The following is a 72,089-nucleotide window of genomic DNA, read 5'->3' as shown; positions in this document are numbered from 1 at the left end:
GTGACTTTTGCTCTGGTGCAGGCAAGTAAGTTAACACATACTGTTTCCTACATACATATTCAAAACACATATGTATTATGTGCATAACTCTAAGAGTGAATGTGCACACTGAGAGGAAGAGAGAGAGACGTCTTTAAGCAACATGGTGTCTTATTTTAAATTCATATGCAGAGTCTTTAGGTTAAGGCTGTAATAAATGTTGATAGTAAATTCTGCACTTGAAATTCCTTCGACGCTTCTCACAGAACTATTTCCATAGCCCTGCTTGGATAAGCAAGGTGACTTTGAGCCAAACATTGTGTGGTGTTTAGATTGGTAAAAGGTCCAGAATAACAGGAGATGAAACAGAGCCTTCACGTCAACCTTCAGCCTCTGAGGGACAACAGCAGAGGCACAACACACTAAATATTAACCAGCGAGAGAAAGAGTTGTTACATAAGAGTATGAATGTCACTGAGCTCGTCAGAGGTTAATGTATTACCTATATCGCTTCACATCGAGCATCCAGACTGTCCATCTGGTTTCTGTCAGGGTGGGAGAGCGAGGCGATTCGCCATCTCATTCCACATGAATTTTCCCGAGAGTTAGTGTGACAAAGTCAGATTTAACAGCTAATATATTTTTGGAATGTTAAATAACTTCCAGGTGGATTTTAGTGTAAGTGTGCAGTCTACAATATAATTCTGCTGACGGTGTGTGTCACCGTGAGTGTGTTCCAGCATCCTTCCTGCTTTATGGAGGACATCTGCACAGGGGACAATTTGGCTGACTGGCCCGGCTGGTGCACCTGGGACCACATGGACTCAAGAATAGCAGTGCAAAAAGCACTTTTGAACTCGAAATGTAAAAAAAAAAAAAAACCTTTGTTGAAGTTTGAGGTTCAACACAAGCGCTTCAGCTAATAAAAATATGTTTTAAGAATGGTTTGCCAATGTTCCCTTTAAGTTATGAAAGTTTTAAGTTCCCTTTATTATTTCTGAACGTTCAAAACACCCAGTTTTTTTTTGGTTTACACAAAAATATTAAGCAGCACAGCTGTTTTCAACTGATAATAACAAGAATTTTTTGAGAACCAAATCGGCATATTAGAATGATTTTCTGAAAGATCACGTGACACTGAAGGCTGGAGCAATGATGCTGAAAATCAGGGTTCCAACTACAAAGAAAAAAGTGCAAAGTTTGGGTTTTATGTGGGCATCTTTTGGCATCTTGCCACAGGAGGGCGATGTTACTTTATCAGAGACCCATAGAGAAATCGGGACGTTGCCTTCTTGAAGCCCTGATGAACATTTCCTAGTCTTTGTGCCAGAGCGTTGGCATGAGATCAACTGAGTACAACCGCATGAGTCAGCTTAACAGATTTTTACAGAACAGGATAAGCCACAGTCACTTCCACTGTTCAACTGCATCTGGCCATGTCTTATCAGCACGGTTGAACTGTCCGTTAGCATTAAACTCTAAATGCCAACTTGAGTTGCAGTGATATCTAGCAGGATTTCCACCCAGTGGTGTGTTATCACATTACTGTATTGATTTTAAGATAGTAACACACGTTTCCTAGAAACTTCAGGGGCACTTCTGTCCATCGTCCTTGCTATGTTTAGGCTACCGTAGGTCATCAACCAGGGGAGGGTTTGTTAAAATGGGACATTAGTAGGCTATTCGTGACTTACCAAGCATCCCAACCAATCGGGAGTTGAATGCCACGCTGTCCTATCATTGCCAGTGCATCTGCGGCATAACATTTAGAAGTGTTTGCGAAGGCAAACGTCATTATTACTATATTGCTCAAACTCCCACACGTTTAGTTTTGGACATAATTGATGCCTCAAATCTTGTGGCTCATTGAGGACAGCCATGATACATTTAAAAAAATGGATTTAGAAATGAAAAAAATTCCCTCAGATTTTGCTAGTTAATTTCACAAATAATTACAAAGTAACGCTACATTAAACATGAAAAAAAAAAACTTTTAGGTTTTAGGTCACTTTTAGGTTATGCAATGTTTTCTCAATTCGGCAATAATGACTATTTAAACTCAGCTTGGTTCCATTATCAAATATCACTGCACAAACAAATGGGAAACACGCTCATGTAAGTATATGTACACAATTACATAGGTTTCGATAGGACTTTAAGATTTCGCAGGCCAGCGTTTGGCCTTAGCAGAGCATTTCATTTGGAGTAATTACAGGCCCGCGTGACATGCTGCTCTCAAGTAATTGTTACATGTGGAAAATCTGAGTGCCATAAAACCAATCTCATGACCCCTACCTTCATCCATGGCCAAATATTTGCTGTGCCAGGCCCTCTGGCCTTAATGGCTCAGTGTTTTTCTAACAGACGTGGGCAATGCAGCATGTTTGAAATACATTACTGCCATTATACTGAACACACAACCCCGGCGTGCACGAGTCTAATGAGATCACTACTGATCGGACTCCATCTCTCTCACCTATTCTCAGGTATTAACGTGTCTGACACCTGTTGGTATTGTTCAATTGAAGCATATAGAGATTGCTGGGATGGATGAGGCAGACATATTTTGTAATGTAATTTGTGCCAAGTTTCACTCTAAATAATAGGGCAAGTTTTGTTGACAGTTATGCCAGTATAGCATCTCCATCATGTGGAGACCTTGCGGTGACCAGGGACATCCTGACACATGTGCAGTTTCCCCTCCCAAAGTGTCATTGTGTTGCAACTGAAAGGCGGGAAATGGTCTAAAATAGTCCAGATTTTGTGCTAGCTTTCTTGGCTTCAGCAAACAGTCATCACTGATTCTGTTTAATTAATGTTTGGCCCACAAAAACAACTCATTATTCTTCTAGACGTTTGACCAAAGGCTTTCTGGAAGTGATGTTTCTAAGGGAGGCGTAATCGCTTACCTCACACGATTCTCTGCCATGGACTTGATTTGGAGACCAAGAAAAACAAAATTGATCATTCCAAAGACCTTTAAATATCCAAAAACTTACAAGATTAAGATCTAAGTTGGCTTCTCTTTCAAGCTAGTTGGTGTCAATCCTTGCATCTGCTCTCATCCATCAAAACTACCAAAAATTGGGTAATTTGGGCCATTTGTGCAATTAGTTAATGGTTAGTACAGTAATAAACGTAAGTGTTCATCTAAATCACATGACATCTCAAAGAAATTAAATGTCTATATCGGGATGACCACACCAAAGATTTATGGAGGGTCATTGAGTTATTTGGGATTTTTAATGCACCTCATCCAGCAAAAACATTTTATAAACCTCTACAATGTAAAATCCAAAGCATTATAGTATTACTCTATCTATCCTGCGGGAAAACATTCTTAAAATCATGTATGCGAGAAGAAGACAGACTCTTGCTCAAAAGATGACAGATTCTCTGGATCTCTTTGAAACGGTGGGAAATATTTCATCTCTGTGACAGCTACAATTACATATATTTCTATTTAGGGACAAGCAAAGGACATTTGTATGCATAGGCTTTTCCACAGGAAGACTAAGACATACTTCTTTAAACCAACAAGGGGAACCGCACTGACTCAGTGTCTTTCTAAGAACTCTTCTTTTCATTTGCCATTTTTTGTTTTATCCTCTGTCAGTGGGCAAAGTGATGTCCACACACACATACACACACACACACACACACACACACGCACACGCATGCACGCACACACTTTATTACATCATGGAGGCAAATGCCAAAGCAACCAAAGATGGTGTAATACCACAGAGAAACATTTTTGAAAGGAAAGTTCACAGTTTGAATTCTTTTGCAACTCATTAACTGAAAAAATAAATTGCTTAAATCTGGATGGGCTGCATGATGCAACTCTCCACCATGATGCAGGGTTTTCTGAATGGTTAGAATTAGTAAGTTCTATTCGGTTGTTAGGGTGCTGCTACGTGGTTGCGACTAAGTATCTTTTATATTCTAGTCTGTAGATCCGGCTTGGATCGCCTTCAATTCATATCCATAGCATAAAATTTAATATGAAGAAAAGTTTCATACTTATAGTTAGGGTTTTGATTAAATCACTAGCTCTATATATGAGCAAAGGTAATACAAATAGTCACAGCACTGTAAAAAATGGTGTAAATAAAAGAAAGATTATCAAAGTGGGTTTTACAAGAAAATACTACTTCAGTCTTTCTTCAAGTTCATAAGTTACTTGTTGTTTCATTGTAATTATTTGTGAAATTCACTAGCAATTTCTAAGTAAAAAGTTTGTTAAGGTAATCCTGCAGCACCTTTTTTCAGAATATTAAAGTAGAATAAAATAAATAGCCTAGAAAATCAGGATTTTAGAAATACTGAATATGAGAGAGAGGAGTGGTTGTGTGTGTTTAAAATGCTGTAAGTGAATGTTGGCCTGCGTTTGGGAAAAATATCAGAGCCATATTTGCCCGAGTGGAACGCTCACACTGTTCCGGCACTACGTGGAGATGCCGCAGATATAAATAGAAAATCAGATTTGTGAGGGAGAGAAACCATAAGGCAATCCTTCCACAGCAGCAGCACATCGCCCAGATGAAGTCTGCAGACTGTTCAAGGGTGAAAAAACTGAATGAATTTAAATGTGGTAAAAATGCATATGCATAATGAAATTAAGCACAAAATTGCATAGTTGATGTACACATAAAGGGAGGACAGATGTTGCAGCTCTATCTGTGTGCCTGCATAAAAGTTACACAGTAATGCTTTATAATATAACAGACCGGGCCTGCGTTTCCCAAAACGGAAACACAGCCTTGGATAAGAGACATAAAGTGTATACAAGTGCACTTTTGTTTTCTTTAAATAGCCAATTAGAGTGTTATTAGCAGAGTGTTTAGTTCCTTCAATGAACAATGAATGGGTGCTAAAATAATCCAGAATGCTTGTGCAATTCATTCTTAGTGAGTTGTGTCATTCATACTACAACTTGCAGAATCAGGAGTGACAGAAACAAAGTGACAGATAATTATAGTAAATATCAAGACTTTGTCTTTTATTTTATTTTTCATTTTTCTTCAAAACTAGTTCAGGCTGCTTTCATCTTCTCAGACATTTTCTGCCAATTTCCTGAACCTAAAAGAGGTTGACAGCAAAGGATACACTGCAGAAAAACAAAGACAAAGTATTTTGTCTTGTTTTTCAGCAAAATCAAAAGACATTTACTTTGAAAAGCAATGACATACAATCACCCTGTATACAGGTGGAGCTGGGGGAGGTGGAGGCTTTCTGAAAGCGTGCTGCAACTGCTACAGAGAATTCTGAACGGTATTTGAAGGTTGAGCAGCGAGCTCATTGGCTACTGACAGAGCAGGAACCAATCAGCTGTGCCCTATAGAGAATGATGTGGTTGCAAGCAGACTGAGTTAAGGACCGATCAGCCTGCACCATCTAGAGTTTCATGACAGAACTTTGTAGATCTGCCAATGGGGTAAGAAAAATAAACTTAATTCAAAGTGAAAACAAGTTTTATCTTTATTACCCCATTGGCAGATATACAAATTTCTGTTATGAAACTCTAGATATCATATATTTTTGGCACATTGACAGTATAACTCAATTTTAATCATAAACATTAACAAGACATTAGAAGACAAGACTTAATATGTTAAGTAATTTTGCTTCCTAAATAAATATATCTCAATTTAAGAATGGTTAAATGTCTACTGTAAAAAAAAAGGGTCAAAGATACAGAGTAAGAACCCTTTTGCAGTGTACATTATGATGAGTGCGCCTTGAGCTACAGTTGCCGCAACAGATGGCAATAGTTATTGACTGCAGTTCTGTTCATACAGCTAATACCGACTCTTAAAACTGTGTTGTGACTCCTGTAAGTTCATTTATAGTTTGTGTTTTAATTGTCTTCTGCTGCTGTGTAAGGGTAACCTCAGTGACATCTATACACATTCCCTCTCTCTCCTTCGCCCTATTTCTGTCCCTCTCTGTTACTCTTTCACCCTCTTCTCTCTCTGAGCCTTTCGTATGACATATGAGATCAGGCCACTTTTACCCAACATACACTTACACTCACACTCTCACACACACACAAGTCACTGTGATGGTCTGCCAGAGGTTATAACTCACCTCAATGTTGTTTGGTCACCCCACGTCTTCCCGGCCAAACCCCCATTGGTGGTGGTCGGGCCATCCAGACCCTGGAGGAGGGGGTTGAGGCCCATGCAAAGGCCTCTCATAGCAGGCATGACTGAAGCATCTGCAGGGTCACATTATAGCCAGAAACTCTCGGCCCCCTGCATAGCTCTGTCATTTTTCCATCTCTGAGGCCCACGGTGATGACATCGTCCCTAAGCACAGCGCACAAAAGGGTCACGGGTCCGTAAGGTGAGAGGAAAGGATGCTAATAAATGGATATGACAATGAAAGGGAAAGTTTTTCACAGATGTGTCAGAGCGACAGCAGGTGCGAGAAAACACACACTCATGCCCATTGCAAACAATGCCGTGTTGTGTTGCTGCAATGGTGTACATACCTACAAAACATTTTCACAATGTTACATTTTGATTGCAGTTAGGTTATGTTTTATAAGTAGACACTGAAGCAAAAGACAATGAACAGTTTAAATATTTGAATTACCAACGAAAAAAGTCAGACCAAACTGACAAAAAGTTAAATATAACAAAAAGTTATATTTTAAGTGCAAATAAATCTTAAAAACCAAAATAAAAAAATTAAATGTGAAAATACTCACTTAAATCATCATTTCAACACATTTTTACTACAAAATCAGAGCAAATTGCAACTAAATGTTTTATTTATTATCTTGTCAGCATCCTTAAGTAGGGCCTACATTTTGCATTGGATGCAAAAATTGCAAATGCAAAATTCATTCTTCTTGTGTTTCATGAATGAGATCCAGTGTCTTCTAAAAGGTAATGAGAAAAATGCATGAGGGATGCAATAATAACGGTACAAATTACCTACACCAAATTCAAATTTAAATTTTAAGAATTACAAATAAAACTCTGCTAATTATGATTCATGTTTTGAATTCAGAATAATCCAAACTTATACTTGTGTATTTCAGATGTTATTGGTAAACACATTACTTGGAAAACAATGCTAAATTCTACATTGCAACATAACCATACAATGATGCGTAATTGTGATAGCAAAATTAACAGGCTTATTGGCTTTTAAAACAGAGGAGAAAATGCTTGCCATTTCTTTTGTTATTGATGTCAAAGGTTGTGCATCTAATCAAACTCATTTTTGGACACACATACAGTACAACTGGTAGAAGCTAGTCAAATTAGCCAGATGCCAACATGGACAGGTTGCGTGACATGCCATCATCCTTGAAAACCATTAACAAAACTACACAGGGTTAAAGAAAATAAGACCCAAATTATATTAAATATGGGTTAAGGATAAACAAATTTATCAAAACAATCCCCGTTCGCACAGATCCGCGGAAACGACTTAAAATGCTATATGCATCCCAGGCCAGTAGTTGGCGATGTCACTTTGCAAAGAAACATGTGCACCTATAGACTGAACACGTAATATGCATGCACAAATTCATGATTTTGTAGTTTACATGGAGATGCTAACGGTATCGTTTTCAAAAACTTGCACTTTGAAACCTGCATGCAAAAGTTTGCCGCTTTCAGGCCCCCAAAACACAGTTGTGTAAATGAACGGCCAAAATGCTTAATAAAAGTTTCCGTTTTTATTTTAAAATGGTGTCGTGTAAATACCCCCTAAATCATCCATCGTTTGAAGGAGGTAAATGTGTTGCATCATTTTCACAACATACTGTGAAAAACATAATTGTGCTTTGCTCAATTTTGATAAAGACAATTTTTAGTTTTTTGTTACGTTAAGTCACAGAAAATGAAAGCAATGAAGAGATTTTTTTTTTTTGGATTACCAAAAAGTTTTAATTTTATACATACAAAATAAAACATTGTAAAAATTGCTTAATTTTACGGTAAAAATGATGCACTTTCACAACATTAAAAGCATAATTGTGCTTGCTGGGAAGTGTGTGATAAGGAGAGAGACAGGAACAGCCAGTAAAAAAGTGCCGGCGAAGTGTTGAGGTCAGGTCAATATATGGGTCACATACTTTGAGCTGATTTATTACACTGTTGCAGTTCCGCTTTGATTCTGTTCATGCAAAAGTGAAGCAAACATCTGTATAGCGGCCGGCTACATACTCTTTCTAGTGTGCGTGTTTTACACACATAGTTTAAGGACAAACTGTCCCGTGAAGTTACACTTTTCAAAGTGCATCCATCTCTTTTGATCTATTTTTAATGTGCTACATGATTACAGCAACAAAGCAAAGGCTAATGAGATGGAGAAGTGTGAGCTTAGCCTTTCTGTGTGTTTCCATTTGGAAGAAATCAGATACTCTGAACTCTCGGTGCAGCTGACCGCATACCACCCCGTTTCAAAGCGTCCAGATTCAACCTGTACCCTGGCCGCCCACCAAAAACACTTTATAACCTTTATAAACACACACAGATGCAGATTAAGGCCTGTCAGTCAGACCTCGAGTCACAGGGACACAAATGTTTGTAGTTGCGGTATGACTCCAGAGACATGCACACAATGCGTCTGACTGACCGATCTTTCTCGCAGTCTCTATCCCACAGTTCACTTGAGCCATTTGATATTTCAAGTTATGCTTTCTATGGTTTAACTGGCATAACTGACCTAATCTAAAAATTAAAACTTTGTCATCATGTTCTCATACACCTGTGTGTTGTTGTAGTAACAAAATCCAAACTTTCCAAGATGTAGTAAAAAACCATGTAAGACAAAAAAAAAGCATCATAAAAGTGGTCCATACAAGTGAAGTCACGTTTTCTGAAATCAAACAATAGATTTATGACAGGAACAGGCCAGTCGCAAACATGATTCACTAAACATCTCACCTTCCGCCCAGCTTTAAAATCAACATGTTCAAACCTGATGCGATTCAAGCAACATTTGGGTGAGTACATGATGACAAAAAGTTCATTTTGGGATAAACTATCCCTTCAAGATATTCCTGCACTTCTTACTCCCTTGTCGATAATCAATAAACTCATTTATTCATGAAAAAAATTAAGCAAATAGTGTAAAGTACATTAGGAGTGTAGTAAAGTACATTATGCTTTAGTATACACACACACAGTTCCTTTATGTGAAGCAGCACACTGTATATGTCAAGCTGTAAACATTCATACAGCCCTGTCTTTGAGTGTTGTGTATGTCTGATTCCACTGAGTATACATTAACATGATTCGACACACTTTATTTCAGCTGGCCGTTCACTAAACACATTTCCCCTCTGCATGTGGCTGAACAATATATAAATAACAAAAAAATCCATTGCAGATGGTCTCTAAAAAATTATTTACTGCATCTCATCGACCACCCAAGCCCAGATTCCTTGCTGCATAAGATAATGTGTTTTCCTCTGCAACTGAAGGTTATACTAAAAGTGTTGAACGGGAAGCCACTGTCACCTCAGATAAGCTCTGATTGGCTGCATCACTGAATGTGGATTTCATGGAAAACACAATAAAAATCAGAATTACGCCACTTCAGAGCTTGTGTAATTAATATGTAATTAATGTGTAATTCTATGCTATTAATAAAATATAGGCAATGCACAAATAACTAAAGGATTCATGAGGAAAACAAAGCTCTGATCTGGGTGCATAAACTGTTCTTTTGAAACATGTCAAATATAGACCTATTTTTAGGAGCATTATGATTTTTTTAAAGCATTTTTTTCATTACAGTTAAATATACCCATAATTCTCATTACTGTAATGCAAAACAATGACATATTCATTTAAATGTACATTATTACCACAAAAAAGGGTCGTACTTTAATTTGTTTTAATGCATGCTGATTTTAATTAATTAATCACTCTGTCTAGAAAGGATGATGTTATTATATATTTGTTAGAATAATTCACAAAAATAATTCATCTGGATGCATTACAGTAATGTGAATGATAAAGAGTTAAAATGGTCACTTTTAATTATATTTCTTTCAATCTGGACATGTGAAATTCTCCCAGATGTAAAAATAAAAATGTATTTGGTTACACTTTATTTTAATGGTCCACTTTTGACATTCTACTAATTATAAGTAACTTTGCAACTACATCTAACTAACTCATGTTAGAGTATAAGAAGACTGTTAGGGTTAGTAAATTGACATGTTGACGTTGCAACGTTACTTATAATCAGAGGAATATTTGGCGAGCATCAGAATAAAGTGTTAACAGATATTAAGCGAACAGTCTACTAATACTCTAATGACTGCTAGATGACATGTTAAAGTTAGTGAAATGTCTGGACCATAATGGAAAGTGGACAATCTACCCTTACTTCTAATGGATTGGATATGAATTTTATAACAACCAAAAAACTAGATACTTCTGCTAACATATACAAATAAACAAAAGCATGCACATAAAAACAATCACAACATACAAAAAACCCAGCACCCTTTTTCTTAATATTAAAACGCTTTCAATCATCTTTCATGTGGGAACACCCAAACACAGAAACACTGATCAGCTCAGCCCTCAGAAGAGACACTAATCACATGCCAATGATTTTAACAGCCTGGAATGAAGGAATAATTGGAAAATGTGTGGAATGCTTTAAACTGGTCTCTTAGCAACACTGCAGACTAATCACTCACTAACACTCCATCACACACTCGAGAAGAAATAGAGACAATATGACAGACAATAGCATGTGCTAAAGACTCCAGTCAGAACACACACACACACACACAATATTACCAACTGTCAATCAAATACAAAAAAACTAATTCCTAAAACAGATCCAAAAACATATGAAGCCAAAAAGGCTTATGAGACTTTGAGAAGAGAGTGAGGTTTTTAATAAAATAGGGACGTGACCTGCACGCTCATTTCATTCACTCTTCCTACACATATTTATAATTTTCTCAAGTAATATTGCAGCCAAATAGTTCAAACAAACTCACAATGAGTTAAACAGGCTTCTCGCACTGCACTTAATATCTTTTAACCCAGATAACCATTTTTGCAGAGGTGCAGCACTAATAATTATGGCAGTCTTTTTTTAGCAACAGACAATTACTAGTAATCTGTCTCAGTGATTATGTCATTAAATATTAATTCACACTTGCAGAGACTTTCACGCACTGCGTTTAGCTTCAGTTAAGAGAAAAGAGAAAACAGTGACTGGAGTGATTGAAAATGCTTTTTTTGTATTTGAGAAGATTGAGAGCCAACCACAGCGGGTGTGTATGGACCACTTCTTCAATAAAGTTAGATTAACCTGCATTAACAAATAATGCAAATGAGATACACATGTCCAGTGTGAAATCTGGAAACCTGAATGATCAGGATGAACTAACCCAAAGGAAAAGTATCAAAGTGTGGAATATGAGAGTGTGTTCACACTTATAGTTTGGTTCACTTGGTCCAGACCAAAGCGTTCACATTGGCATTTTAACACCGCACCAAAAGATACCGAACCTAAAGACATAAGGATATGTTCACAAACTGATTGGTCTGCTTTTATTACGTATATTTCGAGACAGAAATTACATCCAAAACAAGGCTATGTGGTGGGATAAATGCGCTCGTTGTATGTGCGTAGCCGACATATGATGGTATTTTGACCAGCTGAGAACTCGTAAAGAGTGTAAAGGAGTCAAAACAGCGGCAGGAATCCCTCCGTCACACACAAACGAAGATCTGCTGCGAAGAGACATGGTTCTGATGGCTGTACCTAACTGTGATGGGCAACATCACAACTATGGCGAGAAAAAACAAGTATGCTTGCTTGAGCATCCTGTCCTTTTTAAGGTTGCATGTTGTGACATTGTCCCATTTTTGGTTCGTCTTTGCGTTATTTCAGTCGAACTGCACCAAAGTTTGTTTGGAAGCGGAGCGAGACCCATCTTTTCAGCGGTCTCGGTCTGCTTGTTTGGCAGCGTTCACACTTATTCAAATGAACCGAACTAACAGAGTATTCGCACCAGGGTTCATTCTAATCTAACCAAACATGCCAAGTGTGAACACACTCTAAAATAACCCAGGGCTTTATGACACTGAGTTTACAATTCCAAGTAAAAAGCCAAGAGGATTCCCAGCAAAGACTCACATTTGCATTGTATAAAGTCAAAAATCACAGAGATCCAAAAAGTATATATATAGAGGGATGCAAGAGAATTCCAGAGTGTTTATTTCAATGCAAATGAGAGAATTTGTCTTTGTGTGTTTGTGTGTGCGGATGACTGTGTGTTTAGTCTTGCAGATTTTGATTGAGCGTGCAATGGTTGTTTATACTTTTCCAAAATTGTGTGATCTAAGAAAAACTGCATGTTTATCTTTGGTGTAAGAAAGACGGGGAAGGAGGGAGGTTCAGAGGACAGATCCAGGGAAAAGAAGCATGACTAGTCCAACATACTTAACGCTAAAACTGACACATAGAGATGATCAGTCCTAGTCTTCTCTCCACACTGGAGTAATTTCACAGATATGTTCTACATCACATTTGACCAAAACTCCCTCTCTGACATCAGCTTAATGCATAATAGTTATCTTCTTAAACAAAATTGGGAGGTCGGAGGAGAAAACCAACCCACTTTCAAAATTACCCATGGATTAACCTGGTTTTGAAATCCAGGTTTGAAAGACATTAAACCCCAGTGTAAAGCACAGTGAAAACATTGAAACATTAAAACCCAGTGTAAAGCCTTAGTGTGTGACTCATTCTTTGACTCATTGTATGATTCAATGATTGAAGTATTGATGATCATCCCCCAGACAAAAGAGCTTTTTAATGTGGCATAAGCATATTTACACAGGAATCGGAAATGTGGGAACCAGTGTATCACACATCGGAATGTTACTTTTGTATTGTTATATTTTTATTTCCATGCACATCCAACAGAAAACGAGACTCGCATTGATTGTCATGACCACAGCGAGGTTTATTCGGGAAAAATCCCATAGACTTATTAAAGGGTTAGTTCACCCAAAAATGAAAATTCTGTCAGTAATTACTCACCCTCATGTTGTTCCAACCGCGTAAGTCCTTTGTTCAATACTTTTTGTGCGCAAAAACAAACAAAAATAACGACTTTATTCCACTATTCATTTCCTTCTCTCTGGGCCTCTAGTTGGTTCACGTAGTGTTTTTGCGCTGCGCGTCTGTGTTGCACGTCAACACGCATCACACACATGACCAGCGTCGGCCAATAGTGAGCCTACGTGGTGACGTGTAACACAGACGCGCAGCGCAAAAACACTACGTGAACCAACTAGAGGCCCAGAGAGAAGGAAATGAATAGTGGAATAAAGTCGTTATTTTTGTTAGTTTGTGCGCACAAAAAGTATTCTCGTCGCTTGATATACTTAAGATTGATCCACTGTAGTCACTTGGACTGTATTAACGATCTCTTTAATAACTTTTCTGGGCCAGCAAGTTTCGGTCACCTAGCAGCCTATGGAGAAGTGATCCAGCACTCAGATTTCATCAAAAATATCTTAATTTATGTTCCGAAGATGAACGAAGGTCTTACGCGGTTGGAACAACATGAGGGTGAGTAATTACTGACAGAATTTTCATTTTTGGGTGAACTAACCCTTTAACATTGGACAGAACTTTGTGACATAACTCCGCATCACAATGTTGTATGTAGAGACTTGGGGGTGGGCTCATTTAAATCAGCCTAGCAAAGTAGCCAGTAAATGGTGACATTTCATATTAGCCACGCCCTAGCAACCACATACAGCTCTCTATAGATACCACTCCATAGACTTTCACTGAAAAAGAATGAGATGGATATCTCTGGATTGTAGAGACATGGGGGTGGGCCCTTTGGGCTCAGACTGCCAAGAACTTTTTAAATATCACCCTGGCAATAATATAGCCACATCCTAGCAACCATTTAGACTACCCTAAAATAATATAATATAATAAATTGAACCGGCCATATCTCTGAACCAGGATAGAATTGAGACATGTGGGTGAGCTCTTTTGACTCAGACTGTCGAATAATCCATTCCTTGCTTCTATGACAGTGAATACAAACTCATAATTACACAGAATTAGATTCTAGAATGTTAGTTAACAGATAATGCTATCATCACATTTGAAATATCTGAGTTTTTCCCCCCACCCCCAAGCCCTGGTTAATTTCTGACTTGTCTTTACAGGACAGAAAAGTATAGAACTCTTGCATATGTATTAAATAACAAAACACACACATATACTGTGATCCCTGACGTCTACTGCTCAAAGGTGACTCCACTTCAGGAAATGCATCGAGTTTCCTCGTTATAAAACCACTTTGATTCCTGTTTGAGTTTGCAAAACTCTTCAAAAAGTGTTTTGTTAGTCACAAGGATCAAAGCTAATTTCTCAACAAAGGGACTGTCTAATTCAAAATGTCATCACGTCTCTTTACAAACCTTATATAATCTGTAAGCAAACTTAAGTGAATTACATGCAGTCTGTCAGAGAACAATACGTAACACGTGCATTTGACTCTAAAGTATGAAAGCATAGACACTTTTATACATTTAAACCACAAAGCTTTTCATCATAAAGACTAGCAAGGAGATTTCAAATGGGTAGTTTATTCATTCCCACTCATGTTCTTTTTCTTCAAAGACATTTTCATACCCTAAGTGATGCCAACAAAATGTTAAATATAGCCGTGTTTTATAAGATTGATGACTAAATGGTGGTTGCACATGCAAATGCAGTATGTGTAGGTGAGCACGCACCTAATCTGATGCTCTCACACACAGGTGTGAGACGTGGACAGATGAGTAATGATGCCATTGGACAATTGTATGTTCCTGACAGAGTGCACGTCTCTACAGCAGGGTGTGGACTGCCTCTGATTTTTAAAGACGCAGACCTTGGTCACGCCACACTGTTGGAAATGAGGGTAAATTCCAGTTTATTTTCAGCAACATGACAATTACACATGGCACCAATTTATGGCCGCTTGATAAACAATAAAATCAATGTCAAGAACTCAAGACTCAGCACTGTGCCTCTCTGATTTAAATGTCCCAATGGATCTGATTCCACATCTATGCTCATTCTCAGGAAACAGAGCCTAATAGATGCATTTCTGCATTGTGCAGATTTGTATATGCAAAAGAGGTGGTTACAACCTTGCAAAGTTACTTCCAAAATGATTTCAACCCTGTCACAGTAAGTTTAGAGATCATATAATTTGAACTGATAGTGGATTAGTAATGGAAGCACTGCATATGAAAGAGCACAAGTTACACCACACCACAGAACATACGTTTATTATACTGAAAGGGATTTTCCAAACCTGTATGAATTTCTTCTGCTGAACACAAAGAAAATATTTAGAAGAATATTGGGGGGGGGGGGGGGGGTTACTAACATTCTTCAAAATATCTTCTTTTGTGTTCAGCAGAAGAAATTCATACAGGTTTGGAACAACTTGGGTGAGTAAATGATAACAGAATTTTTTTTTTTTTGGTGAACCTTTAAATACTGACACACTGTGTGAAAAATGAAAAGGGGGGAAATTTCACTGCATAACAAGGCTGAATGGAAATTGAGGGGAAATACAAATGCTGCACATTACCAGAAAGTACATAGACAATACATGATTTTAATTTCAATTAAGGTGGAATCTGTTTCTAAATAAACCTTCAAAAATAACAGTCAGTGATGAACAAGGACATGCAAATTGGCTAAATTTAAAAAAAAGTATAGATATAAATATAGATATTAATATAAAAGTATATTAAAAGTTTTAATATTAAATTAATTTAGTGTTAAGTTAAATATTTTAAACAGTGGTACTAAGTGGAGTATCCAGTCAATTATATCAGTTACAAGTCAAGGAAACATGGCCATTTCCTGGCAGAAATTCATGAAATATCTGGGATTTAAACCTAGTCTTCCCGGTTCATGCTATTTAACTCTAAGTTAAACTGATGGGGTAAAGTTCACTGGCAGATCCAACACCATGATGATTTGCACCGGAGACGAGAACCTGCCACCCCAAAATTCCTCCTCTAATCAAAGATTAAGTCACTTACAACATTCCTGGGGTATTTAAGCAGCTGAGGGGCCTGTGCAGGTGGGGGGAGAGTGGCATGAGGATTATCTTATACTTCATAGGTAGTGTTAAGCTGCTGCTCTTAAGTGCTTCACGTGGTCATATTATGTCAAACATATTGGCTAATCTAGTGTTAGTGGAGCGCCGCTCAGGCTAAAATCAGCTGTTTCAAAACAAACACGCAAAGTTCCACAAACTACTCTTAAACCTAAGCCTCATTAACACTGATCTACTGATGGCTGCCTTCCTGATGATCACATGGACCAGTGGGCTCAGGTTTAGCAAGACATATGGGAAGTGTCTGGAATGGTAATGGCTAGTTTAACATTTGTATGTTTTATAGTTTAACAAACCAAAACATTCCTACGTAATGTGCTCCGAGGATGAACTACCACGTGGAGGACACATTCTGGACAAAAAATATCGCTTTAAAGTGGAATCTGTAAGTGATGCAACTCTAGGCAACATCTAAAACAACTAATACAAAAATCAAGCATTGTTTTAAGGCCTAACACTGATATGCATTTCAAATAACACTTTTTTAAAGTGCATAAAGTTAAATGTTAAAGCATGTTTCATGAAATTTAGGAATTATTCCAGGAATGCAGGCAATACTGTTCGTGCAGAGATGGAGTGAACTATACTAGTAAAAGATAAATGTAAAAGTGTACATGAATATAATTTTAGCATGAAGCTTCACCTGCAGCTCGGTATGAAGGTCGTTTCAGTGATTTAGAACAGCGTCATTGAAAAGTTTCCTGACGTTAATCCCAACAACAGGAAGCCGAAAATGCTGAGAAATGGGATGTGGCCAATGCAATACGGTACAGTATGTATGGATACAATCGAGACATGCAGGAGCATCATACACCTGTTTTCTTTGGGATCAATTCTTTGATGTTTTCAGATTAAACCAAATTATTTGCAGAAGGCGATTAGTCCACAAAAAGTAAAAGTCAAAAGTTTACAAGAATTAATATCATACATGCTCCTGAATGGCAATGATGCTTCTGGAATCATAAATGAATCAAGATTATGATCTTGAGGTGTTTTCACGTTATCGTACAGTACAGACGCATCAAAACTGTGAACGTTTTCAAACAAAATTTTATAGAAAAAGGGCAATATAATTTGAAAATAAATATGCTGTACTACATTACACAGACACAAAAAGATGTTAATATCCAAATATTTACATAGAGTAAATAAATAATGTTTAAACTGTAAAACTCCAATCAAACCAGACCACATTTGAGCATACTGTTTCAGCTTGTTAGATCTTATTATAGTAGAAGTAAATGGTGACATGAGTTTGGCCTATATTTACATTTGGCTGCTATATTGTTATTCAATACGCATGTCACACTGACATCAAGACGGTTTCGTCAGGACGGTTTCGCCAAACGTACTCACACATACACGCACACAAACACTAGCCTCGTATACACACGAAATCACATTTACACAGTTGTTAGAGATCACACGGCACACACACACATCTGCAGTAAGGCGGCAAAGTCAAGGCAGTTGGCAACATAACTCACTGATCAGTTATAGGAATGTTTCTCTGTTCATCTACGGAAAATAAAACAGGATGAAAAGCTTTTTTTTTCTCCAGAGAGCCATGGAGCTTTGCAGACGAAAAAAGGACAAGAAGATCCATCTTAACATAACACTGCACATAAATAGGTCAAATTAAATACAAAGAGATAGAATACTGAAAATATTCAAAAAAATAATAATAATAATCATAAATTACTGAATTGTTTGGGGGAATAGATTTGGACTAAAATTCCAAGACTGAATGACAACAAAAAACCTAGAACAGAATTGTCATCTTAAAGGGATAGTTCACCCAAAAATTTACATTTTGTCATCATTTACTCGCCCTCACGTCGTTCCAAACCTTTAAGACTTTCGTTCATCTTCGGAACACAAATGAAGATCTTTTTGATGAAATCTGAGAGCTTTCTGTCTAAACCACTCTATTCATATGGATTCGTTTAAGGGTCAGTTGCGTAGCTGTCAATGGAGGGACAGAAAGCTCAAAAAGATCTTAATTTGTGTTCCGAAGTTGAACGATAGTCTTACTGGTTTGGAACGACATTAGGGTGAGTAAATAATGACAGAATTTTCATTTTTGGGTGAACTATCCCTTTAAATCCCCAGTAGTGTGAAAGCATGGAATCTAATCACACAATCTATTCAAAGTGGTTTCCAAACATGTCAAAGAATGAATATCCCTTTAAGGAGTGAATATGACCAAAATCCTCGAGTTTGCCTCGTCAAGGTCAGAGCTCTGGTGCAAACATTTACCACAGCGGCCAGCAGGTTTCCATGGCATCACTGTGTGACATTCCAACAGCAGAATCAGTTCGGTCTACCATCAAAACTCCAGTCATTTGTCCATCTCTAAAAACACACGCATTGTGCTCAGTGTTCACGTACTTGGAGGAATGATTCCACAGCGTGTAGTGGACGCTGACGCAGTTTTGCAGTCCTCCAAATGTTTTGTTTGCGCTCGTTTACATTTAGATTCACATGAAAAACTGCACAGCAGACCCAAATCCAGTGATGTGTTTCGCTGAGTACGACTTTGAGTACGACTTTACGCACGCCAGCCAAGATCAGAAACGTTTACGTAGGTCTTTTGCGAAGACCCTTTAGCAGCAAATCAAATCCTGTGATTTCAGTCTCTCGGTTCGCTTAATACACACATGAAAATCATGAAAATATACAGACAGAGCATTTCATTGACTATTAACCCCCCACCTCTCCCAACCCCTTCACTTCATTCTCTCAATATCTCCGTGATGGAAAAATGAGACCAAAGTTCAAAGCTGAAAGTTCAAAGTGCTGTGAATTATTGGAGAAATATTCCTTCATGTCAGAGTCCATTCTGAAATCTGTTCGGTTCACCTCCTTGGTTTGTCACATCTGGGAAAGTAAGTAGAAAAATCACAAATGAAATTTCTATAACATTGTTTTCTCCTAGACAGGAAGAAGATTAAACCTTTGCTCAAGGTTCTTGCCAAACAAAGGCTCCTTCTGACAAATAGAGTATCCTACATATGTCTCCTACATTTTCAGAAGAGATGCATCAATGTCTCAAACTGTACTCTGAATTACCAAGATGCAACGATTACCAGAACCAGATCATTTTTACATTCTTTCAATATATCAACATATCTTTCAGTTGATTAGGAGAAAGATCTGAGACAAAGCTTATATTTAAAGAAGCAGCAACCAACACTTTCAAGGGAAAAGGGCAGGTTGTCATAAAAATGTCATAGGGTTTGATACAATGTGACGATGAGTAAATGATGACAGAATTCACTTGATCTCTGACTGAACTATTGCTTTAAACACATCTTTTGTCAAGGGATGTTTATGACAATACAAAAACAGGACTAGTCTTGCACTAACATGTGTAGATACACACAAAAAAAGTGTAGATTTACAAACACACCTGCAGGTCCTTTCGTTGAGTTCTAGTTGTCTAGACCTGCAGTCGGCTTCAGAGTGTTTACAGGAGCACTGACACGTCTCGGGGTCTTGAACAAACAACCTTCTTCTCCTTTCAGAGCATGTAGAACAGCAAGGCTCACACTGACTACTGAAGGGCGAGAGAATGAGAGAAAAGGAGAAGGATTGGGGGAGATTACTGCTGACACATAGTAATGGCCATTATTAAACACTTTCACTCAAACATACACACACAGGCACTCAGTGAGTCAAGCAGTACACTTTTTGAGCCACCCTGGTCTGGTACCACGGCTTCGCCCCTTCTGAGGGTCCGAGGGGGTTTTGTAGAGTGTAAATAGCTGAAGCTATAGGCAGGATGTGTGGCCATGCACCTGCAAGCTCAGTTGATGCAAGAAAACAATCAAAACTTTTCACTCTTTCCATTTTAGAAAAGCATACTGTAATAAAAGGCAGAGAGAGAACAGTGCATAAGAATCCAGTGTTTCAGTTTATTGCTTCTTGTAGTGTTGGATCAGGGTCATCAGGACACATGTACAGTACGAAATGATGGACTCCATGAGGATGATTCACACGCATTTGTGCCAACTGACCTTGTTTGAAGCCAATATTGCTCTGAGGACAGGCTTATCAAAACCACATTCTAAATTCTACATTTAACCCTGACCTGACTTTAAATCACAACAGTGTAAAGGCCTATTTACACAAAGAACGATTGGCATGAAAAACATGCACAAGACTTATAGTTTACCCATTTATGTGCTTTCGCCACTTTCTTGACAGGAAAAAAGGACAGGAATATTGTGAGGAAAAAGGACTGTGTTAGGGAAATGTCAGATTTATACCTACATGAGCACCACATCTCAATGATGTTCTTAGTATTAAGTCACAATAAGATTTTACATCCAAACTTGAAATCCAAATCTTCTCAGAGAATGTCATAAATTCAATGTGAATAGTTGTGGTGCAAACAAAAACACTTTCATGGTCTTTGTCTCGACAGGCCTTAAATCTAATTTATTTATTTATTTATTTTTATATGAAAACCCAAACCCCAGCCCTCAGAAAAATACTGACCTCAAAAGCATCAGTCTCACAGGAGCAGACTGTCCTCATGTACGCATTTCTTTGAAATACATTTCACTTTCCAATTACTGGGAGAAACACCAAAGTAAACAGGCTTTTTGACTTTCGTAATGCTGTGCGGCAGAGCTCACTCAGCATGACAAAACAAAACTCAAAAAAAAAAAAAATATCTCACACAATCCCTCTCATAAGTCAGAGAGGACAGAACAATGTGAGGATGATGGTCATAATACAATGAAAAATTGTGAGAACAATAATTCACATTCCAAAAACAGGAAGCGGCACAAACAAGGTTATGATTCCAACAGAATTATTGTGACAAATTAGTACCATCAACAGAAAGCCATGCGGAGTGGGTCAGGTGAGTTTTTATGTCGGCTACCTCCCCACTGCTCACCTCCTCCAATCATAGAGCTTGATTTATTTATTAGGTGGCACAAACTATAGAGCGCAATTGTACGGCTCCAGAAATAGAAATCCCATTCATTTCCCCCATTGAAAAACAGATAGACCTACCATGAGCTCAGAGGAAGTTAAGCGATTTTCATTTCTGAATTACCATGAAGCGCTGCACTACTCACAATCATTAAGCAAGATCCTCCAATAAGAGAACGTGAGAACCAACCTTGGAAATGAGAACAAATCTCGTTTTGCTAGGTTGCTTCTGAGGCCACTGACTGTCCATTCCCATAATGCACTGCTAATGACGAAATCCAAGGAGTTTTCATTCCCACAACCAATATATGTCATTACTTTGCATATTGTATCGTCTGTATACATTTTTCTTTATGCCTACAATTAATGACTTGTCAGACTTGTTAGTGTATTGTGGCTCTTGTTTGGATTACATCATTCACAATGCTGCATGGAATGAATAGTAGATTCTCTCATAAGAGATTACTTTTTCCAAATACTTGCTTTGTTCAAATCAAAGGTTGTATTCCTATGATTCATCTTGGAGTTGAATGGTTTGGTTAAAGGCTTAGAGCGCTTTACCGAAGATGCCTAAGGAGACTGAATGGGAAAACTTTTGACTATAAAAGTGGACAGTCACTGTTGCACTCTACTGGTTTGTACCTTTTGCAAAAACAATTCATAAACAATTTGGCCAAACGTTGTTTATGTCAATAGTTTTAGCATGTGCTTCTGCATTAGTAAGGCAAGCTCTGTGAGAGCAGAAATCGAGCATGTGGTTTTGTGGCATGGTCAGTTTTAATTAAGTGGCAGAGGAGTTGATGGATTAATGGCAATTAACACCGTCCGACAGAAATACACTGATTAAAGGAGGCATAAAATCTCCTCCCAAATTAATTTGACGACCAAGAGTGCCACACTCAGGTGCAGGTGAGAGGAGGCGAACGCAGAGGTGACGTACAAATCCCGCTTTTTTTCACGGTTTTTCTTTCTCTTTCGCTTTTGGCCTTTGCCCTTCCGGGGTTTTCTGGAAAAGGGAACATGACAAACAAAGAAGAACATCGAAAAACAAAAACTGAATCGGAGTTGTTGCAAAAGATCATCCACACAGTCAGATTGCAGTGAACGTAGTGCTAAAAATGATCCAGATGGAAACATCAGTAAACAAGTCCCACTAAAACACATATTTCTCTTCTTATTCTTGTATTAGTGCCTGACACGACAGCGAGCTCCAGGGGCGTGAGACATGATTTCTAAATAAAAAGCCAGCCAGGCTCTGGGAAAATTCGCCAATACTTCAGAATCTCTCTCACGAAGAAGTTTCAATAAATAAACAAGGCATTAAATCTTCAAAAGCAACACTAATGTTAGCAGGATTCCTGGCTGGTGCAAAACACAGACAAACTGATTCAAACTGAGCCAAAGCTGAAAGCTCAAAGTCTACTGGCGAGATTTCACTCTTTTATGTTAGTGAAGTCTAACGGAAACCGTCAACAGTTCTCTTTCATTATAATGACAATACTGATCAATCAGCAAATCAATACTCAGTATTAGCGACACACACGTACATTTATCTTTCAGATAGCTGAGAATCCTGGCATATCACGTCAGACACGTCAGGCAGCAAGAATGTGAACTTTCCCCTATCTCGCAATCAGAGTACAAACTGATGTACTGCGATCTCTTTAAGGTTATTTGCATTAGTGGTTGACCAACATGGGTTTTTCAATGCTCTATGAAAATAAGCAGAGAGCAGGGTGACCAACATATGCTATATTCACAAAAAATATTTGAAAACATTTAATTAAAAAAAATCATTCCATAGGCGTCTCTTATAAACGATAGGAAGTTGAAGCTCTTTAAAACGAACGTCAGGACTATAAAGATGAATTTACTGCTATACGCAGCTGACAAATCAGGCTGGTTATTCTCTATACGATTACATTCATTCTTTTCATAGATCAGATTCAATCATTGTCATCGGTGTCTGTGGACACGGTGCTCTGTCGTAGAACAGCCTCTGGGCCACTTGTTTACCAGAACCAGAAAGCACTTAAACTTTTTAAACCCCTAGAGATAACCTCTGACCCATAACACATCAGCCACAAGATCAACACCCTCAACTTCAGTAAACTTTCAAACACTTCGGCCCACATTCTCTGGTGAGAGGGAGGCATCGGAGAGGGGGTTGACTGACCGCTGCAGTATCTCTGAGGAGTGGAAACGGGCTCATAAACAAATGCTGAAAACATTATCTTATCGCCGGACGTAAAAACACTTCAGAGATGACAAATCTCTGTTACCTCAATGAACCTCAAATCATAAAGCAGAGCTTAGCCGACGGTAGGATGAATGTAGGGTGAGGGCACTGAACTAGAGGGCGAAACTCGCACACCTGTTCACGCAGCTCTTCACACACCTGAGGGACTGAATTTACACTTGAGAGAGCAATGTGCAACGACATGAAGACATCAAAAAGGAAGTGAGATCAGATAATGGTGTAAGGGTCAGAGAGTATCTCAGTTCAACTGAAGAAGGCTGGATTAACAAAATCAGTAGTTCTGGTCTTGTGCTAGGGCAGGGCAATATATCTTAAAAAGGCTTTTTTTTAAAGTGTTTTTTATTTCACTAAATGAAAAACATTTAGAAAGCATGTATATGTATAATAAGACATATTCATTTGTATACTTTTGAGTGATAAACAAATTGTTGAATCAGAAGTGATCACAACATTCACTGATTGTCGTGAGATATTTACAATGTCGTTTGAATTTATATTGCCAGCAAAGATATCATGCATACATTACATCGCCCAGTCCTAGTTTTAGCTTAGCTTTAGTTTGACAATGGTGCAACTAACGATGTTCAAGATCTAAATCACCTGTTACCTCATACCATGTATTTAAAAACAACAGTGAGGAGTTCCACTGTTCTCTCACAATCAGATTTTATGGCTTTATGTAACATGAAAAGCAACGAGTTTAGATGAAAGGATCAGGGAGAAAAGGAAAACAAGAAGGAATACACCTAGCTGGAGATAAGAGTGACTGAGATAAAGGCAGAGAGATTAGGAAACAAGAATGAATGCAAGAATGATGGAGGGGAAAATGACAAAATAATGCGAGAGCAAAAGCACACACACACACTCATACACACAAACACAAGAACAATGTCACTCACTTTTCTCTTTTCTCTGGAAGATTTTTTTTCTGCCTGAAAGAGCAACAAAAAGAGCGAGACATTACCTAAGTGAACGTGTTTGTTGTGAGCACAAAACAGAACAGACAAACATCCATTAACACCCCTCAGTTATATTAATACAGCTAGAAATACAATTATAGAGCAGACAATAGATGGCATAAAGAAGTGTCCTCAAAAGTTAGCTGAATCTGACAGCCTTCCTCTAGGGACAGGCGTCCTTATAGTAAAGTCTTCAAAAGTAAAAAATACAATAAAAACTTTTTTTTTTCTTTTAAATGGAAAAGGTTTTCTTTCATGGGTAAGAAATTATTTGACCACATTTAGGTAGCTATATGTATGTATGAGTGAGTGTAGAAATGAGGATTCTTACCGACACTGGCATTCACTGTGCTCTGCAAAACTCATGAAAAAGTCACCTTGATGACGGAGTGGTTTCAATCTTTTAATCTACAGGAAAAAAGCAATAACAAACATTAAAACACCACATCATAGACATATAAGGCAGTGTTATTGTTAAAGGGACAGTTCGCTAAAAAATGAAACTTTTGTTATCACAAAAGAAGATATTTTAAAGAATGTTGGTAATCAGACAGTTGACGGTAGCCATAGTAGGAAAAAAACACTATGGAAGTCAATGACTACCGTCAACTGTCTCCTTACCAACATTCTTTAAAATATCTTCTTTTGTGTTTAACAGAAGAAAAGAAACTCATAAATGGTGAGTAAAATGATGACAATTTTCATTTTTGGGTGAACTATCCCTTTAAGTAAGAGCTACATTCAACACTACCTAAAAATTGGCTACTCTCATTCAGAAGAAACCCTGCTAGCTTGGCCAAAAAGAGAGAGATAAAGGGTTTGAGTGTGGGAGACAGTAGAGGAGTGTAGGGTTTCCAGAAAGTAGACTTAACAAGATTCAGACAGATAGTGGGAGAAAAGGGAGAGAAAAAGAGAGCAACAGTCTGGAAGTTAGGGGTCTCTGACCTCCAAGGTAATGTTGTATGTGACGGTGGGGGTGCATTCCATCATCTCATCATTGCAGCACCCAGCACAGCGGGTGAGAACCACACAGGACGGTATGAAGATATGCTCTATGTCATCAGGATATTCCTGTTGAATTTCCACCAGCACCTCCCGAGGACGACAAAGTGACTTGTTATACACCTCCATGAATGGCACCACTGCAAGTAAGAGAAAAAAGAGGAAAATCAGTTACTTGGTCGTTTGTTTGCCAAAAACGTAGGACCTTTTTGGCCAAGAGTTGGACATTTTTTTCATGGCAAACACTGTTTGAAAATCAGGGAGCCCTTCTAGGAATTTGTGACTGACAGGGGTGTCCATTTTCCTTGTGTTGCACTCGACCTACTTAAAAAAAAAAAGACCCCAAAGTAGCCTGTGTGTTTATTCTGCACAGCTGTTTAAGTCTCTATTTTTACATGAAGAAGAAAAGCACAAATGTATTGTAATTTAATAATGTGTAGTCTGGTTCTCTAGGTTAAACAGAGATTGAGCAATGGGCGGTATTGAGCAATGAGCGGTTTGGCAATGCGTGATCTAAATTATCCCTTGGAGATTTAGAGATTGGAGATGTAATACAAACCATACTGGATCGTGAGCTTCTAATAAATACAACAATTTATCCTAAGCGATACAGTATCAGTTTGATTAAAGGCACAGCATTGCCCTCCTTAACCCATCCACCAGAGGGCGCTGTATGTGTCCAGTCTCTGGATGACACCACTGAGTTCAAGCAGAAACTCACCATCATATGTGCTTTTGCCTCCCTCCCTGGGTATGTAGGCACTCTGTGGTAAAAAAAAAAAAAAAAAAACGAAATTTTTGACAGAAATTAATATTTAAAGACTTTGTTCAGTTATACATATTTGTTCACAATAAATAATCAAGAGTCCTAACAGGTTTGACTAGTTATTCACCACGGCATCATTACTCAAGTTTTAGGATGATGCAACAAATTACCTAATTTCATTTTAAAGTCAAAGTTCTTAAAAAAAAACATAATAAGGTTAGCTCTCACAAAGAATGATTATTAGTGTGTGTGTGTATATTTAAACGGTTTTTTTTTTTTATATATAATTTTACTCAAGTGCACATATCAACAATTATGGCATTAACCTGTAGTATACAGAAAACTATATTAAAAAGGGACTTAAGTCTTGGCCTTGAAAGATCTGAGACTTGACTTAGACTTGGCCTTGATAGTCTTTTGTCACGAGTCTAGTCTCAAATCAAAACTGGCCTTGAACTCTGCATTAGAGACTTGTGAACATGTCAGATCACACACTTCAGATTTTGCAGAAGCTCCATGGAGACACGTGCACTTCTCGATGAATTTCATCGAGAATAAGAGTATTTGGTGAAGAATTTCTGAAGATAGGCTGAAATCACAACCTAATGATTTATATCTCTATATTGTGGTCTCCTGAGGCCGGATATGTTAGTGCCCGGTCCGTCTGAACTGTATACTGTAGCTGCGCCTTTAAAGCGTAATAATATCACTAAGGTGGCTGATAGGGCCTTCACCAAAATCGACAACAAACTTCCAAACAGTTGAATGAACTTGGGTTGCGTATATCGCTGGATTCCCCCGGTTGTAACCTGTCTATAGTGTTAAATGGCTCAATGTGTGATGATCAGATTGGCTTGTTCACGTAATTTTGAAGAGCTTGGCAAAACATGGTCAATGACCTCGCAAGGGGAAACACAAGGACGTCCAATATAGTGGCGCAGACATTACATTCGAAATAACACTATTTCATATTCAACCAATACGTCTGCGTCTTACTCTATATGCATGCATAGGGATATACAACTTACCTTGACAGCTGAAAAATACAGAAGCGTCACAATAAATAACTGGAGCACGCGAACGGCAAAGTTCATGATTGAATATATAAGGCGAATAACTCTTTTTAAAACCCTATCCGATGATAGGCGGACTTTAGCAAACGCATTGGTAAAGGTCTCAGAAAGCAAGTTAGACATGAGTAAAGGCTTCTTCACACGGGGTCCGAACTATAGGGGCAACAACAATCCCATGTTGGTCTCACAACACGCATGCAGACACCTGAGAGAGCGTGAGACCCACGGAAAATATGTTATAACGTCTCTCAGCTGTTGCCGATTATTTTCAGAATATCCAGAAATATGAGAATCCAGGACGCAGGTCCTCTCACATTGTTGAGAAGTAGATCAATTTTTTCTTCCAAAGCTATTACAATCCACATCACAAAAGTAATCCCATGCTTAGTCTGCCACTCGTCTCCAAGTGCGTTGGGTTCATTGGGAAAGGGACGCAGAATGGATAAGAAACTCACTCGCTGATAAAACTTTCAGTATTGCCCATTCAGTGATACCAGTGAGAACACAAAGACGCCGAAGAGAGAATGCTATATCCAAGCGCACTTCTAGTCCCTACGAATGCACACTGCTTTATTCCGCTTCCTGTTTGATTTGTCGGCTTGATTCTCAAGTTCTCTCCCTTGCCGTTATGAATGATCACGGACGCCACCGTTCCCCAGTTTTAACGAACAGCTTCAGCAGTCGGTCAGTTTTGGCAACGCAGTGAGATTGAAACTCATGCCATTGGACGGAGTCACTGCGATGGGCGTGACTATAGTGGTGTGCCGTCCAGTGTCTCATTTAAGTTCAATGCGCAGATGTCGACTTATTGATAACTGTAAGAGCTTCTGTAAAACGAGAGATCTCACTCTCTGATTGCAGAGTGCTGGTATCAATTATGTTTAGATATTTTGTATAAAAGCGGTACGGCTACTGTTTAATCGCATGAGCAAACAGTCATCCCTCTTATTGCAAGTACATTACATGGCTCTCTGAAATAATTGATTTTAATTGGTCAATTGCGTCATTCATCGGCCAAATATTTCTGAATAATGACCGCTGTCCATAGAGACGCAGTATAACTGGCCACTCGTATAGTTCAGCGTATGTTCTAATAAAATACTTTAAATTGATTAAATTATCCTTATATATTCTTCAAACATTTTATTTATTTTGTATAAAAAGAGGGACAATGTAGGCCTATAGTGAGCCCACATTATAGCAAAATAAACCCATTTATGATCACCCTGAAGAGCTTACTTTTATAAAGGCTGACTGTACATATTCCTTATTTGCTATTTGTATGCGTAACAGTTTGATCCAAAAGTCAGAGACCACAATGAAAAAATAAAATAAAATAAATAATAATAATAATAATAATAATAATATATATATATATATATATGTGTGTGTGTGTGTGTGTGTGTGTGTGTGTGTGTTGCCTTTTTAATACATTTTCATTATACACATTATACTATAGTTATAACAATCATATAACTGAGTGGAAAAAACCCCGAATTTCAGTAGCCTATTGATGTTCCCCCATTTACTTTAATAACAGCATGGAATATGGCAAATTATGCTTAATATATTCCTTTATTACATTTCAACATTAATATATTATACATATCAATAATTAATCATATATAATAAGTAATATCCGCTGCGTAATGATAGGTCGTACGTGCAGAGGCATAGCGGTCTACAGTATGTGCGTAATCCCAGTTTGAATATCATCGGCATCACATGACGGGAGCGCTGACGCCTTTTTGGGGCTTCTCGGTCATATGCAAGGTTGCTTGGAAAACGGAAAGAGTGCAAGGTAATGAGGGCGTGATCACATGTGTAAGTGTGTGAGTGTGTGTCCATCACCACGTACTGGTGTGTGTGCACGCGCCCGCGCGTAGGAACGACGGACTCGCTTCTAGCGCACGCTGGACATGTGAGCCGCGGTCAGTCCGGCCAGCGCGCGAGACTTCACAACAGACCCGTTCGAATTTACAAGACATTCCTTCTTCGGCTTCCATTAACAATTTCACACAGAAATATTAAATCAATCAAAATGATGAGTTAAAAATGGAATATTCGTCGTTTTATTTCCGTATTTCAAATGAAGAGATTTATTTTCCCTATAGGCTATAGGCTACATATACATGCCACTTAGTAGAAACAAGTTTTTCCTCTTGTGGCAATTTCACACGTAGGCAGTTCATTTGAAATTTCATTTGCATTTTCTTTCAAATAGTATCCCTTCTCTCATCCCAATACATAAAATCCTCTTAGACTTGACAGTCGGTTCATGTATAATAATAAATAAATAATAATAATATAATAATAAATAAAACTTATATTTAGCGCCCATTTTTTTAAAGCTCCTGACTAATTTGGTTTACTGTAAGTTGCATTGGCGCCATCTGCCTGTCACTACACGTATAACAGATGTAAGGGGCTTCCCCGTGTTGCCATGTCCACTTAACCCCATGTCCACTTAAAAGTAATTTTGGGCTTATTAATATGGGCATGCGTGCGTTTCCGTGTTTGAGCTTACTTCCAGCATACTGTGGCATATTTTTGATTGTTTGTAAATTCATACTACAATAAATCAGATCAACGAAATCAAGCAATTCCCATTGATCCATATAGCATACACATCCATATGCACTAACAGCTGGTGTCCCATATGTAGGCTTACTTTTGTGAGCCAATTTTAAGGAATTTATTGTCAGACTTAGCTCCCATGTTACTGACCATACAGTGAAAGTCACTTGGAGTAAGATTACTAAGAGAATGTATGATGTTAAAACGTGTCTTAATACTGTACATTAGATAAAGACAGCCTGATGGCATATCTTGGTCATAGTGACAGAAATCCTTCACGAAATAGCATGTCTCAGCAACTTCAGAAAGGCACCAGCGCTCTCTCTCTCTCTCTCTCTCTCTCTCTCACACACACACACACTCAGGACGGACACACACCTCAGTAAGGGCTGTTTAGTCTGAGTGGAAACCTTGAGTGCAAGTTGAAAGAGTGGGAGGAAGTCTCAGGGAAAGAAATAAGTGGATATACTCAAATAAGACCAAAAGACAGAAGAGAGCAGGACAGAACGAGTTAAAAAGAGGGAAGCTGATGTAGGAGGTAATGAGAAGAGACATTTGTTTTTTGTTAGTGTGGTTTGCACGTCAGATTTTAATTGAAAAAAAACAGACAGATATGAGCTCCACTGCCACCTGTTAGAAACACTGCAAACTCAGCAGAAACAAAGAAAGGACAAAACTAATGAAGTTTACACTCCTACTACTCATCCAGAAAGATTCAGTGCACAAACACAGACCCACAGAGGGGAAGTCACCAAAAACGACTGTACTTTCATTATCATTCTATAGAATGCAACAGTGACCACCAACATTTTCAGCGGCATTGGGTTTTAAATCATTTCCCCATTCATTCCATACAGGGGCATTCAAAAAAAAGAAAAGAAAATTAAAGTTATTTAGGAAAAGGTGTATTGTTTGATTTTCATGTAGTCTGCATTTGTTTAAAATCAATTTCTCTCTTGAGTGGCATTTTACACTCGATTTCATGGTCATTGCATTCATAGGTTCATTCATAGTTCTGTCTAGTGTTCAGTGCTCTAGCAGCTCTTGATCTGTGCTTCACAAAGAGAATCTATTACACTTCACTATCACTCACTCAGGTATGGGGCGAGTCCTGTATGCATACACCACACCCTTCCACACACACTCACACAGGTCAGTGTCAGAGGGGAATGAAATGGCCCGTAGCCAAGCCCAGATTAGAGACTACCCTAAATGCAAGAACTGGCGTTCCAGTAAAAGCACAGCTCAAATATCCAGAGAGAATTGGGGGAAATTTCTGCCATATCTGTCAGAAAATATTCCACAGCCATCAGGGAATTCAGAGGAGAAAATCAGACTCAAATATGTAGGTTTCTGGCAGATCCTGAGAAAATGCAATCCTTCAATTGGGTTTACTCTGAGACTAATCAAATTATTAAAATGTTTCCCAAAATTTCCCAGGCTGAATACAAGCTCTATTGAGAGCATCAGATGTATGCTTGCACGATAGACAGTCCTTGTAAATACATAACTGTCAAAGCACCAAGGGACTAGTTGAAATGATTTTCTGTGGTATATGGCATCATGGCACAGATGCGGTTGACAAAGCTTAACTTTTACTTAACCCAGAATATTCCTTAATAAAAGCAGAAGAGTTCATCATGAAACCTGATTATGTGGTTGCATCATCCCTAAAGGTGGCATATTAACCTCATTTTTAAGAAGTCTTTACCCAGTGTGATTAGTCACTCACCTTGCAAGTGGCAACTCTAAGTCATATTTGGATTATTTGTACATATTCAACAACAAAAAAAAAAAAAAAGGTGCACTATGTAACTTTTTATGTTCAAAATTAACAAAATTTAAAGTCAATAGTATACACCATCAATCCTTCTTCCAAAATGTATTTTTGTCTTACCCTGATTCACTATGGTGAGCCCGTTAGAAGTGTTTATATTTTAGACCGAGCGGGATGCTTTTCGTGGGGAATTGCATACTTGTGTCACTGGCTTGTGTGTGTCTCGTCATTTTCATAAATAGAGAAAAGTTGTTACTTTGATGGATATGGGTGTGGCTTTGATTAGTGGTCACAACGAGTTCAATTTTATTGAACAGATACATTGCCATATGTAGCTCCCTAAAAGAGTTCATTGTAAAGCATTATCTGTTGTGAAGGGTCATTTACATATACATGTTCACAATTGTCACGTTTGTTCTAAACTACAAGCAGTTTTTCTGTGAAAAAATATTAGGGGAAAAAAAATGTAACACTGACTGCAGACAAGTCTACACAATGTACCACAGTTAAAGAGCTTAAACTTAAAACACCTACCATGTATTTTCATGTCTGTGATGCTTCTCGAGATTACATCCTTCTCGGGGTTTCCTTGTGGAAAGGTTTGTCATACAATATCCAATTTTTCTCAAGCATAATGTTATTTTCTAAGCATTCAGATTGATATAAGCCCTACAGGAAATTAAACAAGTGGAAAAATTCCATTCATCTCCATTAAGACTCTTTTGACAAGAGCAAACCAACCAGCAACACTCTAGCATCATGGTGGTGACTTTTGCATGGGCACGCATGCACCAATAATGTGTCCTCCAGATAATGAAGAAAAAAACCCCCTAGGTGTTAGTATTAAACTTGGAACATGGATATGCATAGATATGTTTGTTCATAATAACCCTTTGTATTTGATAATTATTGTCTCAAATGCTGATCTTGCATCAAGTGGCTTAAAGTTAGAGCAGTTGTTTTTCAGTGAAGAGTCCCATGGTTCTGTTGTAGGAGTATTCCAGACCGACAGTGAGAAACCTCGTCTGAGCTAACCAGAATATCCGAGGAACTCTGACAGATTCTTGGACAGGACACAAAGCAGATGAATTCAGTCATTAAACTTAAATGGCCAATAAATCACTGCCATTTTGATGGCAGAGCGAGTGACCCCTGACCCCTCCAGCTGTGGCAAGTGTGCAGCAGTGTTGTAGCGCACGTCTACACGACCTGAAGCAACCTTAAGAGTAGAGCCCTACACTGAATGTACATCAAGGCTTTCCCAGAAACATGGCAAATACTCACACTCCCCTCATATTTAAGACATATCAATAGAAGAGGAACGAGCATTCGCCTGTGATTCACCTGCTAACCGTAAAAAAATAAATAAAGATAAAAATAAAAAACCCAGATGTAGTCCAAAAGTGACAAATTGGCCCCATGAGTATTTTTGTTCCTGCAGGGTAACAGATCGGAAATACAGGAGGTTGGCATCGGGGAGACAACACGCTAGAACCGCATTTCTGAAACTGTATGTAATACCAATCATTTGTAAACACACAACATATATCTTAGCTCTCTGTACAGCCTAGCATGTCAAAACCAAACCATATGGCACATGAAAGGATCTTTATGGATATAGCTGTTTGGAAAAAACTGGCAGGGGGCGGCAGTCAGGCCTTGATGTAAACCCTTCAAACAAGGAAGTTTTCAATCTGTAACTTTAACCAATCTGTTGGATACCTTCAAAGGAGATGAGTACCAATCACTCAAACCTCCCTGCTCTATCACTCCATGAGGTGACATTCAGCAGATGTTTCATTCTGGCTAATGAAAAAAGCTCCCTGTGTGTCTTAAAGTGTTCATGTGTCTCTTTACTGTGTGTGGGACAGGGCTAGGGCTACGAGTAAACTGGCAGGTCTTCATAAACACTGATGTATTTTATTAGAACACTTCCGAGAAATTATGCAAGTTTCTCAGCTCAAGATTTCCACAGAACTACTCTGGAAGACGCTACACTTTTAGCAGTTCTCCACAAAGTTGGTTTGGGTGGTTTGGTGTATGACTGAGTAATTGGGTATAGATTACAAGCTCTTACTGTATTTTATAACACCTGCACATTAAACAGAAATGGAAATTTCCTAGGGAGGCAGAAGGAGAGGGTAAAATGTAGCCCACTGTGTAAAGATGCAGTCATTCTTTGTCCATGCACAAGCAACTTCACTGGCCCAAAAAAGGGGACACAATTACAACAAACAAATCGAGCCTGAACTCAAAACTCATGACACATTTGAATGATTCACTCCTTTAAAAGTGGATGCCTCCAATTACTGCAGTAGTGCTGTATGGGCTGAAATGCACTTATCCCCAGTTCACACAAAAAATAAGAAAAAAAGAAAAAGAGATTTAAATCTCTTTAAATTTAAATTTAAAGCATTCAAAATTCCTCACCTGCTCCTGGTTACATATTGCAAGACTTGGATTCAGATTTGGATTGAGAGAGATTATTATTATTTTTTAAGTGTAGAAGATAAGGTTCCTAGTTTTTTGGTGGCAGAATTATACTGACCAGAATACATTCCAAAGTGCCTTTTGGTGCAGATCAAGGTAGTAAGGGTGGAACGTGGATAAAACTCAATGATCACATTCAGGCAAAGATTTCTGGGTATTATTAGTTATGTCCAAAACAAGCACCCTGTGGTCCAGTTACGGTCCTGTTGTCTTCCGGAAGGTAAAGCTAGTAACCCCTCACTGGTTTGGGTCATAGCTGCCTGACAGTGTTAGGCCTCATCATTGCTCTCCTGAAAAAGGGTCTGTTCCAGGGACAGGATTCAAGGCTGGGCTAAAATGTCAAATGCCTGACTGATCAGCTAAACATGATGCTTCCTAAAATCCTTATTCCGTTTTGCTTGACTGAATGAGGGTGTTACGCCTATGACCTTTGACTTCTGATGTGGTGGTGAAGGTACCTTGGAGCAATAGTAAGAGATAAATACTAATGCAGACATGAGGAAGGAGAACAGGAGTCTTGTTTGTGAATGGATAGGCAGATATTAAATAAGTTAAAAGCTCCAAAAAACTTTAGTAGTATTACTCACAAGATTTAAAACAAAAAAAATGTCTCACCCTGACCACAATGACAATATATCCTGTGGAAAACAACTGCATGTCTTGTTACTCCATGTGTCGTGGTCAAACTAATATTCCAGCATTTTTCCAGTTATTGTCATTTTATATGCAGAAATTCCCCCAAAAATGCAATTTCTTTCATCATTCACCCATCCTCATGCCTTTCACAATGCATGGTACACAGAAGAAAATGTTTTAGAAACAGTTGAGTGTTCTTCTCCACACAATGAAAATATATAATTGAACATATTCGAGATCACTCACAAGCCTTTCAGTGGTTAGATGACACGTCTTCACATTCACACTTATGGGCTTAGAAGACTTGGAAGATATGGCACACTAACTGTAGTCCTACTTTTATGGTTTTGGCAGTTTTTAGTTAATATATGCTTTCATTTTATGGTGAAGAGCAGAGTGAACACATTTCAAAACTTCTTTTGCTTTTCACATTAAGAAGGTCATACAGGTTAGAAAGATATAAGGGTTAGTAAAATATAGATTTTTGGGTGAACAATTCCATTAAAATATGTGAGCAGACCAGGTCAGGCTCTAAAGCAAACAAACATGAACACTTTTTTATTTTCCTTTTCATTCTGGCACTACAGCAGAGGCATTCTTCAACATACTTAGACTTGGCGAGGATAAGATCATTGTGAAACTTATAGAACTTATAGTACTTAAACTATAGAAAACATCTATGATTGCCAAAGCTTTTTAAAAGACTTATAAGTATTTATAAGGCTTTAGTATTTTTTGAAAGTGGTGCGTGTATGTGTGAGACTACTTGGTTAAGAGTAATGTGCGGATGTTTTTTTTAAGAATCTGTGTGAGGCGAGGGTTGATCATTTGAGTGGTTTTGTGGAATTTCTTAGCCTAAAGCCTTAAAGATCAACAAGACATGGATGGTTGGATGGGTGAAGGTGGGACTTTGAAGTGTTTCATGTATGAAGGTTTTTGATTTTATGCATATATTTGTGTTTCATTGTGGGGGTGTGTGAAAGAGAAAGATCATGGCCCTACCTCACAGTGTGTATCACATTTCAGGGGCCAATTTCCCCTGTGTGTGTGTGTGTGTGTGTGTGTGTGTACAGTGCGGCGCTTCTGTCTTTGCAGCACCAGAGCGGCAGTGAAAACGAAGACCCCCCTGGGGCAAATCTTCCGCTATAATGACAGATCTTTTTATGAGGTAAAAATTCGTCCTTGGTGGCCCATCATCACGATGATGGGTTTCTCGTAATACTCATTTGAGAGCTCACTGCCAGAGCTCACAAGTCTTGAACTGACTCAAACCAGCCAAATTCACTTTTACTCAAGAGTAGAGGAAAGGGAATCAGTCTTCAATGGGGGACAGCACAAGCCCTATTCGGATAGGATTAACTTTACAAGGGTAGATGGAGTAATGTAATTTTACCACAGGATGACAGTAATATTAATGGCCAATTCGCATGGGATAAGATATCTCAGTAAAACTAGCAGAAGTGGGAGGAGTAACTCGATTTGCGCATCGCCGTCACCCTCCTGTCGTCATGTGCGTATTACGTTGATTCCTGATATCACGTGCGCAAACAACCTATATTCATATAAAACAGTTATGTCCGGTTGAACGATGTATTAATTAACTTCAGATTGGATTGTGTTGGTAATAGGCACTTAACGCTAAAAGATGTTTCGTGCCTCTAACAAGTGCTTTCGATCTTCTTTCTGATCTGAATGGTATGTGTTGAGTTTTGCCACAGACTTGTCCCAGCGTCTAGAACGCAACTGAATGCTTTTTCAAGCATCTCCATACTTGAAAAACAACGGAAAACTACGTTTAAACAGGAAATGACGAAATATTTACGTACATATTTACAGCGGGTCTATTAGCACGGGATTAGTATTACCCGATGTAATTTTTCCAGACCTTTTTACTGAAGGTAAAAGTCGCTGTAATCTTTACTGACATTGTCCGTAATGATTACTGAGATGGCACATTCGGACGGGACTAAAATCACAGAGAAGCTCTGGTAATTATTACTTTACCCGACCACTCCATGTTAAACTAGTCCCGTCCGAATAGGGCTATAGATGTTTAATGATTCAAGACTTGAGGAAACACATCAAATCTGTGAAGTATGACTTCTCAGACAAACACTTTAAAACAAACAGTTTCATAGAACCAGATCACAGACAAAGACTAGCATAGGATGAAGAGACTATTAAACATGGATGTTCTGTGATGGTCTGGCCTTTCTCTAGAAAAATATTTTTGAAGCAGAATCGCCATGAATGCAGAAATCAGGCAGAGGATCAGGGTTAAACCAGCTCTGTGTGTATTAGCGTATGCTGGGACAGAAGCCAAAAAAAGCATGGTTACTTTCTCAGTTGCCATCTTAACAATTATAGGAATAAGATAAGCAACATGGCTGTTATGATATCCAGAAACGCCTTGGCTTCAATTTTGAATGAAAGGCTATGATGAGTTGGGTTAATGATGGAGGAGGTGGATGTATGAAAGTGAGCAGAAAGTAAAATTCCCAGCCACCCCCTGCAGGCTATGTATTAGTTTAGCTCCATTCCCTTTGGGATCTGTAGTTTTAGATCTGTCTTAACTCAGAGTCTCTGCTTAGTTTGTATTTCACTCCTCAAATTGCCTCTTCTTTCCGTCTTTCAAGCTAAGTTGTTCTCTACCTTATCCATTTCTCTTTGTCTGTCTATTTGTTCATCAGGCTCAACCCACTGTATGACATATTAGTGTGTTCTAGTGACCCTGATCTGTACCCATCCCCTCTGATACCCTTGAAGGGACGTCAGCAAACATCCCACTTACCTCATTATCTGCTACCAAAATAAAAGACTGGGTAGTAGTACATATTGCACTTTTTAAAGGCCATATAGGTATGAAATGAGTTTTGGAGAATTTTGAACTGAACTATTCCTTTAAGAAAAGAGATGGAGAGACTGTACAGAGATTTCGATCATAGGCACCTCTTTGCCATATTGATTCATTTTTGTAGAATGTTGCAGAAGCATATTATGACAGTTGACCATTCAGGAAACCACATTACAGTGCTGGAGACATTCAGGATGTGGAGTGGTGTGGGATAAGTTTATGTGGTCAGTACAGGGATTGCTCAACTTTACTACTAAAGGCCTTGAATAATCTACTACAATACAAACTGCTTGCAAAACTAAAGTTCAGCATTCTACAACAGGTTATCTGAGTTGCTATTCTCGCTGTATTCTGAGTGAAGGTGAAATCAAGACCCTAATTCATTATGAATCTGTAATCTGTTGTAAATAGATTGTCAGTTGATTTTCTCTGTGATAGTTACTGACCAACAGAAGGAACCAAAAAGAGATTCTTCAGTGGGAAACCACCTGGGTTGGCAGGAACAGCAGAGAGCTCTTCCTGCTTTTGACACTGAAATCAGAGAATCCTCTGGAGCCACTGATCAAGAATCAGATTTCTCTCACCCACATCTGATCCACAATCTAAAAGCTCAAATTTATTACAATAATGAATTCTGAACTGATGGGAAAAATAACTACAAAGGTAATGTCCACAAAAAGACAATCAACAATTGCAAACACACACATGCAGTGTGTGATAGATGCATCTCTTAACCCACTTTTAATGTTTGTCCTGTGGGGCGTTCTGGTGTGTGTGTGTGTGTGGGAGGACAAATGAGAATGAGGTGAAAGCTGTCATTGAGAAGTTGCAATTAAAGAGAGAGTGCTGGAGAGAGTCCAGGATTGGGAGTCAGATATGCCACAGTTCTGCCTGAATGCCACATCAATGCTCTCATTTAAATCACTATTTTACTCTCTTCTCCTCTTTCTGATCTAATGCCTTCAGCCTTGTCTCATCATTTCTCTGTTCCCAGTTTGTCAGTCTTGTTCTTTTCATCTCTTTCTATTAGACAAATAAAAGAATGTGTTCTTAAAATAACTAAAGAAATGTATAAAAGAAACGAAAGAAAGACAAATGTTGATATACAGTATATAAAAACAGTATGTACAGAAGGTATTTGATAAATGTATAAACATACTGTAAGACAGATCATTTATTAAATACCTTCTGTACGTACAGAAGGTATTTAATAAATGTATAAACATACTGTAAGACAGATCATTTGCTTTCTGAAGAATTTGACTGAAAATGTTCATTTAAATCGCTGATTTTGATCACAGACTTTGGAGTCTTGGCGAATATAATAAAGTTTTCTTTGGAAATTGCTAGAGGAGTCCTCAGGAGAATAAATTAGAATCAGGAGATTTAAGAATTTAATTTTGCATTGCTGCATATATCGAGATATCAGGAATTTTCTGTGACAGACAGTTTGGAATTTTCTATATTTCTATATTCAGGACAATAGAGAGATCACTGTTAGGCGGTTAGCCAGTGAGGTGAGCCGCAAACCACAAACACGCGTCCACACGCACTTAAACACACAAAAACAGACCTCCATCAACAACCTTCTATGCATGTTTGAAATAACAGAGCAAAGTGGGAAAAACCTCACGCTTCCTTTTTAGGCTGATCCTTCATTCATGTCAGGAGCATAACCATGAAATTGGTATAGAAAAAAAAGTGCAAATCTGCTCGATTCTAATTGTCAAATAAAACTATGGCAATTGGTTTTACAAGAAATACATAAAACAGTACTAATCTCCAGAGTATTGGAAACAAATTCTGAATGTGATCATTGTGACTAAAGCCCTGTTTACACCTGGTATTAAAATGCGTTTTGCATTTAAACAGTGTACAAACTTGTGCAAGAGGGTATTAGAGCGCTAAAGAAGATATTTAACCAATGGACACACATAAGTGTATGCACATATTTTCTTTGAGAGTGTCTACACTTGGTTTACAAGACGACGACATCCTCCCACAACGACAACTGGAAGTGGTTCTGACCACACAGACACCTTACTCACGCCATGTCAGTCCTGCTTACACAACACAGAGAAGTACTGACAAAAATGCACAAAACCTCTGTGTTTTAAATAGCAGTCAGTCTATGCAAGTGAAAGACATAACTCAACAATCAATGCTGAAACTACCTCAACCATGTTGATGTTTCAGAGCAAAAACGTGTTGTATTCCATGCCTAGACAAAATTGATGGAAAAAAGGTTATATTAAATATCATCTTTGATGATAATACAAATGTTATTATTATTAAATATCATTTTAAATCAATTAGGGGAAGGTGGAAGTCTGCTTTATAGATTCTCTGATACTATCTGAAAAACCTAGAAATTTGCCATCTGATATTTCAAGATATTACTACAATCATTAAGATCATTAGATAAAAAGATAAACAATATAACCTATGTAAATAAAATCACATTTAACAAGTATGCTAATTATTAAATAATCAGTTATTAAGCAAGTATGTAATCATCAAACTTTACATGTGAATGCTCATGTGCATAAGTTACAGGAATTTCAGACACAGGAAAACCCTTGGCTAAAATAGGTGGAACTCAGTGACCCTGATGCAGTTGGATACAGCAGTCCTACTAAAGTAAGAAATCCTAATAAAAAAACAACAGTACGGTGACTTGACCTCCATCAATTGAATCACTGTCAGTGTGAACGTTCTTTTATGGGATGTGTGCGCTGTGCATGCTTATGAGTGTGTGGTAATGTCTTAACAGGTGTCATAGCTTCACTACCTCTTTGCATGTTGTTTTTCTCCTAGAAACAACTTCACAACTCGTATATTAATGTACTGAATAGGAACGTGGTTTCTTTACACATTAAAGTAATTCTGACTTCAAATCATCTCTGCTGATGACTCAGGAGTCAGAGAGTTCACAGTACTGAATCTGGGGGTTGTAGAGTGCGGAAAGGCGTTTATGATGTGAGCTGAAAGTGAAACTAATCCTGCGGTTCAGACACAATGGATCTTTCTTGCACACTGGACACAGTTTCAGTCAAAATCCACAATATGGTATCGTGATGCATTGTGATTTAGACAGATCTATCCCAAAGTGGATGGTATTCTGAAGCTGTGGGCAATCAAGCACTATCAAAACACTCACACACATTCCAGTGTACCTCTGCACCACTGTAGGTGACTGTCTTTAAGATCTGTGGTATCAAGACCCCTCCTCCCCATTTTCTTGCACTATGTGAATAAATAGAAGACACAAGAGCTCTTGTGAATGGGCACATTCTTGCTCCCAGAGGCACTTCACAAGTTATGAATGGTACGGAGCAGACAGGTGACGGTTAATAGGCAGAAAGCCAGAGTTCAGAAAGAGATAGTGTGGGGGGATGAGATGAACTCAGTCGCTACTGAACCAGACTTTCTCACACTCTCACCCAAACACAGCTGACTGCACTAATCCAGAGAAGAATATAACAAGAGTTCAAAGAGTTTAGATAAGATGAAGAGAAAGAGACAAGCAGACAGACAAGAGAAAGAGCATCAAGGTCAAAGACTCCTTAAAAAAAAAAAAACTGGATTAACAAAAAGCAGGAATAAAAATTGAGGTGAGATGAAAGGGTGCAATTATATAACATAATAGCTAGCTAATTTACCATTTATCTGGTAAGGTTTTTGTGAGAAAGCTTTTTATCTGTCCTGTTAAATATTAAATTGAACCTTTCAACAAAATCATTGTAAACAATAGTAAACATTGACTACACATAAATGGTGTGAAATAAACCATGTCATCCATGCCATAATCACAATTTAGGATGTAACTGATATAACAACAATGACAAAGTGCCTGAAACAATCACAACAGTTCAGTATTAATCCTAGTCTCATACTCCCAGCTGAATCAGTGTTTCGGCCAAAAACTACAGCACTTGTAGGCCTGCAGAACCTTATCAGCGCCTGCTGTCTGGTTGCCCGGGGCGATAGGTGGGCCCTGGTTCTGGGTCAGAAGCCCATTAGCAAATGAAAGCTTTTGTAAGCAATGCAGACACTCTCTGTGGCCCTGATTTGTGTGTTTGCACTAGGGTTAGCGACATCAAAGCACATTCGTGCGAACGCAGTAAAACTGCAAGGGTGGTGATGGCGGTGGGGGGTGTTTATTTCACTTTATTGTAATACGCTAGTCATGTGGCAACCAAAAGCATAAATGAAAACACATGTTTATAACAACCTATGTGTTTTATAGAAAATTTCTAAAATTCCTAAAATTTCTCATTAAAGGGTTAGTTCACCCAAAAATGAAAATTCTGTCAGTAATTACTCACCCTCATGTTGTTCCAACCCCGTAAGACCTTTGTTCATCTTCGGAACACAAATTAAGATATTTTTGATTAAATCTGAGAGCTGGATCACTCCTCCATAGGCTTCTAAGACATTATAACTTGCTGGCCCAGAAAATGAATATTTAAAGACAATATATGAAAAATATTAAAGATATCGTTAATATAGTCCAAGTGACTACAGTGGCTCAATCTTAAGTTTATAAAGCGACGAGAATACTTTTTGTGCACAAAAAAAACAAAAAATAACGACTTTATTCCACTTTTCATTTCCTTCTCTCTGGGCCTCAAGTTTTTTCACGTAGTGTTTTAGCGCAGCGCGTCTGTGTTGCACGTCACACGCATCACACACATGACCAGCGTCGGCCAATAGTGAGCCTACGTGTGACGTGCAACACAGACGCGCTGCGCTAAAACACTACGTGAACTCACTCGAGGCACAGAGAGAAGGAAATGAAAAGTGGAATAAAGTCGTTATTTTTGGAGGGTTTTGCGCACAAAAAGTATTCTCGTCGCTTTATAAACTTAAGATTGAGCCACTGTAGTCACTTGGACTATATTAACGATGTCTTTAATACATTTTCTGGGCCAGCAAGTTATAATGTCTTAGAAGCCTATGGAGGAGTGATCCAGCTGTCAGATTTAATCAAAAATATCTTAATTTGTGTTCCGAAGATGAATGAAGGTCTTACGGGGTTGGAACAACATGAGGGTGAGTAATTACTGACAGAATTTTCATTTTTGGGTGAACTAACCCTTTAAAGTCAACGTGAAAAGTAATCTTAATGCAAAGTTTTCCTTTGTAATCTTTCATCTAAACCAGGGTTCACCAATCTCGGTCCTGGAGGGCCGCTGTCCCTGCAGAGTTTAGCTCCAACCAGCTCCAACACACCTGTTTGAAAGTTTCTAGTATGCCTATTGAGACCTTGATTAGCTGGTTCAGGTGTATTTAATTGACCCTTCGCAAAGACCCGCCCCCCAGTTACTGTCGCTATGTCTGACAAGCTACGCTGCTCTCACGCCACACCATGTTCTCACGCAGTGAAAAATACACCGCGGAGCAGAGAGGAGACTGACAACACGCTGACAGACAGGACAGACCAGGTTTCTCACCTTTCAAGTCTCACCTTTCAAATTTGGTCATTTTTTAAAAGAAATTTAAACGATACATACCGTTTTGTGGCTCTTAAATGTGTCTGACAGATCGCTGTAGAGCATCAGTTAAAGCTGCTCGTGAACCGATCATCTCTTCCTTCTAGTTCATTTATAGCATCAAATAAACATGAATGAACATAAGAAGGAATGTTGTTTTAAACCGCGGAAAGGCGTCAGTACATTCCGTTTTTTAAATTCAAATCCTCCCATGTTAATCTGCTATCTCTCCTGACTGCTTTGTCGGACAAAATGGCGAATGGCGGATTATGATTGGTTAGATCGCCTGTCAATCAAGCTCCCTGCGAAGGGGGGTTGGAGCTAAACTCTGCAGGACAGCGGCCCTCCAGGACCGAGATTGGTGAACCCTGATCTAAACGCTGCTACCTCTAAAACAATTTTCCTCAAAGAGAAGCATGAAGCAGCCTCATCAAACTTCTCAGTAAACTGGAACTTAGAGTGTGTGAAAAACGCTCTGATAAGACATGATCGCAGATAAGAATCAACAGCACTGGAAACTAGTGCAAAAATAACTACGATAATAAGCATGAGTGAGTGAGTTTGTGACTGATCACAACCCCTCTCTCTCCATCACACAACGTTTGTGTTGTTAAGGATTGGTGTAAATGGAGCTGTGTGTGAGTATTGACGGGTGAGTAGCGATGACCCGTCTTAATCACCGGGTTAAGCAAGCGGAGGGGAAATGGGCCCTTCCAGTCATTTAATGTAATTATAGCCATAAAACCACACATAGAAACACACACACACACACACACCATATACACATGGCATAGTTTTTCCTATTCTATCTTTGTATATCTAATACCTCATTGGCTCGGTTTTGTCACGGCGTGTCATAGTTTGTCATACGTGTTTGTGCTAGTCTAAACCGGTCACGTTTCCTGCATGTCCTTATTTTCCCTTGAGGTTTGATTAAGTATGTCTTTCCATCTACTGTATCTACTAAACTAGCACAAAGCCAATCTTGTGTGAGCTGAACTTAGTATGATATGCAGCTACGTATATAGGCTGATAAAATAAACAGATTGACTTTCCTGTGTGATAATTGGTCTCCAGCTATAATACTCAAATACGCCTGGGAATATACTGTGGATCTGTGATAAAACAATTTACGGTCTAAGTTAATATAAAACACAAATAAAGTGGGAATATGATTCATGCCAGACCCTGTTTGTTTGAAAACAGGAAATTGCACCCATCACCTCCTTTCTGTTTTCTGGTCAACTCTCTTTGTAAATCCATTATCCACACACACAAAGAAAAACACAAGAACAGACTGTATGGGAACATAAAAAGCTGCTGATGTCTTTGTAACCACATTTAGTGATTTAGTGGCCATCTTCAACCCATCCTTCTCTGTCTCTCTCTCTCTGTTTGTCTCATTCTTTCTCTTTTTCTCCTTGTTTGTCTTTTCCTCCCCAGCATTTGACCTTCGCCATCCTCTCCATCCGTTCCGGCCTTGACCTTTTCTCCCCACAAAGCTCTACTGCTCTCCTGCAGCCCCCCTCCACGGCGTCAGACTCCACTGACCTGCAGTTAATGTACGGCACTTAAAAAAGTTCATTATCTTTAGACACCCTCATCATTCTTATTTCCCCTCTCTTTCGTGTGCTATCTTGCTTGAGGTCATTACCATCTCTATGGAAACACTTTGGTCTGAAATCTGAAAACATGTCACATTTCACCCTAAAATCAAAGAAAGAAACTAATAAATTATAGTTTGCGTAATGAAAATGATGTGAATGTTTTTTGCATTATGACGTAAGCACATTTACTTCCAAAGTTTTTTGTAATCTCTATTATTAGCCACGTTTCCATTGCAGATTTGCACAAAACTTTTGTGATATTTTCTAAATGTCGACAAAAAACTATTGCGAAATAACGGCGTTTTTATTAACCGACGTTATGCGACTAAAACAAAAAATTTTCTTCCTCTCGCGATAAGTCACTCCAAAAATCATGTCTACGGATGTTGGTTTAATCGAAGGAAATGTAGGCATGTTATCCAAACATTAATGACAAAGAAAAGCCCCATATATGTGGGAGAGGCCACGTATGAGATGCTTCTGGGAGGTTATAGCACATGATTTCACAGAGGAACTGTGGATTCAGAATTTCAGGATGAACAAATCAACCTTTTTTGAGTTGTGCAATGCAATAGGGCCTCTTGTAGCGATCTTCAAAGAATGATTTTGTGACTTTTATATATGGCAGGTGACCTGTAAATGCAAAAAAAAAAAAAAAAAATGATTCCATTGAAGTTTTGCAAAATATTCCTTTCATGCGAGCGTAAAACCTTTTTGCGATATATGGCAGTTTTTGCGAATTGACGTGTTTTCATTGGCCGTATTTTCAATTTCAATTTGCGCAATTTGAAGGGTAATGGAAACGCAGGAAAGCGGAAAATTATTTCTTTATTAGTTTAAGTATATTTTTACAGGAAGTACAACGAATATTACCACAATGCATTATATACCATTTAAAGTTTTTTTTTCTTCCCATTAACGTAAACTTTTTCTTTCTTTCTTTTATATATTATATCTGTCATGGAGGCAAAATCAGATGTTAAAAAAGGAGATAGTCAATGATCTTTGATGTGAGAGTGTGATTTACGTTTCTTTTTGTATTTCTTTTTGCTTGAGAACAGAAATCTACTGTCAGCAGCAACCTCTTACTGTCTTCTAAACCCTCCCAGCCAAGTAATTTGTTTTCCTGTCCATTCCTCCCTTTCTTTTTCCTTTTCGTCATTCTTTTTTTGTCTTTTTGTCCTTCCTTTTTATTTGGTTTCTCAAATATAGCTCAGACTGGTTTCTTTGGCCATGGTGCTTGTACTTTTCTTGTTTGCGCAAGTTTTATATATAAAGAGCCAAATAGCCAAGCAAAGACAAAGGTAAAAACGTGTACCTAAAAAGTGTAGACAGAGAACAACATACTGGACAAGACCGGTCATTGCAAACTATATTTTTAGGGCTCAAAATTTAATCATGTCAGCTGATAAGAGAGAAAAATAGAAATGGTGCACAGGGTTCAGCTCCTATCCTCATCTGAGTTTGTGCACCTAAGCAGACAGCAGAAATGTCACAGCTTCATTCATTAGACTACACTATACTTGCCACTAACACTCGTTAATCAATCACTGAAACATTGAAGCACGGAAAGGAACACATCAATACTTACAAGCTCAAAAATCACAATTACAATGTGACGTGCTTTTGGTCAAAATAAAATTGATGAGTTGGGCAATTTCATATTTTCTCTCATTTTCACTTCCTAAAAATGCTGCAAGCTTTTAAGTGCTAGTGCAATAAAATGTTACACATCAACTTCATCAAAATCATATTCTACATAGGCAACAACTCCATCCACGCACGAGTTTTACATTAGCATGTTGCTAATCTAAAAATCAGCATGATGGAGCACCTTTCTGGAACTGGCCCAAAGCCTTAATAAACAAAAATACATTGCACACAAAAATACTGAGCAAGATATTTTACACTGAACTATATAAAAAAATATGTTTTTATTATTGAACAAATTATTCAGTATGTTGGTCTGTGTGCCGAAAACAGAGGAGACCCACCGAACCATGGACTCTCAAGAGCACTGAAGGGTAACACCTTGAACTCTTCATCATGTCCCTCAACTCATCCCTTAACAGTGTATGCACTGCCATCAGGGAAAACTTAGTTTGCAGTCAGCAGAACATTGCCCAAAGCATCACACTCCCTTTACAAGCGGTCATCTTCCCACAGTAAATCCTGGTGGCATTACTTCCCCAACGTAACTGGCGCACACGTACACAACCGTCCACGACATTATGCAAAAGCAATGTAGCAAAAGCAAAAGCAGTTCCGACACTTGTGTGCTCATTGTAAGTCCTTTTGACGATAGGGGTCATAGGCATTGGTCTGCAGCTACGCAGCCTCATACGTAGCAGAGCGTGATGTACTATGTGTTGTGACACAATCCTCCTGTAACCATCATTAAAATTTTCTGTGTCTTGTGCCACAATAGACCTGCAGTCAGTTCGGACCATAGCCTTTATTGCCCTCATGCATTAAACACCCTGTCAACGGTTTGTGGTTTGTTCCTCCTCGGACCACAGTCGGTAGGATCTCATCACTGCTGACCAGGAGCAATCCACAAGCCTTGCCGTTTCAGAGATACTGTGAACTCTTGTCTGGCCACAACAATTTGGCCCTTGTCAAAGTCTCTCAGGTCTTTACTCCTGCCCATTTCTCCTGCATTCAACATGTTGACTATGAGAACTGATTGTACGATTACCATCTAATCAACCCAGATCTAGACATGTGACCTTCTTGGGAGATGATCAACATTGTTTGTTTCACTTGAGGGTGGTTATAATGTTTTGGCTCATCAGAGTATACATTTATTTTTTCTGTGTTCGGTGCAATTTAAAAAAAAAAAAAAAGCTCAGACAGATTTTTTTTGAGCTGAGTAATTATAGGTGTTTCGGTCAATTTGGGCCCGAAACCAATGTTGGTATATTTATTGCTGAACTTTTGAGTCTAGGGTGATATTTGAGATAAGAGTGCATTGCAATGGCACATTTAACAGCAATTAGCACGATTACCAAAACAAATAGATACGTATACCATATACATATAGACGCACAAACACACACTAACTCTTCTTCATCTAATTTAACATCCCATGCAGTGCTGGGGTGACAAAGTCAGATAGAGGTGACCACCCTTCTCAGTTACATGTCCATCACAACCCAAACATTCATTTCCTCCATAGCAGGGGGTTTACAGGACCCTTTCTTTCTGATCTTCTGACCTTTCTTATTTCATGTCTCCTCTGTCCACTTTCACATCTCTTTCTTAAGACATTCACTAGCTCCTAAGTGTTAAGAAATAGATTCACTGAGAATGCATATTTAGAGATTTGTACCCTGGCAACCGTGAGGAGCTGTAAATGCTGAGCAGGTCATGACCTCTATTTTCCTCCTTTTCTCTCCAAACATTTACTTTTCCAGTCTATATATTTGAGAAGACTATTTTGTATTTGTGCTGGTATTTGTTTCTCATTTCGGCTTACTTTTGGTTGTCTAATTGTCAGTGCAACGCTCTGCTTGTACAACCCACCCATCCCATTCAAACTCTTTCTGTTTCTTGCACTCTGGATTGTTTTTTAGACGAGACGTGGTCAGACTTTTGATGGGAGTTGGTGTTTATAGAGATGCAGTAATGACACTTAGGTCCCAATCATATGGTTTCAAGAAAGATTACATTTGAGGTGCTTTTCTGTCAGCACTGCCACTAAAATAATACAAAAAAAAAAAAACACACACAAAAAAAACTCAATCTCACTAATCAACTTTTCAACTTAACCAAATTTCACAGAAACTTTGGACATTTACACACTCCATTTCTTAAAGGGGCATTTCACCCATTTGAACATTGTTTTTTATTTAAAGTGGGTCATATATGTAGTCGAAATGTAAAATAAATTTTGAATTTGGTGCCTTTGTGACCGAGAAAAGACAAAAAATAACTTCAGGACGCATTTGTATGAAAGACAACAACTCCCACAATGCACAGCTCCGCAAGCCACTCCCACTAATCCAGAACAGCGCATATCTGCCTATAAGAGAAATCACTCTTCCGTCTACAAGGCTAGCTACCACCAGAGCTTGAAATTAATTTCACATTCACACAAAATGTCTAGTTAGTTGGCGAACTCATTAGTGCATTACTCCTCGTTTGTATTTCTTTCGAAAAGGTGAATTATTGCATGGTACCTGGATGTTCAGTCAGAACATATGGGGTGCGAAACTAGGATAGTTCACAACACAAACGTCCGTGTCCTCGTCTGATTCAGAGATTTCGTCCAGGAGAAATTGTCATCGTTGAAATTCTTTGCCGCAGACGGACTCTATCTCTGTGTTCGTAGCGGTTCGTAGTTGCATAGTGAGATCACCGGCGCCACCGGTCCGCCCTAACTCGAGCCAGTCCGGGCTCCTCGTCCGCGGCAGGCAGGTCTTCTGCCTCGGCTGCTCTTCGCTATAATGCGGCTTGTAAAGGTAGCCACAAACACCTGATTCAAGCATCAGACTTCCGAAATCCTCTTCCTCTATATCATATTGAGCACTCTCCTCCGCTATTGTCATAACTTTACATCTGTCTCCACAGCGCCTGTTAGCTTAGCTTCAAACAAGATGGAGGTTTCAGTTTCAGAGAGTAAAGTCCCACCCACTGATCTGTAATAGGTCTGTAGCGTGAGCGGGTCCCGACCCCTGGGAAAGATGAGGAACTAGTGCTTGTAGTCTCAACAGAAATCCCCCCCTCTTACACTTCCTCCTACAATGACGCAAAATGACGATTTTTGCGTCATTGTAGGAGGAAGTGTAAGAGGTAAATAACGGATTTCTCCCGTATCAGGGGAAAATGAGAGAGTGTTGCACGACCATTCAATAGTATGACTGGGTTTCTAACAATGCAAAGCTTAATGCAAATGGGTGAAGTGTCCCTTTAAGCTAAAAAACATACATGACAAATGGCTAAGAAAGTCAATAAATCTATACTATAATCACACTTACAATGATCAAGGCAATTTGCAACTCAAATTAGAGTTGACTAATTAGATGACTAATTAAGAACAGAATGGGTTGTATCAGCTCCTTGAGCCAGTGATCATCTCTGAGATCACTGGAAAGGAGCCAAATTAGGTTAAATTGTGACCATAATGAGTTTAGAATAATTACTTTAATCTGTTGTTGTGTGTGACTGATGGATTTATGCTGTTAAATGGAAAGGTCCCTCTCTACTCACACACAGTTCATTCAACCATAACTGTGAAATTACAGGAGCTATTACTATTTCTAAGAGTCAGTTGAAAGTCAGTTGCAAAACAAACTGTATCCAGATCGCCCTGCACAAGTTTACCAAATGTTATGCCAAGTATATCTTATAAAGACACTCTAAATCAGAAAGTTGACATGCAGAGATCCCCTCCACCTGAAGACTGCAGTGATGATGCAGATATCACACTTACAACATCAGCTCTTCCCCTAAATGACGAAACATAGTGATGTCACATTGGCAAAGTACGTGCGGCAAAACAGTCAAGCAAGCATGTTTCATGTCTCATATTTATATGAAAGTTTCTGGGATGTGGAGTTTTATCTTAGGTTCTTAAATCCAGAAAACCTGTTATCCAACCAAAAGAGTTCACACTAAAATAAAGTCTGCAGCTGTAAAATTTAGAAATATCTATCTTCTTAGAGAAGATAAAAATCATACTGAAAAATTTCAAAACATTGTTTTTATCTCTTTAAAGGCAGACTGCAATGTAAATGAAAGAAGTCCAGTCAAGCAGAAGTGTGTGTATGTGCCTGTGTAGTCATTCAGAGAGTGATGAGACAAGTTGTGAGCCAACATACACACACAGTAGGATCACATCCAGTTGCCAGGGATAATATACAAGTCTGATATGAAAAATACTCCAGATAAAGAGCGAGAAATGCAGTTCAGTAGTTAGGAAAGAGGGATGGGAGAAGGGAAGGGAAGTAAGGTGGTTGTGCTTTCATTCCTCTCTTGGTTAATTACTATGCTGAAAGATAAATTACCCAGTAAGCTGCTCCCAGCTGTACTCCTTAACCTCTACAAGCCGTGTATTTGGGTGTTCTCTTTTCAAGCAAGAGTGTGTACAACAAATCAGTCAATGCCTTGGTCAGATCTCTTGTGTTCAGTAAGACAACAGTATGTCTATGTTAAGCTTTGTCATCTATAACTTAACAGATACACTAAGTATTCTTAGTCATCTCCTGAACTGACATCTATCGTGATGAATGTAGCATCATAAAAGGTTTTAAATGCAACGTTATTGCAGAATTACTTTATTTTCAAACATTCTTTTCACTAATTATTGATATTACGCAACTAAAAGAGCCCAATAATAGGAAATCTCAAGCGAGTAGTATTCACATCTCTTGACCACTGATGGCTTGGGGTGCATTAAAATTTTTAGTGCGAACCCGAGTCTATGTGAAGTCAGAGTTCGATTTGTTTTATAGTGTACACACCAGCAAATTCCACCTGAGTTCACAGTGCAGACAGTCATTCGCTGCTTGTTCTGTACAAGACAAGTAAAATAGTAAAGGCTGACTTGTTAGCCAACTAAAGTGATAAACAGTTGGTCATCCCATTGAAGGTGCAATCATACTGTAGTTAAAAACAAACAAACAAACAAAAATGCTGTGAGAAATAAGACCTGCGTGGGCAGCGGAAGGTGGGTGGAATCAAACTTGGAGTTAGACCAAGCAATTGAAACAAGTATGAAAACATTTTTAAAACTCACATAAGTGCACATCATTTTGAACATTTTAGTCAAAAATATTTTCTATTTCAGTAAAATCTTTGAGGTTGGTGCCCCTTTAATGTGCACACCCTCTCCCTGTGCAGAAGGCTGCCTACATATCAGTCCACTATTGTCTTAGCCTGGATGCCAGACAAACTTGTCCCGCCCACAACATTTGAGGTCGGGAATTTCAGTCTGGACTTGATCCATTGTGGAGCAACTATGCTCGAACCAGAGCTGTTCGGACCAATCTGTCAGGTTTGGCATAGACGAAGCAGACAGAATGGTAAGTTAAATGCTTTAATTTGCAGAATGGATCGGTACAGCGAAACAGGTGAGTAAACAGTAAGTTGAATTTCAGATGATAGCTTAACTGAAGTGTAACCAAGTCTCTCTCTCTCTTTCTCTTGCAGATTATGATGATGAAGGAGTTCCTTAGAAGACGGAATGGTGACTGGCTGAGAAGATCGGGATCGAAGGTAGGTATACAGGTAAGTATGGCAGAGAGTCTGTGTCATGTATAGACGAGATCAGACAATGACTGAATGTTTGTAGCAGGTATATATGGGTGAACTGATGATGAGGTCCAAGTGACGGTGATTAGTAATCAGGTGACAAAGAGCGTGTGAATGACTGAGTGGGCGGAGTGAGGGAATGAGTGGAAGGAGATGGTGATGGAATCCTGACACAATCAAATTGTCAGGGCGGGCTTTATACGATGATGGACAGATGATCAACAGTACATAATCATCCACGCAACCAAAGAGCGCTTGGGTTGTATTTGTTTACAACAAAGATGACTGCAGCTGGAGAATTGAGATGTGTAGATTCCGCCATTGCATCTGTTATAGAAGATATCGACAGTGCATTAATTTTAAAAGAGGAACAGAGAACCGCGATCAAGGCATTTGTCGATCAGAAAGATGAATGAAGAACATACATACGTCACTTACTCCATTGCTCTGATTGGTTGTAGGTTTATCCAATTGAGAGCAGAGGCATTTTTTTTCCTGGTTCGGTTGAAACACGCCCCTTAATCACATCCCAATGGAGCAGTATCAGACTCATATTCTGACTAGAATCTGAGTATGACGACGTCAGGCTACTGTTGTCTGGTGCAGGTGCAACATACAAATGGATGAAACCAAATGGCATTTAGCACAAAGCAGGATGAGTTTCTGATAATGCAAACGTTCACATCAATGACATCTATCTGTCCGTTCTTTGTACTCAAGGCCATCCGGTCTCTCTTTTTTATCACATGTGAGGTTATTTTGACAAAAAAAGATGTGACAAATGAGTAAAAGGACAGAGAACACATCAAGGAAAGCGGAAAAAGAGTGTAAAAGCAGTTGTCTGGCTTAAAAGCTTTTATCTCTCTGGGTGTGGATCAAAGCTGACTGCTGCTTTAGGATTCCACTCTTTAGGCGGATTAGCGACCGACAATTTGCGTCTCTCTGACTGTGGACAGGACAGTGATCATGGTGGTCTGGACACTACCTTACACTGCACCTTAAACCACCATTATGTGTGTGCGCATAAGAAGATTCTACACTGAATTCCACGCTTGTCAGATGAATGAGTAAAAGCATTGGAGATGAAAAGCACAGAGGCCTTTGCTCAGCCTTTCTTTGTGAGCTTGGATGGCTACACGTGCAACACTTGTCTGGTCTAGCAACCGAATTGTGCACAAATGAGGTTGCCTGTTTGGATTTCAGTGTGTTTATGTTTGCAAGTTTGTTTAAACCTCTCTAAGGTCACTATTTGCGTGTGGATGTGTGTTTTCGGCTGAGAGGTTTGGCACAAACTCCCTGTCTGCTGTCTGGAGGTGTATGGATATGTGTGTATTGTTGCTATTTCTGCAGTCTGACTAACATCAGTGGGTTCTGGCACTAACACTATTCTCCCCTGGTGCCCCATTGCAAACCAGAACTGTCACTTTTGTGTATGTGTGTGTAAATAACAGAAAAAGCAAGACAGAACGATGAGTTTCTTTGTTTTATAATGTTGGACGAGCAGTATTACCTAAATATGTTTGTTTGTGTGTTAGGCCAGGTGGCTCTAGAGGGAGACAGCTGTTTCTATTTCAGACCTCAACCCTAAGGCCTATTATGGAAAGAAAGGGATGAAAGAGAGCAAGAGACAAAGACAGAGTGAAAGAGAAAAAAAAAGCAAACAAACAAAGCTGTCTCAAACATATGCACAAACATTCACAGTAATACAATCAAACTCATCAAGATGCACTCATCCCCAGCTGTATCGTCCGGGAGCTGAAAATGTTACAAATGAACTATTGCACAGGCTATGACACTTTATAGCATAATTTTTTAATTTACACCATAATTTACAAGTAAGTTTAACTTTTCTATTTATTCACTGATAATACAATTGAAAACCTCTACTTTCCCCATATGGTTAGGTGGTTATGTACGCCTACGCAGTGCGCATGACATATCTATGCTTGAAGCGAATGGCATAGAGCTATGCATCAAAACTAGATCACTCCCATTATAATAATCAAATCTACTTAATCTGCCCAATCATAAAAAGCACAAAAACAGGGAAATAAATGATGTTAAATACACTGGTTCTGACATGAGAACCAGCACCATTTAAACTGAAAATATGGAGTCTTTGCATGCAAATGGGACAGTGCAACACACTTTATTACATTAATACATTACTCCACATTAAATCAACCTTTTTTAATTTTAAACATTTAAAGTTCATCAACAGTGCCCCACAAACTGAGAATATGTGTCTGGCTCTCTGAACTCATCCACTTCTCTGCATCTCATACTCATCTGTGCATTGAAACAGAAACCTGACCACAGGCCTAAGCTTATGGTAAGAATTGCCGTAAATCAGCCAGACAAACTCTTTCATCTATTCAGTATTTAACGACCTGCTTCCAGGGAAAAAGGTACTTTTCTCATATTTTATAACCAGTAACCATCTAGCTGTCTCAGTACATTAACAGCTGTCTTTTTTAGAGAATATATTTTAGTAGCACCCTACCTCAACAGTAACAAGATGTGCTTAATGATCTGAGGTCACAACAGGAACAGTGGACAGACAGAAACCTTGGATAACATCTTTTCTCCTGACGTCATACCTCACCTGTGGGCAGATTTAGCATCACCTTCTGGAAACCTGAGGGGTAAGCAGGAAACACAGGCTCTATTCACGTGAGCAGATCACCAAGACATGAACTCCATGGTCTGTTTATCACCATAGAGTGCTGTGTTAGATGATAATGGGGGTGTTAGGTCTCTGCATACAGAAAAATGAGCTGATAAGTGAAGGATAAGGGGTCTCAGAGGATCTATAAACCAAGAATAAATCCTAAGATGTCGATGGATGCGTCATATTTCAAGGTAGCACCATGTAGAGAGTAAAGTCCGACGACACTCTGAAAGGCGAGAGGTGAAAGAAAGCTGAACGGCCCAGAGGAAACACCTCCGCTCTTAACCAAACCCAGATGTGTGAGTCAACCTCAAAAAAGCAATAGTGTCAGCTTTCTAGTTTTTGGAAAAAAGTGCATCAAGTACATATATTTACATTGATTTCACATCACACCTGTAAATATATCAAAATAACAATTTAAATCAATCAGTTTTAAGATGAGCTGTGTCTTTGGTGGCTAAATTTATTTAGCTTTTAGTTTTATGTTTGTTTGCTTTGTCTATACAGGGCCCGATTTCCTCATGCAAAGTGATGATATTCTGAAGGGAACTGAACTAAAATGTTCTCTGTCAACCCTCCTCCACATTATCAGGTTCAGAATAAACTTTTTTCCCTTCTTTTTCTACAGGAAATAGAAAAAAACACCATTCCCTAAGCAACAAGTCAAAAGCTGAGAAAAGTTGATAAAAATGGTATGGTTTCATCCTGGCTGCAAGTTAAATAATGCAATGTTGTTCTGCTTACTACTGCTTTAAAATATGAAGTAACATCAACTAGCTGTCTGCTCTCAACATTGGTCTTAAGGAGTCACCAATATCGTATACCAATATATTGTCATTAGCAAGGCAGCTAAATATTGACAAAAACGTTAATCAAGGAATAAAAAAGTATTGGAGAAACGTTCAGTCTTCTGAGATACTGCATAAACTCATAATATGATAATTCATAAATGCGCAGTGATTATTTTGGATTTCTGTGTGGTTGCTGTGTGCGATGTTGCAATTTGCTAGTATTAGGGTAAAGTTGGATGTTTTTTTCCTATGTTCTGGCCTTATTGCTGAAATTTAACAGGGGTATTATCATCACTAGAACATTAGGAACAGAAAAATCTGTTTTGAGATTAAAACATGAACCCTGTTCTCCTTTCCAATAGATTGTTGCAGTATAGCTATAATGTAATTCAGCGACCCCGTCCAACAGTACTTCATCCACTTAGAATTCCAATTGCCTTCCGTCTGTTTTCTGTTCAAGCAAGCCTGAGGGATCAAGCAAGAAATTTCTTAAAACAAACCATGACATTACATGCTGACATGTGGACATCTATCGGAACATATAGACATGTTTAATATACACAAATATTGAATTTGAGTAGACAATATGAGCATTGAAATTTAGAACGGCTTAATGGGTATTGCATGGGACAGTGATGATATGGAAGAATATCCATGAAAAACACGCTTCCTCTCTCTCTCTCGAGGCAGTGTATACTATACAGTCCAAAAAAAAAAGTCTATATGCTGTAAATGGATGTAGGGCGGAGGAAACTCCAAGGGCACTTGGGGAAGCCATCCCAGGAGATGCTGTTATTCATGATGATAGAACAGAATAAGTTATTACTCAGAGTGATTTCTTTTCACGTGACCACCAGAGTGCTCTGAAGGAAAGGGTAATTGAATTTCCAGCCTGGGTTTTTTAAGCTTCTTAGCAATATCTGGAGCAGTTCCACTGCGTTCCACTGCCAGGGTACTAGGATTACAGGCCTTCACAGTGCCTCTAGCCAGACATTCCTAAAGGGAAGACCTGAGAGAACAGAGGCCTCGTTCTCCAGACCCAACGGTGCACACTATCCAACAAAGAACTGAGCCTACTTCCTAAACAAGACATTACAAGCATGTTCAAACTTACAGTACGAAACGATTCAGACTAGGGGTCACTCCAGACATGGAAAGGCAAAGCTTTTTCATATGCACAAGGTAAGATGAGAATGGCATCATAGTCCATGGATAAAATGTCCCCTAGTGGTTGAACATTCAGCATCTAAAGATGTATTGGAGACAGGGTTGTACCCCTGAAAGTTGAGAAACCACAGAAGAATATAGTCACTGTTAAAAATCTTCTGGTTAATTAAAGAAAATATACAGTACTGAAAAAAATCTTATGTGATAAAGACCCAAATGGGTTGACAGTCTGTGATTGGCAAGTTATTTGAACCCGTTCTGGCAAAGCTCCCAGCATTTTTTGTGTCTGTGACTTATCTAATAGGCATGAAGCCAAGTGGGCTTCTCTTATCAGAACCACTAGAGGTTGAGGTTTTATGAATCTTGAACTTGTCTTCTCAAATCAATGCTTCAATACCATTCGTCATCACTGATATAACAGGGGATTCCAAAGGAATTCATTGGGGATTGACAGAGGTTTACACTGTCAGATAAGAGAAGTCTCATTAGGAAACATTATGTTTCCATTACGACTGCAAAATAAGGCAAGATGCTTGTGTCCTCCTGCATACAGGTGGTTGGAACTTTGGTTGGTCATTTTTACACTGGCAGTTTAGTTCAGAACGGGGAAAAATTGCTAATATGAAAGCTGTCATGTGGACCTGGGAGCGTATGTTGGTCTGAGGTGGTCTGAGTTCGGCTGCACTCAAACTGTGCCGCGATTCGCATAAATGTGAATGCAACAGGGACTCGTGTGCGCACTTGTTCAGGAGTAAAGTAACCTGCGATTTACCTTAGATATGAGCAAAAGTGAGCCTGCAGTGTATTCGTGCATAGCGAGTGCAATCAGGGAGGCAAATGAATGGCAATCCACTGTCTCCTCAAAAGAGTCTGTTAGCAAGCAGCAGAAAGCCACCTTCATGCCACACACAGAGTTAGTGAACCCAAGTGTCGTTTACTCAGCTGCTCATACAAAACACCAAATTAATAAAAACACAATATATTGACCCACGTTCTGTTTTCTATCATGGGTCGTGCACATTTGGATTGACGTAAGATGAACACAAGTGCACCAGGGTTTGATAGAATCAAGTTGAGTGTGAAACCAGACCAACGCTGCAAGGGGCACCAGGAACAATCGCGCTCGGACTCAGCAAACGTTCCCAGTGTAAAAACGCCCTTAGACTCCAACAAGATAAAAAAGAGAGAAACTGAGAGGAAATGTCCAGTCCAAGCATATCCTGTGCAAGTGTAAATTTAATCTTTATCTGAAGTTCAGACTTTATGCAGCGATATGTTAACCTCATCCATATCTGATTGTGCTTTTCACATTCTTCAGAGACCTGAATCTTTAGTAGATCAATAGTTAAAGACAAAAAGCTGTCTTTTAGGGTCACTGTAATGAAGAGAAGTATGGTTTAGCTCAAATAAAAACGTAATAATAAAGACTTAAACCAAACTCCTCAAAAGATTAATCTGCATTACGGTCAAATCTTTATCGACATTTCTGTAGGATAATTCAAAGATTTATAAAGGCTGTCTGGTTGCTTCAGCTCTGAGAGAAACAAGTAAACAATGTATTTTTAATATACTGGGCATATTAAAAAGTTCCCAAAGAACTCTAAAATACAAGTTCCCAAAGACATCTCCAGAGACCGAGGCCATGACTGTGGTAACAAACCCTAAAGCAGGACTTATCCTAGTTCACACACATCCTAATATCGGTGTGTAAAGCCTCCTCTAATTGCACAGACAGTATAGTCATAGGCAAATATATTTATACTGTGTGTGTGTGTGTGTGTATATATATATATATATATATATATATATATATATATATATATATATATATATACACGCACACACACACACATATACACACACAGAGACAGGCCTCTTCATGATTTGTTGGTGTTGTAGAAAGGTCTGTTTTATATTAACCACCTCTCTTGAGGCTTCTGGTTATTCAACGCACTTACCCATAATCAGATCCATGCTTACTCCGGTAGGGGAGCCAGTTAACATATGAGCCCTATATAGTAATCAACAGCCTGTCAGGCTTATGGGAGGAAAGCAGACTTCATGTGAACGGAGGAAGTCCCTCTTGGACTTTTGGACAGTGCAGCACAGCTGTGGAAACTGATGGTTTGTCTTTTATGGGTTACTGAGAACAGTGAATCAAACTGTCTCTCAGTAGCAAACCAGGTCTATGGAACCAACAGACTGTAATATGCTGTGGTTAGGAGCAAATCCCCTTGTTCACTACTACATTCTTCTGATTTTTTCTTGTATATAACCTCCTCCTAAATAGGGTTGGGAATCGTAAGAAATTTTCCGGTTCCTGTTCCGATTCCGGTTCCGCCAAACGGTTCCGGTTCCGGTTCCCATTCAATAAAAAATATTAAAACAACTAATAAAAAATAGTAGTAAGAGAAAAATCCACAATCCTTTTTGTATTTATTTCTTATACTTGTCAAATGAGTTTAACAGACTGGTAATGTCAACAAATTCAACATATTATTAAGCAATTTTTGCAAAAAAATATTATTTTTTCTGAAGGAAAATAAAAATGTCTGCATTCTCTAGAATAATTTGGGACCTCTCCTAGCTTATTGTATCTCCAGCAGTGGAGAATACCCTCTCAGAAGGGGTAGAATATGCTTGAACACCCATGTAAGATGTGTGTAGAACAGATTATTTTTAAAATCGTTTTGAATGATTGATTCATAAAGACTTTACTTGTTTCATTACTGGATAAATCAGCGCTCTAGCAGTTAATAAACAGAACGGCATGCGTCTTGCGGAAGAACATTGTAGCCGGAGCTACTTCTCTCTATTTATGTCTATGACGAGTCACGCAGGTACTGGGCTACTCCGCAGCGGCTGCGATCCGCCAGTCTAAAGTATAGTCCGAGTATAAACGCTTATTGCAGGCTTAACGTAGTAATTCAGGATAAGACAAAAACACGGTTTGAAAAAAAAGGCATTCATGATGCACTCGCTCATTGTATATATTTTGTAAATTCTGAACACAAAGAAGTTACGGACTGCGTTTTATGAATGTTTTGAAGCATCAGATGTAATCGATACACTCGTTATCTTAAGGCAGCGACTTTCAAAAGGTGATTTACAATATTTTGGTTGCTACCGTAGACATCAGTGTTTATACTCGAATTATAAACTTTTATCTCAGTAGGCCTACTTCTGTGATCATTTGAATATTTGTAACAGAAATATCGATACTGTGTGATTGTAAAGCTGTTTCATATGGACAACTCCGCAAACAGATTTGAATGTTCAGGGGTGAGGTTTTTGTAATTTAGGAATAAGATCGCGTGGGTGTTTGAATCGAGATCTTTTAAAGATTAATCGTGCAGCTCTACTGTCTTTAATTCTCTCTCTCTCTCTCTATGCGTTGATATCTGACGCAAAACGTATTTGAGTAGCGCGAGGGTTTTTCAGTGCATTCATTACTATTTTAATATCAGGTGAGACGTCGCTATTAAAGGATAGGCTTCCAGCACTTCGCCCACCAGAACCGTTTTCGGAACCGAAACTTAGGAATTTCGCACGGTTCCGGTATTTTTTCAAAAACACTACCGGTTCTGAATAAGAACCGGTTCTCGGTTCCCAACCCTACTCCTAAACACTATATATTCCATCAAATAAACTAGTAACTCGGTTTTCAGTTTTCCTGCATAATATACCTGAAGTCATTGTAGGATCTAGTCCAGATGCAAGTTAAATTGGGGTCTAGCTTGGTTCAAAGCAAACTGGTCCAGGGCCGTGCCTTACAGTTTAGAACAACGGTCTCCTTTTTATTTCTGCTAAGCACTTCCTGTCAGGCTAACATGCCATGGACAGAACATTGATCAGAAACAGATGTAACAATAATAGGCATCCCTTCTTCGACACAATCTCATGTTGGTTTTGTGTGAAGCATCCGTCCTTCCAACTGCTCTTGCGGGTCATGCATCAGGGGTGTGTTTTATTGCTTGCCATGGAAAGATGCTTCATAAGGTCAGAGCTTTAATCAAAGTCCAAACAACTGCTCATAGGGAGAGTCACTTAAAGTGGACTTTATGTTATGTAGAAAGATGATAAAACGTAGATTTAAAGTCTTTCACACCCAGCAATTTTTCCCAAATACTTTGGGATTCTCTCCCATGTTGCTCAAGCAGAAGAGCAGGAGTTCTAAGCCATGCTCATCTCTTTGATGTGCAGTGTTCTCCTACATTTCCAACCATAAACACTAGTGTCTAAGTAAAGAGACAGAGAGGACGTGAATACAAATTTTGGTTTCTACAAATTTTTTGAAGGTTGTGTTTCCCTAATGCTGGAGTCTTGTGATTTTGTTCTCCCTTTCTCCTCCTATAATTGTTTTATATAATGCACTAGGGTACTGTAGAGTTGTTTCATGACAGAAATCTACAGTATGGTTTTATTACAGAAGGGTCAGCTAAGTGAAATAAAAAATAAAATTACTATTGACTTTCATGCACCGAGAGTAAAAGGCACATTTCATGCAGAGGTGACCAACAGAAAAAAACCCTCTTACACACACTTAATAAATCACTATCTCCTCCAACTTTTTCAAATAGTTAAAACTTCTAATGTAACTTATTTTAATATTAACTTAAAACAGGAATTCAGAGGGGTTCTATGATAGGATATGATATGTATGAGGATTATTATACATGTTGGCTACCTCACAAGCTGATTAATTATGTCTTCCCCACCTCAGAACATGTGTTGAGGCCTGACATCTGCCCTCTAACTAACCACTGGCAGGGGTTGACATTCACATTTGCAGTAGAAACTCCTCAACTTTCCTTATCCATCACCTTAGTTCATGGGGAAACTCCAGGTGGTTTATTAATCACAATATTGACACATTTCTTCATGCATTTCGGTAAAGGTCAGGCTTTTCTGCTCAAATGAGAATCTAGGTTCTCTTAAAAAACAAATGCTTGCTATTGATCTCTGAACTTCCAGCTGACTTGACAATAAGTGCAGAATAGCATAAAATAGGATTGTACTTCTCCAGGGAGTGATGCAGACCAGGAGTGCAGACCACTTGCCAAAGCGAATAAGAAAAGTAAACATAAAGGAGATTCTTCAAGCAGCATGATGCCAAATGCTTGGCAAAGTCCAGTCCTTTTTGAAAATGTTCTGCTTCAACTGAGCTTTGCTTGGATGGATAGAAATCCTTAGGAGGCAGTATGCAAGAAAGGAAAAACCAAACACTTGTGCCTCTTCCTCAAAAGCAGCTAAACAAACCCCACAGACCGAACACAGTAGGGTTCACTTCAATGTCAGTCTTCCCTCAGTGCTTCAAACTAAATATTATCAAAATATCTTGAAACACAGCAAAAAACTAAAAGGTTTAAAACATAAAAGGCTAACTCTGAAAATACACAATGTGTGGTGGGTACCTTCCAACAGAATCCACAGAAGTCTGGTAAAAGTTTAATGGTACATAAGATGCAGGAACAAAAAAATCCTATTCTGAGCCAAGGGAGCAGTTTAAAAAAAAAGATTTTCACAATGACTGAAAGGAAAACATTGAACAGGTGGCATACTAAAACTCAAGCCCAGGGAATCTCAAAAATTACTCTTCAATCGACTGTTCTACCAATAAACAGACCAGTAAACAAAGAAACCTGTTCTTGTTGGACAACTCCCTTGGTCTGCAGAAGTTAGTCTTAACAATGACTACATCTTGCTGTATGTAACACAATCAGGATCAATATCAGCGCAGTTAGTCCAGTTGCAGCTCAGTCAGCGGTTAAAATGTGTTCAAAGGTGAGGTAAACCATTTGTGCATTGATGTCAAGCTCTGATGATTTACATAGTGGCACATGCAGTTATACTTCCCAGTACTGCATATTTATTTGTCATCTCATGACATTGATTCACAAAAACATAAAACTGAAATGTTTTTAAAAGTTATTCTTTCTATACTGAAGAATATCCTAGATAGAATGTCCTACAATTTTTCTGTGCACATAAATGTACATTAAGATGATGGGATCTATCTAGGTTTCTGACCTTTGTAGCTTAATTCCTTGTTTTTCCTCATTTTTGTGTGTGTCTTCTAATTAGGCCTATACTTCAGACTAAAGAAGCTCTTGACTACCTGCTTTTCCTCTCTACACTGACAGGGAAGCTGAAGGAGACAGTCTCAAGTCTTTGACAGTGAATGACCCCCAACTGAGCGGAGAACAGGGCATAGGGGTTTTTCACAGAATTCCACCTTAGACACACACAATGCGCTGTAACTATGTGAATGGAGTGTCCTTCAGACTTACAAACTGTAGACTGTTTCTAGGATTTTTTTTTTCATTGTGTTGACTTAAGAATGATAAATTGGGGGCTAATGAAGGTCATTTTGATAACAAGAACAATGATGCATTAATAAAATCTTACATTTCATCTTTTAAATTATGAGCCTGTCAACAGGAACATTTCTTATCAAACCACATACTTTCCAGACTAGCATCACTAACTTCCTTTATAGTGCTGAATATACTTATAGTTTAGACTAGACTAGCTCTTCCCGGAGTATGTTTAGAATAAAATGTATCTTATGTTCATTCAAAAACATTATAGAAGGGATGATTGCAATATTACCAATTTATATTCATTTTTTTCCCCAAATGTCTCCTATCTGGCACATCTCCCAGTTCACATGGATCTGCAGACAGTAAAAGATGATCACAATGCAATGTTTAGCGCAAGCTTTCTCTCTAACAATTATACTACCCCCTATTGGACAGTTTAAGCACAACAGTAAAAGGTAGACATACCTGAGGTTCCCACAGCAGGTCAGTTAAGTAATGCAGGCTATAATCTTGAAATGTATTTGGACACTTAAGACTTAAAAATAAAAGAATGAATAGTCTAGATCTGGGAGAATATCTGACAATATTTGTTTGCAGATGTTACATGAATATGTTTTTTATCTATTGCAATATATCTAGTGCTGCTCAAATGTCTAATCACTTTTCAGGGCCACATTCATTACTGAAAGCTACCCAGCCACCAGTGGGTGGATTATGATAAGCAAATGGCCATGCAAAAAATTCAACAGGGGAACAAGACTGATAGTGACAGTGAGAGGAGGACAGTGATGTCATCTTTATGGCAGGTGCTCATTCCCTCTGAACGGCACATTTGACATAGGGGGTGTCACGAGAATTGCAAATCAAACACCTACTGTTAATATATTTCAAAGTCTGAGTTAAAGCAGATTCATGGTGTAAAAGAAAAAGTAACAGGGAAGAGATATTCTACACCTTTTTTTCAGTATTTAGGTTTTAATTCTAATAAATGAAATATGACTTACTCTCTAAGTCTCTTAATAACCGTACCGCTCAGTGGAAACGAGCCATAAGGCCCCGTACACACTGTAAAGTTACAGGAGTGACAACCACATTTAAATGCGGGGCTGAGTCATGTTTTGCTTGTACTTAGTGATGAGGAGTCGCCTCCAAAAGAGTCAATGGGTCAGGGTCAGGGTCGACTATCACAGGAATCAACTCTTGTTGATGACTGTTGCTGTGTCTGAAATATTGTTCACTGATTCTCTAATCCTCATATAATGCTTGGCAGTTGAGTACACTATATCAGCAAGGAGTGAAAAAAATGAAGCGAGGAATTAGGACATGTGTTACACCGAGACAAAGAAAAAGCTGAATGTTTCCCTTCCTGCACCACAAGCTCTCAGGAGTCTATCAGTCATTGTGTTGACTTGGATGCACCTTGCATGACATTAACGCTAATGGGGCCGAAGCGTACGCATATATTTGCCTGAACTAGAGAAAGGTGGAGAGAGAGATAGACAGAAAGGAGAAAGAGAGAGGAAGTGAGAGAATGAAAAGGGCACATGAGGATAGAAGCTGGCGGATGTGAAGAGTCTGGGCAGAAAGAGAAAGAACGGGGACATGGAGAGGCCTGAATCTCCTGAGGCTTTTCCAAAAGCGCATTGATTCTTTGAGTAGAGCCTCTGCCACTCTGCACGTACACCCAGAGCCTCTCCAGTCGCCTGGCTTCAGTGTGGGAGCGGAGAAGAAAGGGAATGGGAAAAAGAGAGAGAGAGAGAAGGAGAGCAAGGGCAGGGAGGGAGGGTGTGAGGAAGGGAGGCAGAGAAAGGATGAAAGAGACACATTTGTTGCTGTGCGGATGGGTGAAATTTCACGTTGCTGGCAGTGCGATATATCCCAGATTTCTGTTCGGACAGGGGGTCGTGAATACACACTGTGGATATTGTGAATGCCATCATTCATGTATCACTCCATCTGGACTCAGACAAGCAGGGAAGTGTCTGAAAAGGCTTTTTCTGATGAATGAGGTCTGTGATGAGACACTATTTGAGTTTGTGTAGTAATGCTGAATGCAAGAAGGGTGTGTTTACATGTTCATGTGCGTTTATGGTGCACCGTAGTGTAGTGAAAGTGTGTGTTTGCAGAGCACTTAGGTCCGGTTTCCAACTAATTCAAGGAAAATGAAACTAATGATGGTCTGTTTTCAAATGTCTTAATTGACTCATGCTACAACAGCTTTGCAGTGAGGTTATTCAGGCAGCAAAACCTCTCTGCGTTAATTGAATTACTGGGGCTTTTCAACTTGGGTAATTTGGGAAATACCAGAGTCAGAGAGTGAGCCTGCATGAGAACAATTATGTAATCTGATTCTGCACTGGCATTTTTACAAGACTGCATTCAAACACAGTCAAACGGCACAATCCATAAACAGCGAGACAATAACATGTTGAATCCAAAGGCCTAGTATTCATTTTGCTACTCTTTCAGTGGATGGCTTATCTATGAACACAATACAGGATAAGGATGACTTCCTTCTGTCCAGTGATCTTATTCCTCAGGCAATGTTACTGTCTGCATCAGCAATCTCATATTGTCTGTGACCTCTACATGGCTCTTCCTGCAGGCAAGCTCGTCACCCCCTACATGTTTCTGTGGTGCTAACCTCCTGCACACACCCATAACTTCTCACTGTGACACTGAATCAACATGGAGCCATTGTCCTCCATCTCAGGCTGTAGGGACATCAGAAGCACTCTTTTCATCTTCAGAAAGTGATCTGATTTACTCCCCATCACTCCACAATCAGCTCAGCTGCTATTTAGGGAGTTACACATTTCATTTGAATATCAAAGCCCATGAGAAGGTGCCCAGACACTTTACATGGCACTTTTGTACAGCTCTTTTGTCAAGGAATGTGACCACTGAAGTGTTAATGACCAAAGGAATGAGTTTGGCGAAACAAAGCCTGCTTTGTGCAACACAACCAACACACACACACACACACAAAACACAAAAACAAAACCTGATCAGAAAGCTCCATCATTTTCTGCATCCCAAAATAAGCAAACTTTTGACTACTGCTTTTAAATTATGGGTCAAATCCAAGATTAACAGATGTCCCGATACTGATTACATTACTGTTACGGACGCTCTTTCGGGTTATGGAAAAAGTTTCCCACCATTTTCCTCAAATTTTGCTCCCAAGATATGATGTCATGAAGCTGAAAGTCTTTGCATGAGATCTCTTCGAAGTTCCCTTTATTTTTAAGACATCTTGCCCTCTTTCAGTGATACACTACATTACCTACATCTGTAAATCAAGAAGGACAGACATAATAACAATCAGATGGCTTCAACCACACCATAAGAGCTCTCTAATCGACTGTTTTGTGTGAACATACAAGAGGAGCCTATTATTCAACACACCAATAATTTTAGTGAAGCTGCCAGAAATTCAAAAGGCCCACCAGATCCAAGGGGCGCCAGTGTAAAGGCCAATAACCATCAGTGTGAATTTATGTGCTTGTTCCCTACAGAGACGACCTTGTTAACATCCATTTCCATCAGTACTATTGAGATATTTGCCAAGGACTGTGAATAAGGTGTTCAGGCATTCTCGGTTCCCTTAAAAATGAGGAGAGATAAATGGGAAGGCTTTTTACGTAATTTTACAAAGTCACAAAAAGGCCTTTCTGTGTGTGAGAGTACACCAAGATATCCAAATCTATGAGCCATTTTATCACCTACCATCAGTAAGACTGGCTTTTCTTTCTAGAGATTTTCCTTTTCAACCAACACAATTCAGCTTATAATAAAAAGAAATCTGAACAAAATGAAAACTCCTTGATGTCAATATATGTAGCATCCACATGCATAATCACATAATGACTGTCTCTTTGTGTCCTAATCTGCATGTTTTGTGAAAGACTGTTTACATGAGGGACATAGGGGGTCAGCAAAGATTCTACAATCGCAATCAAAAACAAAAAGCCAAGGAAAAACACCTGCATCTCAAACACTGTAAGAGAATGTCAGGACATGTTCCTGTGTCGTTAAGCTCTGTCATTTTTTTCTAAACTTCTGAAGGTAGCTGGGGATTTTCACAGCTTATCTACATCATTGTTTAACTGCTTCAGTGTTTGAAACAAAACACCACTTCAGGCTTAATGATTTAAAAAAACCCGTCTCAGATCAACACATATTATATGTTTATTTATTATATAATTTCCCATCAAGACACTGTAGATATATTTGAGGTTATTTCCCTCTCTTAAGTACACAAATCAATTAATTTTACACACTGTGAAAATCTGGAAACATCTGGAAGAAAAGCATTTCCAGACCACAAGTCCTCATAAATTCAGAGTGAAGTCTTGGCTCATACATAAACTGTAATTTGAGTCCTACCTTTTTTGCTCTGTCTGATTCAAATTAATATGATTTATGAAAAGTATTCATATTAAAAAGCAATTCAAAAAACATTCAGTGACACAATTGTTTCCAGTATTAGTATCCATGATTGTTCTGTTACCTCTTCTGGTAAGTTTATGGGAGATGTTTCAGTGTAAGCTATACTGTAAATCAAACTTCAAACTGTCTAGATCAAACTACATAAAACTTGATTTGAATTCATGAATGACTTTCATTCAAACACTGACGTATGCTAAAGTCTAGTTATGCAGGTGCAGTTTGGTAACAGTAACCTAAAAAAAGTCCAAGATTAGTGACTGATAGTATGTGAATAAATCACTGCATCACCACAAAGTGCCTTTATACTCTATTGTGAACACAAATCACAGCACAATGTTAAGATGCTCCTGAAAGATATCTTGTATAGTCAAGATAAAACGAGTGAATTCTTCGCCGTTTGGATCATTTCTTTGAATTGTCTTGCTTCATGTTGTGCTAGTAGACAGTAGATAGATACATAACTAAGGTAAGCATCTGTCCCTGTATAGCTAAATCAGCTCTTACAGAAGAATTTTGCCTCCACTCACTCCTTAACTGTTGCAAAAGCAAAAACTAGGCTACACATGGATATAGCTCACTAATTATAAGAGTGCTATCAGTAATTGTGGTCAACAAATTCATATCTCCACACCTGTTGCTTAGAACAGTCAATGTAAAAAATGTAAGCAATGTGCCTCTACTAAAACGAACTTACCTTTGCTAATCTGTTTTTCTTTTTTCTTTCAGTAACCATTAAGCCAATATACAATATATTTGAATTGCAAATATGTAAATTAATGTCACACTTACAAAATACAGTCTGTTTTTACATGTCACCAACTCACCTTTTTATGTGACTAACGTTATTAACCTACCTTTCACTGACACCAGCTCGACGTCTAGATGGTTCTTCCAGAAAATACATCGTCAGTCAGTTTGACCAACTGCAATAAATGCCTCGTGTGCACAAAAAGATCGTAATTAATCTTAATAAATGTAGTTTAGAAATTATTTACAATTTGGTGCTTCGAATCTTACCTCATTATCTCAGTCCCACCCGGTAGCCGTTGACTGTAACTTTCACTTGACGAAGAATGGAGTGGAAGTGTGATAATTATCACTCTTACCTGTAAAATGAAATAAACCGTAAGTTAAAAACGAAAGCTAGTGAAATGGAGCAGGGTTTTATTAATGTTATTCACACCTCACGAACCGTTCAGTCATAAATCCGTAAAGTCATTATTTCCTCGGATGACGAATTTGCATTAACCGCCAAATAACACTGTCGCTCCACTCACGTTGTGACGTTTCACAAGGAGGCGGAAATGCGTAATTAACCAGGAAGTGACTGTCTTAGAAAGAATGGCGGCGCGCTGTGTTGTGCAGTCCGCAAGGACAGTGCTGAGGTCCGTCCACAGCGAATTCATCAACAAGGGCTTATTTCAGAGGATACCACAGGTCTCTTTTTTGGGGAGTGTGCCGTGTCGCGGACTTAGACATGGTGAGTTTACTGGAGTATGATTTCGGGACGTCTGCAATAGCATCGTCCTCTTTATGTCATAGCTGTTATTGAGCTTGTATGTATTATATTATATTATATTATATCTAGTGCTGTTTAAAAGCATGAGCGCACGTTGAAAATCTTGGATTTAATAGAACAATTAATTATAATGAAATTGAAATGTACAGAACATTTTCAAAGACATGTTATTACGTCAAGGAAATAAGAAATATTTAACATTCTACACAATTTTAAGCAACTAATCAAATAAGTATCGTCAGTTTTGCCTTTTAACATGATTTGTATGCCAAAAAAACTATAAATTAGAAGAATGCAAAATAAAAGCTGTTTCTACATTTTGAATAGCATTCCAATGCTATTAAAGCAAGAAGTTTACCTCTGTGTAATTCTGAATGTCTGCATCATAGGATGTTATAAAATTCTTGTGCATTTTGTATTTCACAGTGGTGGAGAACAAGGAGGGCAAAACAACAGTTGTAAGTAGCATCCCAAGTGTACATTTTAGAAAGCAATTTATCATACATTAAACAAAACAATATTCCAGTTGCAAGGACTGTCCTTCAAGCTTCCAGAATATAACTCTCGGTCTCATCTCTTCTTTGGATTGAACCAGCAATTATGTTAGTTCCAATTTAGCTTTTGAACTACTATCCCCCAGTTTCACACACAAGGCTTTAGCCTAGTCCCAGACTAAAATGCATGTTTGAGCTGTTTTAACTCAAAGCTATTTGCACTGCCATTTCTTAAAATATTTCAGTGGCTATGTTTTGTCTCAAGCACATCTGTAATGCACATCTGTAATATTTTTTTTCTTCTCTAAGACACGTTTATAAAAGCTACTCAAATCAAATGTCCTAATTGAACTATGGCCTAATCCTGGCTAATTCTAAGCCCTCTCTGTGAAAACAGGCCTAAAATATCATTCTTATTTTGTCACTCTTTTCTCAGATTGAGGGTGTTATAGAGTCTACATCGGAGCGACCGCAACCTCCCAATCCCAAAGTTGCCTGTCCTATCTACAGATGGAACCTACAGAACAAGTACAACTACACCGTAAGTGCTTGAACATGTGACAGTTCTGTAAACCATTATCTGTATCTCGTTATCCTTAAGACTTGTCTCTCTCATTCTCATACGTGATGCAGGACGTGCTGTTACTCAGTCAGTTCATTCGCTCAGATGGCGGGATGCTTCCCCGGCGCATTACAGGCCTCTGTGCTCAGGAGCATAACAAGATAGCAATTTGTGTACAGATGGCCCATCGGGCAGGTGAGTTGGAACTTTCATTTGAGAGAATTATAATCATGGACTCAATCTGATGTTACCCTATTTATGTTGAATGAAAACAGTGTCAGTTTCAATTTCAATAAAATGGATGTAATACATCATCTAAAACTGTTTTAAACTGTAAAAAAAATGGCAGCCAGTTAAAAGACATCAGATATACACTTTCCCTTATACAGTCATATAAACATTTAGCCCAAATTTAAAAACATATTGATTTAAGCATCAACTACCCTTATCTGTTTTGATGTACATATTAATAGTTATAAGTCAACTACTTCTATCTAATTTTTTTTCTAGGTCTCCTACCAGATCATAGACCCCGCTTACCTGAAGGCCATGTTCCAAAACCCAAACCCAACCCACCTCTCAACCGGTACGATCACCTCAGATGCTACAACAGCATCAAATAGCACTTTATAATGTCACACATTTGATGAGCCATATTTGCTTGTGCCATTTTTTATATTGGGTGCATTCCACAAATCTGTCTCTTACGGTCTTTTGCAGGTATCTGACACGTTACTCTGTGAAGTCTGTGCAGCCCATCTTAAAGACAGGGCTGAAGTGGTGTAAAAAGAGAATGAGTGTCGGACATCCTGCCCTGAAAAACAACATCAGATACGGCCCCAAACCACTGTACATAAAGCACTGATAAACAGAACTGTTTACCCAATCAAAACAGTGACTTCCTATATGAGACAGAGAGGATCTATGGCAAAGAATTTGCACCTTTTCATGTTGTTCATTGCCTCAGCCACAAAGAGACTGTTAATTGATGAACCAGAGTGCACTGAAACATCAAGACTCAGAGATCTTTGTTCGTCCCTCTGATTTTGGTTACCGTTCCACTGTCTGATTTGGAAAGGCAGATGTGCAAATAAAATGGTTGTTTACCTCAATAGCAGCTGTTTCTGAGTGTGCATGTGTTTGTGCCAGAGAGAAAACAAGGTACACTTTCGTGTCTGCTTTAAGGGTTGAAACACCAACGCAACTTCAACTTTCCAAACATGTTGACGTGTTTATGTTTTCTTGACAGAAAGAAAATTACAGTGAATTTAAGGCCACAGAGTTGATTACACAATAACTTGTGATGTCTTTAAAATGTGGCACCAAAAACAAGAAGGAGATTGTGCTTCTGAGGTCAGTTTGGCTGCTATAACATGAAGGGCAAGTCCAGGTTTATAAGTCCATCTCCCATGTAGATGTACCCATGCTGAGGGGTCTGGGGAACATGGAAGAAGGTGAGACCCAGCCAGAGCAAACTGCGTAATACACACACAGTGCCGCCCCGCTCAAGCTGCAGGCTCCATGACCCTGCATGAAGAACACACACAGTAAGCAAAATGACAAGAAAAACATTAGAATTATCCTACTGTGCAAGATCAAAGAGGAAAAGAGCAAAAAGCATTTTGCATAAACTGAACCTGAATTTTAAACCATTAAACATAACAACCATTGACAGAGTCCAGACTCTGATAGTGTGATAGCAGCAGAGTAAAATCTGGAGAAGAAAGTCGTGTGACAGAGAGTTGGCTCAGTTATAGATAACTATTATCACAGCAGTGTATAAAGAAGAGGCGTTCTGGGGTCTTTCTGTCTGGGTGGCCCCTGCATCCAGCTGCCGACATTGGCCCGTGCCCAGTACCGCAAAGCTCCATGCCAATGAAAGTCTGTGTTTGAACTGCAGCTCTGAACATTAAATGCTAACAATGGTTAACCTAAAACACTCAAAAGTCTACAAAATGTACATTGTGACTCTTTGCCTTATTATGAGTCCAAATATTTAACAGACTGCAGTTCTATAGAGAGCTCTTCAAAATACACGACCATGACATTATGTTAATTAGAAAAGCTTTTGAGGAAGATATGAAGTAATTCGATTTTCTCGTCCGAGAAATTAGATATTAGATAAGACTGGCAGGTCAGACAAGATACTTCCATCAACACTGAACAAACCCATTTCCCTTAATCTGTTACAGTGATATTTGTTTAAAAACCATGCAGTTATACAACATTTTCTGCCTTTCCAAGTTCTTGGAAAGTCTCCCAACTTTTTCCTTGT

General features: G+C 38.7%; 3 protein-coding genes and 1 long non-coding RNA gene across 7 annotated transcripts in view; 1 reads left to right on the top strand and 3 right to left on the bottom strand.

Annotated features, from left to right (window-relative positions):
* Positions 1 to 17,170: 17,170 nt before the first annotated feature.
* On the bottom strand, positions 17,171 to 27,842 carry vegfab (vascular endothelial growth factor Ab). Of its 4 annotated transcripts, none has more exons than XM_084111694.1 (8): positions 27,101 to 27,842; positions 26,028 to 26,070; positions 25,250 to 25,446; positions 24,636 to 24,712; positions 24,245 to 24,277; positions 22,026 to 22,091; positions 19,551 to 19,697; positions 17,171 to 19,018 (listed from the first exon to the last, which is right to left on the bottom strand). In XM_084111694.1, exons 1-8 carry the CDS (start codon positions 27,266 to 27,268, stop codon positions 18,997 to 18,999), a joined length of 753 nt encoding a protein of 250 aa, XP_083967820.1. In that variant the 5' UTR covers positions 27,269 to 27,842; the 3' UTR covers positions 17,171 to 18,996. The 4 variants fall into 4 exon arrangements, with proteins under 4 accessions (XP_083967820.1, XP_083967817.1, XP_083967819.1 ...); XM_084111691.1 differs by having other exon boundaries at positions 19,551 to 19,694; XM_084111693.1 differs by lacking the exon at positions 22,026 to 22,091 and having other exon boundaries at positions 19,551 to 19,694; positions 27,101 to 27,840.
* A 26,439-nt stretch (positions 27,843 to 54,281) lies between these two features.
* Positions 54,282 to 68,346, bottom strand: LOC311082017. Its single transcript, XR_014606087.1, has 3 exons — positions 68,257 to 68,346; positions 68,094 to 68,175; positions 54,282 to 54,473 (listed from the first exon to the last, which is right to left on the bottom strand). It is a non-coding gene; the product is annotated as an uncharacterized lncRNA (long non-coding RNA).
* Positions 68,347 to 68,544: 198 nt separating this feature from the next.
* Positions 68,545 to 70,926, top strand: mrps18a (mitochondrial ribosomal protein S18A). Its single transcript, XM_084111099.1, has 6 exons — positions 68,545 to 68,719; positions 69,185 to 69,216; positions 69,689 to 69,793; positions 69,886 to 70,009; positions 70,325 to 70,400; positions 70,535 to 70,926. The coding sequence occupies exons 1-6, from the start codon at positions 68,581 to 68,583 to the stop codon at positions 70,677 to 70,679; spliced, it is 621 nt and encodes a 206-aa protein (XP_083967225.1). The 5' UTR covers positions 68,545 to 68,580; the 3' UTR covers positions 70,680 to 70,926.
* An 87-nt stretch (positions 70,927 to 71,013) lies between these two features.
* rsph9 (radial spoke head component 9) overlaps positions 71,014 to 72,089 on the bottom strand; it is a 5,745-nt gene continuing 4,669 nt past the window's right edge. The window contains exon 5 of the mRNA XM_084111098.1: positions 71,014 to 71,341. Coding sequence (XP_083967224.1) covers positions 71,181 to 71,341 — 161 coding nt within the window. The 3' untranslated portion in view covers positions 71,014 to 71,180. The remainder of the gene's footprint in view (positions 71,342 to 72,089) is intronic.

The sequence above is a fragment of the Abramis brama genome, assembly GCF_963993115.1.
Source record: "Abramis brama genome assembly, chromosome: 4".
NCBI classification, from domain to species: domain Eukaryota; kingdom Metazoa; phylum Chordata; class Actinopteri; order Cypriniformes; family Leuciscidae; genus Abramis; species Abramis brama.
Note: the sequence above shows the minus strand (reverse complement) of the source record. Positions and strands in the feature narration are given on the sequence as shown.

Bases quoted from the DNA above. Each gene is read 5' to 3' on its own strand.
- vegfab (XM_084111694.1), bottom strand. From the start codon at position 27,268: ATGTCTAACTTGCTTTCTGAGACCTTTACCAATGCGTTTGCTAAAGTC. The intron at 19,698-22,025 runs GTACGTCACCTC...CTCGCCCTTCAG, and splicing joins CGTGAAAAAAAGCGGGATTT to TAGTCAGTGTGAGCCTTGCT. The intron at 19,019-19,550 runs GTGTGTTTGTAA...TTACTTTCCCAG, and splicing joins CTCAACGAAAGGACCTGCAG to ATGTGACAAACCAAGGAGGT.
- mrps18a (XM_084111099.1), top strand. From the start codon at position 68,581: ATGGCGGCGCGCTGTGTTGTGCAGTCCGCAAGGACAGTGCTGAGGTCC. The intron at 69,217-69,688 runs GTAAGTAGCATC...CTCTTTTCTCAG, and splicing joins AGGAGGGCAAAACAACAGTT to ATTGAGGGTGTTATAGAGTC. The intron at 69,794-69,885 runs GTAAGTGCTTGA...TACGTGATGCAG, and splicing joins AGAACAAGTACAACTACACC to GACGTGCTGTTACTCAGTCA.